Genomic DNA, 72,089 nt, shown 5'->3' with positions numbered 1-72,089 from the left:
CCCTTCCCTCCTACTTCTCTTCTCTTCTCCTCCTCTATGCTCTCTCCTCTGCTCTCCTCTCCTTTCCCCTTACCAGAACACCTTTGGATGTTCTGCTCAAAGGAAGGTAAATTTTGATGGCTGAAAGCTACCTAGTTAACTTGGAGTTTACTGGCTAGATTTCTTTCTCATAGACCAAGTCTAAAATCCAATTCACTCTGGGTCTCATTGATTGGACAACAATAGGTCCCTGCTGAAGCACCACTAAATGGTTATTTTTTGAGCCCTCCTGGTTCAGAATGAATGTAAATAATAGCTGTCACTTTTTGGCCAGCAACCCTGAGGGTTTCCTCCTCACAGTTTGATTTATTTTTATTAAAGGAATCATCCCTTGACTCACTTTTTTTTTTGCTTTTTGGTGAGGCAATTGGGGTTAAGTGACTTGCCCAGGGTCACACAGCTAGTAAGTGTTAAGTGCCTGAGGCTGGATTTGAACTCAGGTCCTTCTGACTCCAAGGCCAGAGCTCTATTCACTGTGCCACCTAGCTGTCCCCAACTTTGACTCACTTCTTAAAGAAGCCAATGGGCTTTGCCTCACTCAAAGTGAGACCCTGAAAAAAAACAACAACTTAGCTTCGAATGGCCAAGGACTCCCACTGCATTCTGTGCCATTTCCAGTCATCCTGATCAATATCTAGCTGCTGGACCCATACTGCTTTGGAGGAGATAGTGACTGGTGACTTTGCACAGCCCGACCTCACTCAACTCAAAGTCAATTTCAAGTCATGTCATCATCTTCCTGATGTCAAGATCTTCTTCGAGAATGAAGGACAAACCACACACATTCCATGTAGGTTAATATAGATTGCTATGCTCAACTCACTGTGTGTGCTATTCCTTCTTCCATTCAATTCTCATGAGATTAAGGTTCAAGCGTTGCTCAACACCCTCCCCGCCATCATCCCCTACATTTTAAAGACTCTTTTTTTGTCATTTTATGTGAGATAATTTACCCAATCCTGTCTTTCCCACCTCCCTTCTCCCAGTGTATCTCTCTTTCTCACCCCTTAATTTTACTTTTTGAGACAATCATCCCATCATATTCAGCTCATACCTGTGCCCTCTCTCTATGTGTACTCCTAACTTCCTTAATAATTATAAAATTCTTAGGAGTTAGAAATATTCTCTTCCCATGTAAGAATGTCAACAGTTTAATCTTATTGAATTCCTTGTGATTTCTCTTTATTGTTCACCTTTTTATGCTTCTCTTAAGTTTTATATTTAAAATAGTCTTATCTATGGTCCTTTCATCAGGAATATTTAAAAGTCCTCTAATTCATTGAATATCTATTTTTCCCCTGAAGAATTACACTCAATTTTGCTGCAGAGGTGAATCTTGGTGTTAATTATAGCTCCTGTGTTGTCCAAGAATATGATATTCCAAGCCTCCCAATTCTTTAATGTAGAAACTTCTAAATCTTGTGTTACATTGACTATGGCTTTATGATAATTGAATTTTTTTTTCTTTGCTTGTAGTCTTTCCTCCTTTACTTGGGAGCTCTGGGATTTGGCTGTAATATTCTTGGAGTTTTTCATTTTGCTCTCTCTTCCAGGAAGTGATTAGTGCATTAGTTCTACTGCATTTTAATTGTCTCTTTCTGGTGGAAACTCTAGAATCTGGCTATTATATTCCTGAGAGTTTTCATTTTTGGATCTCTTTTAGGAGGTGGTTGTGGATCTTTTCAGTTTCTAATTCTATTCTTTCAAGTTATATTTCTAGAAATATCTGGTTCTAGGATATTAGGCCGGTTTCCTGGATTAATTCTTGAAATGTAATATCTAGTCTATTTTTCCATTTGTGGCTTTCAGGTAGTCCAATAATTTTTAAATTATCTTTTCCCAATTTATTTTCCAGGTCAATTGTTTTTCCAAGGAGATAATTTCATGTTTTCTTCTATTTTTTTCATTATAGTGATTTTGTGGCATTATTTCTTGATGTCTCATGGAGTCATTAGCTTCCACTTGCCCAATTCTAATTTCTAAGGAATTATTTTCTTGAGTGAGCTTTTTAACCTCCTTTGCCATTTGTCTCATTCTACTTTTTAAGGTGTTATTTTCTTCAGTGAATTTTTATACTTCTTCTATTTTTTACTTTTCGGTTACCAAGCTATTAACTCTTCTTTTCATGTTTCTATTGCTTCATTCTTTTCCCCCAAATTTTTCCTAAACCTCTCTTATTTGATTTTTAAAACCTTTTTTGAGCTCTTTCAGGAACATTTATTTTTTGGCCTGAAACCAATTCCCATTTTTTTTTAAGGCTTTGAATATATCTAGTTTGATATTGTTGTCTTCTTTTGAATTTGTGTTTTGATCTTCCTTATGATCACAATGACTTTCTATGGTGAGAGTATTTTTGTTGTTATTTGCTCTTTTTTCCATATTTTTTTTTTGACTTTTAACTTTATGTTATAGTTTGGCTATGCTCCTGGGGTTTAGGGAGCATTATCTTAAGCTTCACATTTTTTTTTCATGCTATTACATTCAGAGCTAGTTCTAGAGGTCTGAAAATGTTGATTCCAAGGTAGTATTATCTAAGGAGGGATGTGGTTACTGCTCTCTTTGCCTGTGCTTTGGTCTGTGAGTGACCATAAGAACTCTTTTCTGCTCTGGAACTGTGACCAAAGTCCCCAATCCTCTGAGGCTGAAAACTCTAGAGTGCTAGTGCTCTTCATCACTCGGAGACTGCAGATTTGGCCTGCGATGCAGATCCCTTCATAAGCAATACAACAACATCCTGAACCCAGTGCCAGGAAAGTATACCCTATTATCTTCAAATCAGTTGTTCATCCCCTTTACCATGTGTGGGATGAGGGCTTTGAATGTTGTTACTGCTGATTCAGTCACCCCTGAGTCCTGCTGATGGCTTCTCAAGGATCTGTCTTGTCTACACTATGTGTATATGTATATTTATACACACACACACACACACACACACACACACATACACACATATCATATGTGTATATTTGTGTTTATGTGTATATACACACTCCTTTTAAGCATTATTTTAGATTATCTTTTTAATACATAATAACTTTGATGGCAAGACAGATTTTAATTTATTTTTATTTTTTTAAATTTTATTAATTTATTTTCATTTATCAACAATCACTTCCATATGCTTTTGAGTTGAGAATTTTTCTCCCCCTTCCTCCCCCCACCCTCCCCAAGATGCACACAATCTGATATAGGCTTTACATTTACATACCCATTAAACATATTTTCACATTAGTGAAGTTGTAAGTAAAAATTAAAACCAATAGGAGGAACCATCAGAAAGATGAAACAAAACTCAACAGAAGGTAAAAATAAATGATAGCAATTTGACTTCCATAATTCTTTCTTTGGATGTGGACAGCATTTTCCATCCTGAGGCCTCTGGAGATGTCTTAGATCCTTGTAATGCTGAGAAGGGTTCAGTTTAACAATATTAGTCATTGCATAACTGGCTTATTGTGTACAAAGTCCTCTTGGTTCTGCTCACTTCACTCAGCATCAGACCATATAAGTCTTTCCAGGTTTTTCTGAAATCAGCCTGTTCATCATTTCTTATAGCATAATAGTATTCCATTACATTCATATACCACAACTTGCTCAGCCATTCCCCAATTGATGGGCATCCTCTCAATTTCCAATTCTTTGCCACCACAAAAAGAGCTGCTATGAATATTTTTGTACATGTGGGTCCTTTTCCCATTTGTTTGATCTCTTTGGGATATAGCCCTAGAAGTGCTATTGCTGGATCAAAGGGTATGCACATTTTTGTAGCCCTTTGGGCATAGTTCCAAATTGTTCTCCAAAATGGTTGGATCATTTCACAACTCCACCAACAATGTATTAGTGTTCCAATTTTCCCACATCTTCTCCAACATTTATCATTTTCCTGTTTTGTCATGTTGGCCAATCTGATAGGTGTGATGTGGTACCTCAGAGTTGTTTTGATTTGCATTTCTCTAATCAATAATTTAGAGCATTTTTTCATATGACTATAGATGGCTTTAATTTCTTCATCTGAGAACTGTCTGTTCATATCCTTTGACCATTTATCAATTGGGGAATGGCTTGTGTTCTTATAAATTTGTCTTAATTCTCTATATATTTTAGAAATGAGGCCTTTATCAGAGAGACTGGTTGTAAAAATTCTTTCCCAATTTTCTACCTTCCTTCTAATCTTAGTTGCATTGGCTTTGTTTGTGCAAAAACTTTTCAATTTAATGTAATCAAAATTATCCATTTTGCTTTTCATAATGTTCTCTATCTCCTGTTTGGTCATGAATTCTTCTGTTCTCCATAGATCTGATAGGTAAACTATTCCTTGTTCTCCCAGTTTACTTATGGTATCAGCCTTTATATCTAAGTCATGAACCCATTTTGACTTTATTTTGGTATATGGTGTGAGATTTGGGTCTATGCCTAGTTTCTGCCATACTCTTTTCCAGTTTTCCCAGCATTTTTTTCAAAGAGTGGGTTCTTATCCCAGAAGCTGGGGTCTTTGGGTTTATCAAATAATAGATTACTATAGTCATTGACTACTGTGTCTTGCATATTTAACCTATTCCACTGATCCACCTCCCTATTTCTTAGCCAGTACCAAGCAGTTTTGATGATTGCTGCTTTATAATACAATTTAAGATCTGGAATTGCTAGGCCACCTTCCCCTGCATTTCTTTTCATTAGTTCCTTTGATATTCTGGACCTTTTGTTTTTCCAAATGAATCTTGTTATTATTTTTTCTAACTCTATAAAATAATTTTTGGTAGTTTGATTGGTATGGCACTGAATAAGTAAATTAGCTTAGGTAGGATTGTCATTTTTATTATATTAGCTGGCCTACCCATGAGCAACTGATGTTTTTCCAATTATTTAGATCTGATTTTATTTGTGTGAAAAGTGTTTTGTAATTGTGTTCATAGAGTTCCTGGGTTTGTTTCAGGAGGTAGACTCCTAAATATTTTATAATGTCTACAGTAAGTTTAAATGGGATTTCTCTTTCTATCTCTTGCTGTTGGGCTTTGTTGGTAATATATAGAAATGCTGATGATTTATGTGGGTTTATTTTATAGCCTGCAACTTTGCTAAAGTTGTTTATTATTTCAAGTAGTTTTTTACTTGATTCTCTAGGATTCTCTAAGTATATCATCATGTCATCTGCAAAGAGTGATAGCTTTGTTTCTTCTTTGCCTATTCTAATGCCTTCAATTTCTTTTTCTTCTCTTATTGCTAAAGCTAAGGTTTCCAGTACAATATTGAATAACAGTGGTGATAATGGACATCCTTGTTTCACCCCGATCTTATTGGAAATGCTTCTAGCCTGTCCCCATTACATATAATGCTTGCTGAAGGTTTTAGATAATGCTATTTATTATTTTAAGGAAGACTCCATTTATACCTATGCTTTCTAGTGTTTTTAATAGGAATGGGTGTTGTATTTTATCAAAAGCTTTTTCTGCATCTATTGAGATGATCATGTGGTTTCTGTTGGTTTTGTTGTTGATATGCTCAATGATGCTGATATTGAACCAACCCTGCATTCCTGGTATAAATCCTACCTGGTCATAGTGTATTATTCTTGTGATAAGTTGCTGCAATCTATTTGCTAGTATTTTGTTTAAAATTTTTGCATCTATATTCATTAGAGAAATTGGTCTATAATTTTCTTTCTCTATTTTGACTCTTCCTGGTTTAGGTATCAACACCATATTTGTATCATAAAAAGAATTTGGTAAGACTCCTTCTTCACCTATTTTCCCAAATAGTCTATATAGTATTGGAATTAATTGTTCTTTAAATGTTTGATAGAATTGCATGTAAATCCATCTGGCCCTGGAGATTTTTTCCTAGGGAGTTCATCAATGGCTTGTTCAATTTCTTTTTCTGAGATTTATTTAAGTATTTTACTTCCTCTTGGTTAATCTGGGCAATTTATATTTTTGTAAATATGTATCCATTTCACTAAGATTGTCAAATTTGTTGGCATATAGTTGGGCAAAATAATTCCTAATTATTGTTTTAATTTCCTCTTCCTTGGTGGTAGCTTCACCCTTTTCATTCTTGATACTAGTAATTTGGTTTTCTTCTTTCTTTTTTAATTAAATTAAGCAAAGGTTTATCTATTTTATTGGTTTTTTCATAAAACCAGCTCTTAGTTTTATTTATTAGTTCAATAGTTTTCTTAATTTCAATTTTATTAATTTTTCCTTTGGTTTTCAATATTTCTAATTTGGTGTTTAGTTGAGGATTTTTAAGTTGTTCTTTTTCTAGTTTTTTTAGTTGTATGCCCAATTCATTAATCTCCTCTTTTTCTATTTTATTTATGTAAGCATTTAGAGATATAAAACTTCCCCTAAGAACTGCTTTCACTGCATCCCATAGTTTTGGTATGTTGTCTCATTATTGTCATTCTCTTGAATGAAATTATTGATTGTTTCTATGATTTGTTGTTTGACCCAATCATTTTTTAGGATTAGATTATTTAGTTTCCAATTATTTTTTAGTCTATCTTTCCATGGCCCTTTATTACATATAATTTTTATTGTGTCATGATCTGAAAAGGATGCATTTAATATTTCTGCCTTTCTGCATTGGATTGTGAGGTTTTTATGCCCTAGTACATGGTCTTTTTGTGTATGTGCCATGTACTGCGAGAAAAAAGTATATTCCTTTCTATCCCCATTCAGTTTTCTCCAGAGGTCTATCATACCTAACTTTTCTAATGTTCTATTCACCTCCTTAACTTCTTTCTTGTTTATTTTGTGGTTAGACTTATCTAGTGCAGAGGGGAGGTTCAGGTCCCCCACTAGTATAGTTTTGCTGTCTATTTCTTCCTGTAACTCCCTGAACTTCTCCTGTAAGAATTTGGATGCTATACCATTTGGTGCATATATGTTTAGTAATGATATTACTTCATTGTCTATGGTGCCTTTTAGCAGGATGTAGTTTCCTTCCTTATCTCTTTTGATTAGATCTTTTGCTTTTCTCTGAGATCAGGATTGCTACCCCTGCTTTTTTTTTTCAGCTGAGCATAATATATTCTGCTCCAGCCTTTTACCTTTACCCTGTACCTGTCACTCTTTTTCAAATGTGTTTCCTGTAAACAACATATTGTAGGATTATGGTTTTTAATCCATTCTGCAATCCATTTCCATTTTATGGGAGAGTTCATCCCATTCACATTCACAATTATGATTACTATCTGTGTTTTCTCCATCCTTTTCCCCCATTTATGCTTTTCTTTCTCCTTTTTCCTTTCCCCCTTCACTAGTGTTTTGCTTTTGACACCACCTCCTTCAGTCCCTCCCCTTTTATTATCCCTTTCCCTTTTCTTCCCCTTTACTCTTACTGCTTCCTCCCTTCTTTCCCCTCCCTTTTCTTTCCCCCTCCCTTTTCTTTCCCCTTTTCCCTCCTACTGCCTATAGGGCAAGTTAGATTTCTATACCTAACTGATATTATGCCCTTCTTGAGCCAAATCTGATGAGAGTAAGGTTCAAACAATGCCCCCCCCAGCCTTCTTTCCCTCGGTTGTAATAGGATTTCGTGCCTTTTCTGGCAATGTACTTTACCCTTGTCTGCCTCCTCCTTTCTCAGTACATTTTGTAAGATCAGATTGATCCACTTATTTGGATCCATTTAACCCCCTTGATTAGATTTTTTTTATGATTACATCAAAGTCAATTAGTATCCACCCTCTTTATATATACTCTTTTGAAATGGCAGGATAACAATACAGTTCTCAAGGGCTGCAAGTGTCACATTCCTTTGTAGGGGTTTAAACAGCTCCCCCCCTCTTATTAACAACATGTTGTATCTTTCTGTCCCATTTACCCTTTTAACTCCTTCTTGAGTCCTGTACTTGAAAATCAGTTTTTTTTGTTGAGCTCTGGTCTTTTTGTCAGGAAAATTTGGGAAGACAGATTTTTAAGATACATGATACTAAAGACTATGATAGGAATAGAAGTTGTGGACTTTTTTAGAAGACCATGCCATAATATCTGTATGCATTTTTTAGAGAATAGAAAAAATTAAATGTGGATTTTTAAAAAATTTCACAACATAGGAAAAAAATGAAAACCAAAGAACAGAGCAAGGAAAGGGCTAAATCTGAAAGTAGAAATCTGATAGTAAATGAATCAAATAAACTGCTAAGAATTCTTGGCTGAAAAAGGTAAGTGCTTTAAAAAGTCAGATCTAACTGACAGAGCATATGCTTTGTAAGAAATGAGATACTAGAGTCCGGGATATAGTCATTGATACAGCAAAATTTGAAGCACAAAAGCATTTTCTAGAAATCATATTGGGTGTCATCTTTCCAAACAAACCTCTATCTATTTTCACCATACAAACTGACATGGACTTCCAAGTCCTGAGACTGAAGAAAAATGAAACAAAATCATGGAACTATGGCTCACAGTGTTCCTCTTATAACTCTTTAAGCAGTGGAGACTTGCCACCATAAAGTTTAATTGGTTATTTATTTAATATATAAAGTTTTTCATATGTGAATCAACTCAAGCCATAAACACAAAAGTCCAATAACCGATGAAAGTAAATAATGATCATCTTGTGTTAGTTAATCAACTCTCAATTCAGAAAGTTTGGCCAGCCTGTCTTTACTGGAAAGTTCTCAGGTGGTATCACAGAGGATACTCAATTAGCCAGCCTTGATTGGTGGCATTGTGAAAAGAATACTGACATAGTCTGGTTTCAAAATTTGGGCAAGTAGCACGGTGTCTTTATAAGTCTTACCTTAGCAGTAAAGTGTGGACAATAATCACTTTACTATTAACTCATAGGGGTATTATGAGAATCAAATGAACTAATAAATATAAAATGCTTTATAGTTAAAAGGAGCTCTTTTCTATATGTGTTGTTATTATTATTAATTCTTCTTCTTATCAACATGTATTTAAGGAGTGTGTTGCTTTTTCTCCCTTAATCTTCCTCTTTGGACTTTTTCTATTCTGGCCTCTTAATTGTTATTCTCATCTTCCCCCCAACTATTGGTCTTAACTCAATCTTTTTTTCTCTTTTCATTTTGCCAACTTTCTTATCGTTTGACATATTTATCATCATTTCTACTTTTTCTTGTGCCCAGATAGGCACACACACAATATGTGTATGCACATAATCTTTATATAGAGAGACATAAAGACTATGTGTGTATACACACACACACACACACAGACATATGTAAATGGGAAATATTTAGAACGTACACTATATATAGACTACATGTACCACATACATGTGTATGTATAAAATTAAATATATTAGCTACATATGTACACATATGCACACATTTTTCTATCTATATCTATCACCTGTCTTACCTCTCTACCTCTATCAACTATCAATATTTCTTACCTACTTGTTAATCTGACTGATTCCTGAGTTATTTACCAATTTCCTTGTGACTATCCTGACTCCTTTTGGCACTTTAACTACTGGTAATTCAGACACTGCATCTCAGCAAGGCTTATCCAGTTAATGCATTATGTCCTCTTCATCTGCCACTAGGACTTTGTTAATCTAGGGTAGCCAAGGAGTACCCAAAATGAATGCCCCATTAGGTACCCTCTACTTTTAAATTCAAGGGTTGCAAGAATGTAAATGATGGTGACTGAGTATGCGCTAGGCAGACAATGAAAAGAGAAATGCAATCACTCATCATTCTGGACATTAGCAAAATTATTTGAGTCTTTCAGACTCATTGATGTAACTATGCTCAGGGTCTGGGGAAAGTAAGTTTGGTTAATAAATATTTTTTGAACCTGGACAAAGCTCTGTGGAAAATCTTCAATGCTTTTCTAATCAAGAAGCTAGAAATTTGAATTCCTTGCAGTTGTTTGATTTAGGGAAAGGATTGTTGAGATCAGAAGTTTAACTCACTCTCTCTGGTTCACTGATGTTATTGCTTGATCTGTTTGCCTTGGCAATTTAAAGGGAAAGGGGAGGGACAGTGAAAGGCTGATACTTTGGGCTTTGAATGCTTCTCTCCTGCTGATTGAGGTAAGGGGAGCTTAATGTGAGAAAGAAGGTTTTGTTATCTGCAAAGGGATTAGAATTTTTTCCACTGGGTCCTGGTTAAAAGTGAAACACCAGGTCCTCATTTTTCAAAACCAGTTTGTGTCACAGCTAAGCAGTAGGTAAGGAATTACAAAATTGGAATTTCATGAAAGAATAGTCTCCCTGCTAGAGGGTATTACAGATCCCCATCCTAGCTAATGTTTAAGCTCATATTCAGCTCTAAATGGAGGGAAAAAGAGTATTCTTTTAAAGATTTGGGGCAAAATAAATATCTTTGAAAAATGAAAAATAATGAGGGATTACTTTGGGCTGGACATCCCCACGAGTTGTAGAACCAAATCAATGGCATCTGATGGGCACATGTTCCAGAACGCTTTTACAGTTTAATTGACAGCGAGGAGGGTTAGAAAAAATTATGAGCTTCTCCAAACACAGACATACAGATTTCTCTGCAAATCTGTCTTCTCAAGAAACAATATTTTTGACAAATAGTCTGTGCTTCATAGTTAGACATCATAATAATGGATTATTTATGAGAGTGGAGGAGAATGAAAGAAAAGAAGGAATCAAATAAAATTCTATCACCATATTGACATGTTTTTGTTTACACTGTGGTAATGAAAGTTCCTCGTATTCACACTAGCTGGGACCCTGAAATGAAATAGGATTCTTATTTTAACTTGAAAATTTTGTGTCCTGAAAATTAGTGATCCTTAAAAATACCATTTTCATGAGAAAGCTATATATGAAGAGTGAATGAGTGGCTAGTTAAATGAGTGTTAGACTGCCTATATTTTGAAATGTAACAAATAATTCTGCTCAAATTATGTACAATACCTAAATTTTTGATATGTCATAGAAGCAGTGAACATGAGGTTGGACAGATTTCAGGAGATAGTGGAGGACAACAGGTGCTCCACTGGTCCATGGGGTCATGAAAAGTCCCATGCAACTGAACAACTGAGGAAAAACCACAACCTAGTATTTTCTTACCGTTCATTCATTCTCTCAACAATCATTTATTAAGGACTTAAAAAGTGAAGACTTGGATTCAAGCACTGACTCTGTCCCATATTTGCTGTGCACCCATGGCAGGCAGGCAGCAAGGAAACACATTTATTAAGACAGGGAACAAGCATTTATTAAGCAGTTACGCTGTGTCAAGCAGTGTGATAAGCCTCAGAGGTGCAAATACAACCAAACAGAAAGACAATCTCTGCCCTCAAGGAGTTTGCACTCTAGTGAGCGAAGACGACATATGAGAGGAGAGGAAATTAAAAAGGAAAAATGGAAGAAATCACGTAGGGGAGTGGGGTGGCCACATCCACAGTTAGTAGGGTGGCCATACAGGGAATGAAGTATGGGTGGCCTGGGATTGAACCAAAACTACAGAACACTGAAAGAACTTGGCCATGGGAAAGAGGGGTCCAGCATGGCAGAAGGAATGTAATTAAATTATGTGTACAAAGTAAGGAGAATCAGAAACCTCTGATATATTTGTATGACAATGGATAAGCCACTTAATCTCTCAGTGACCCAGGCAACTCTCAAAAAAAAAAACACCAAACAACCCTGTAAGTTCTGTAAGACATGATGATTTGCATTGGTGAATAGCTTTCATGAGGAGAATCTCCTACATCAATAAAATCACAGGTTGCAACACCCCAAATAAGGTACAATACATTATAATAGATTTTGAAGATTCAACAATAAATAAGATACAGTTCCTTCTTTAAGGAGCTTATAATCTACTAATGAATTATCCAATATTTCATTAGTTTTACATGCTATTATTGTACTCATAATTAAATATTTATCTATATATCTATACATATATATGTGTATGTGTGTATATGTGTGTGTCGTGGGTATATACATACCCACGACACATGCATATTAATTTAGTGCCCATGGGAATTCATATTCATGAGAATGAGCAAGGTTTTAGCTGGGGCCTTATTCATGGATCAGTAGAAATTTTGGTAATGCAGAAAAATGGGTAGGGCATATAGAGGTTAACATTTAAAAGAAAGAAAACACATTATCCAGAAGGAAGAAAATGGTGGTCTCATTCTGCTGAAACATATTTCATTTGGCTTTAGATGTCATGTCTGGAGGAGAACAGCCAGGTTGGTGAGAAGAGTAGAAATCATATCACGCAAGGACCCATTGAAAGAAATAGAAATATTTAGCTTAAAGTAGGGAATATTTGGGGGTGAGCATTACCAGTTATGAACGCTTCACAATTAGCTGGATTGATTCTCAGATAGACATAGTCAATAGATCAATCTCCAGGCCTTTCCAACTTGGCAGAACCTTCTAGAGTTTGCAGTCTGTTATCATAACCTTTGAAAACCAAAGGTAATTTATACATTATTATAGAGTAATTGAGTAGGATTGAAGTGTAAGATATATATAAAAATGTAGATTTCTAGGTCATGTGAATAATAAGATGGAGGACTAAACATTTCCTCTGATCTTCACAACCTCTCAAATGTCTACAAAATAAAAATTATGTGCCAGAGATAAAGCAACTTCAGCTCTCTCCATGGACACCCAGAATCCAAAAGCTTAAAAAAAAGCAAAAACAAAACCATGAATTGAAACTTACTGATTTTGAACTAACTCAGCAACCCTGACCCACCTCTCATGCTACCAGCAGTGAGGCTGCACTAGCAAACCCAAAGACATGGCACAAGCTTACAAGAAAACCCAACCCTACCCCCTGCTCCCACTTCCCTCTTCCCATTGTCATGAAGATGCTGACACCACACTGTAGGAATTGTTAGGGCATTCATAGCCATCTTGGCTATAGACCATCAGGAACAACAGGCTAACCATAGTTGAAATGAAGTGGCACTGGTCCTACAAAGTTCTGAACTGCAGGTGCCATGCCAGAGAACTGAGTAATAGATGGAATGGGACAGATCTCTAGGACTGGACACTGTGCATGTGGGTAGCTATGGAGTATTCTATCAAAACTGAGAATAAGTGCACAGCACCCAGCTGGGCCCAGTTCTAACTACCCAAAATTCAGTTAGGGAAGAGACCTAAGCTGGTGAACCGTGAAGTATCTAATGGGGGAAGAAGCTGAGATGCTTTGCAATTCAGGGCCAAAGGAAAAAACAAACAGAAGGGAGTGGGTTAAAAAGTGAATATGGAGTTTACAACTCAAACTTAAAATTTCTGACTCCCTATTCTGTTTCCCTTTCCACCATACCATACTGTTCTTGCCCTGGATGCTGAATCTAGACACATTCCAGTTTTCATATTTCACTCCCCTAAAAAATGGTTTAATAGAATACGAGGTCATCCTCAATTTAGCATTATTTCATAATAACAAAATGTATCTCCCTATCTCCAAATATCATATAACTTTTAGCAGTTTTGTAGTAAAGAATTTCGAATTTTTGCATATACAATATTTCTGTATTTGAGATCAATCTGGATTTAGAAAAAACGTGGGGCAGAACAAATTGAATACTAGGATTGCAATCATGTAGACCCAAGTTCAAATCTTTTCTCTGATCTTACTAGCTATATGACCACGTATAAGTCAATGTCTTGGGGCTCCAGTTCTCTCATCCATAAAATAGGGTATTCTGCACAGGGTTGTTTTGATGTTCTAAAGAGATAACGTAAGTTAAAATACATTACACATTTTAATGTACTATGTAACTCATGCAACTGTGCCTCAATAACAGTGCTACACACTTCTATACTGGAACACAGTAAACTTTTTAGCCTGTGGCCATTGTGTGGTGTGGTGAAGGAATTAGAGAGATATTTTCTTTCCTCCTTTTTTTTTTCCCTTTGAGTACAGTGTTGGGACTCTACTGGTTTTTCAGAGGTAAATTGATCCAATCATTGGTGTTGTGATTCTCTGATTTACTGCTGCCATTTTAAACAAATGATCTCAAAGAGCTTTGAAGCATTTCTGGCAGTTATTACTCCTTTTCTCCACTGAATGCACAATTTATCTCTATTTTGGACCTGTTTCAGGAAACCATTTTCTATTTAATTTTTTTTTTTTTGCCTGACAAATGCTAATGTGATGCCCACTGTTCAACTTTTGGTAAACTATACACCATATTGAAATGCTTCTGTGACATTCTTTGAGAGACAGCTACAAAAGGGGAGGGGTAATTTTAAATCATATATCTACAGAAATACTATTTAATATTTATAATGCATAATTCACACCAAATAGCACTGGTTGTTAACACAAGATAAGGAACCTGGCTTCTTTATTGTATAAACAAGTCTAGAGTCTTTCTGTGAGCTATGTAACAGAATGTGCCAACTCTTGGACAAATTGATGTTCTACGAAGTTAGAGAAATAAATAGCACTGCATTTAAACAAAGAGAGAAACAGAGGTATTGAAAAGAATTGAATCCTGGGACTGGTCTGTAAGGTATATAAATGAAGTTCACTAAAAATGTGCTCAACATTGTAATTTCCTCCCTTTTCTTTCCCTCCCCTCCTCTCATGTTCTCTCCTCTTTTCTTCCTTGTACTTTGAACAAAGGTGGAGATGGTTGTCCTTATTCTCCCATCTTGCTGCAGTTAATTCTATAAGTATGTGGTCTAAGAATATATATACTTATATAAAAAGCTTAAGTTCCTGGTAGTTTTCTTCTGCTTTCTTTTCTGATCACAGGACAGTGACCAATCATTCTGTGAAATGGCTATTTCCAGATTTGGCTGCTGCCCAATCAGTTTGAATTCTAAAGTCAGGCACTGGTCATCTTAATAGAAGTGGCTTATAAGACATCATTGCTTCTTAGAAGAAAAAAGTAACACCATCAGTAAATTTTGTGACTTAATGTCCCCATATTTATTTATGCACAATTTTGAGGGTTTTTTATTTTTTTACATTTGAAGAATTTGCTCTGATGGAGGAAATATACAGCTTATGCTTAAGAGCTAAGTAACTTTTAGGAGACCTATTAACCCACTCTTTGGAATACCTTAAGAGTAATTCTTAAGAATTTTGCTGAATAATTCTGGGATGGCTAGTATAATGACAGAGAGAGGGAGAGAGAGAGAGAGAGAGAGAGAGAGAGAGAGAGAGAGAGAGAGTGAGAGAGAGAGAACAGTCTAGCTCATTTCTGCCTTTGTTAGTTGGGAACATGAATTACTCCCTCCCCCAATCTGCCCTCCTTCATCATCTCCCTGCTCTCTTATCCTCTTTCCCCCTATTTTCCTGTAGGGTAAGATAGATTCCCATACCCAGTTGAGTGTGTATGTTATTCCCTCCTAAAGCCAAATCCAATGAGAATAAGATTCACTCATTCCCTCTCACCTTCCCCCATTTCCCCTTCACTGTAAAACCATTTTTTGTTTTATGTGAGATAATTATCCCATTCTACCTCCCCCTTTCTTCTTCTCCCAATATAATCCTCTCTCAGCCCTTAATTTTATACTCCAGATATCACCCCTTCATCTTCAACTCACCCTGTGTCCTCTATCCATCTATCTATCTATCTATCTATCTATCTATCTATCTATCTATCTATCTATCCATACATATTATTTTTTCCCTCCAAGTATGCTAATACTGACAAAGGTCTCATGAGTTACAAATATCGTTGTTCCATGCAGGAATGTAAACAGTTCAGCCTTAATAAGCCCATTATGATTTCTCTTTCCTGTTTGCCTCTTCATGTTTCTTTTGAGTGTTGTATTTGAAAGTCAAATTTTCTATTCAGCTCTGGCCTTTCCATCAAGAATGCCTGAAAGTCCTCTATTTCACTGAATGACCATTTTTCCCCTGAAGGATTATGCTCAGTTTTGCTGGGTAGGTGACCCTTGGTTGTAATCCTATCTCTCTTGACCTCTGGAATATTATATTCCAAGCCTTCCAGTCCCTTATTGTAGAAGGTACTAACTCTTGGGTTATCCTGATTGTGTTTCCACAATATTTGAATTGGTTCTTTCTGGCTGCCTGAAATATTTTCTCCTTGACCTGGTAACTCTGGAAATTGGCTATAATATTCCTAGGAAATTTCCTTTGGGGATCTCTTTCGGGAGGTGATTGGTGGATTCTTTCCATTTCTATTTTGCCCTCTGGCTCTAAAATGTCAGGGAAGTTTTCCTTGATAATTTCTTGAAAGATGATGTCTAGGTTCTTTTTTTTTATCATGGCTTTCAGATAGCCCAATAATTTTAAAATTATCTCTACTGGATCTATTTTCCAGGTAAATTGTTTTTGAGATATTTCACATTGCTTTCTATTTTTTCATTCTTATGGTTTTGTTTTGTGGTGTCTTGATTTCTCATAAAGTCACTAGCTTCCAATTGCTCCATTCTAATTTTGAAGGACATATTTTCTTCATTGAGTTTTTGGACTTCCTTTTCCATTTGGCTAATTCTGCTTTTGAAAGCATTCTTCCCCTCATTGGTTTTTTGTACCACTTTTGCCATTTGGGTTAGGCTATTTTTGAAGGAGTTATTTTCTTCAGTATTTTTTGAGGTCTCCTTTAGCAAGCTGTTGAGTTGTTTTTTTTTTAATTTTCTTGCATCACTCTCATTTCTCTTCCCAGTTTTTAGTCTACTTCTCTTACTTGCTTCTCAAAATCCTTTTTGAGCTCTTCAGCAGCCTAGGAAAGATTCACATTTTTCTTGGAGGCTTTGGACATAGGAGCTTTGACTTTGTTGTCTTCTTCTGGTTGTATGTTTTGGTCTTCTTTGTCATCAAGAAAGATTCTATGATCTGACTTTTTGTGCTGTTTGCTCATGATTCCAGCAAATTACTTGAGTTATAAGCCCTTTGTTAAGGTAGGGGTCTGCTTCCAGTGTGGAGAATGTACTGTCCCAAGCTTCAGGGGTTTTGTGAAGCCATTTTCAGAGACACTTCTAGGGATCTGAAAATTTTCAGTTCTTCCAAGGTGGTATGGTAAAGGGTGAGGTGTTTACTCCTTTCCTGGCCTGTGCTGTTGTCTATGAATGACCACAAACTCTCTTTTCTGCCTTAGAGCTGTGAGGAGGATTCTCTCTGTATTGCCACTACAAGCTCCAATATGTGAGCGCTCCTCCTCACCCCAGGACCACCACTCAGAACTGCAACTCAGATCCAAGCATGGGCAAAACAAGAGAATCTTGCCTCAGCACCAGCAAAGAGATCCCTGAAATCCCTCTCTGATCAGTCACTCAATTCTCCCTCTGTCTGTGGGCTCAGCTCTTGAAGCATTTGCTGCCCTCGGGCTGTGCCAGGATAGAGCTACTCTCTTACTGTGGTTACAGACTTTTCTTACTGACCTTCTAAGTCTTCTTTGGCATTTGTGCATTAAGAAGCCTAGAAACTACCACAGTTGCCTGTGATTCAGTCCTCTGAGGCCTGCTCCAGGTTCACTAAGGCCTAGTCTTTGCTGTGGGCCCATGTAGAACTGTGTTCCTCTTCTAGCCTGGTGCAATAGGCCTTTCCAATCAACCATCCAGGTTGTTTTGGGTTGGAAATTTGTTTCACTCTGTCTTTTTGTGGGTTTTGCTGCTCTAGAATTTATTTAGAGACATTTTTTAGAGGTATTTGGAAGGGTTTGGGGAAGAGCCCAAGCAAGTCACTGCTTTTACTCTGCCATCTTGACTCCTCTCTCCCCCCTTAGAAATATACTTTTTAATAAATTGAGGATATCATTGAGCTACAGAATACCAGAGATAGAAGGGACCCCAGAAAGCATTAATACAAGTGAATTTATTTGCTGAGATGAGCCTTTGACAGGATTTCAAGACTCTAGCATCTTCTTCTACTTTGTGTTTCTTTGAGTACAAGTAACTAAAGAGGGATCATTAAGATGGACTTTTCTAGCCTACCAACTACTTTAGGAGTTTAGGAATTAAGATTGGTTAAATGGATTGAAGACGTATGGTTTAGAGTAGAGAAGAATGAAGGGAACATGAAGGCTGCCCTCAGGTATTTGAAGTGGCCAAGAGAACTTGAATCAACACCTCAAGCCTCTGGCTTCTGTTTCTTCCTCTGAGCATAGCTGATCAAACATTGATTATGACAGATTATTTTATTTTGAAGAGCAGCTACCTTAGGAGTTTAGTGTTCCCTGGCTTTCTCAGTCAGTGCCAGTGGTACTGTAGAAAGTTGTTTCTGAAATTCCTAGAATATTTATGGAAGGAGATGATTATGAACAGGAATCTGAGGCCAACAAAAAAGGTATGGATTTTGAGGGAGCTGCTTAGATAGTTCACAGTAGGGATGAAAATGAAATGGCAATTCACTGGTCCAAAATTTCTTATGTTTCAATATTTTAAGTATCAACACAATTGTAGAGCATATTAGGAGTTATTATTTACTGCTTCATGTTTGAAGTTTTTGTCAATGAGTACTTATAAGTCATTTGTATTTTAAATATTACTTAGATGTGTAGGAAATAAGTAGCTGTCTTATACTTGGTCAACATTATATATTGAGCAACTTTCTCTTTTGTTTTTGAGGAAGACTCAACACATGAGCTCCATCTAAACTTTAAGTGAGCTTCCCTGGGGATCTAAGTGGATCTGTAAAGATATAGAGATAATGAGAGTCTGAAGCTTCTCTTTTGAGGCCTGGGGAAGTGTGTTAGAGTGTGGATTTTTCTTCCTCTCTTTCTCTATTACACATTCTAAAGTAATGTGATCAATTCCACTCTAGCAACAATTTTATCTTGGTTAATAAGAAACAGACACAGAATAGATAATTCTCTAGTTGGTTCTTCAACCTGTGAATGGATGAAGTTATTACAAATGCAACTTAAAAGTGATAAACTGCTCTAATTAGGACATAGAGAAGTACTCAGGTAAGTATCCACATAATTCTCCATACTATGGCACTATGACATGTTTGTGATATAGCTACCAAACTTCTCATGTATTTCTTATTTCTGTACATGTGGCTTAAATTATACTCCTATGATGCATACCTGTCTGATTCAATCCATTTGAGTACTCACTCAAATGATCTCTAACATCCTCCTTTCCAGCTCCTAGATTTTCTATTTTTAAAAATATTTTATTAATTTATTTTGATTTATCAACAATCACTTAAATATGCTTTTGAGTTGAAAAGTTTTCTCCCCCTTCCTTCCCACCACCCTCCCTGATATGGCACACAATCTCATATAGGCTGTTTGTTTACATTCCTATTAAACATTTTCACATTAGTGAAGTTGTAAGTAAAAATTAAAACCAGTAGGAACAACCATTAGAAAGAGGAAACAAAACTCAACGGAAGAGAAAAAAAATGATAGCAATTCAACTTCCATAGTTCTTTCTTTGGATGTGGATAGCATTTTCCATCACGAGGCCTCTGGGGTTGTCTTAGATCCCTGTATTGCTGAGAAGGGTTAAGTTTATCAATATTAGATATCACATAACATGGCTGTTGTTGTGTAAAAGTTCTCTTGATTCTGTCATTTCACTCAGCATCAGACCATACAAGTCTTTCCAGGTTTTTTCTGAAGTCAACCTGTTCTTCATTTCTTATAGCACAATAGTATTCCATTACATTCATATACCACAACTTGCTCAGCCATTCCCCAATTGATGGACATCCTCTCAACTTCCAATTCTTTGCCACCGCAAAAAGAGCGGCTATGAATATTTTTGTTCATGTGGGTCCTTTTCCCATTTGTATGATCACTTTGGGATATAGCCCTAGAAGTGCTATTGCTAGGTCAAAGGGTATGCACATTTTTGTAGCCCTTTGGGCATAGCTCCAAATTGTTCTCTAAAATGGTTGGATCACCTCCCAAGTCCACCAACAATGCATCAGTGTTCCAATTTTCCCACATCTTTTCCAACATTTATCATTTTCCTGTTTTGTCATGTTGGCCAATCTGAGAGGCATGATGTGGTACCTCAGAGTTGTTTTGATTTGCATTTCTCTAATCAGTAATAATTTAGAGCATTTTTTCATATGACTACAGATGGCTTTAATTTCTTCATCTGAGAACTGTCTGTTCATATCCTTTGACCATTTATCAATTGAGGAATGGCTTGTAGTCTTATAAATTTGTCTTAATTCTCTATATATTTAAAAAATGAGGCCTTTATCAGAGAAACTGGTTGTAAAAATTCTTTCCCAATTTTCTACCTTCCTTCTAATCTTAGTTGCATTGGCTTTGTTTGTGCAAAACCTTTCCAATTTAATGTAATAAAAATTATGTATTTTGCTTTTTGTAATGTTCTCTATCTCCTGTTTGGTCATGAATTCTTCTGTTCTCCATAGATCTGATAGGTAAACTATTCCTTGTTCTCCTAGTTTCCTTATAGTATCAGTCTTTATACCAGCTCTTAGATTTTTCACAAACACATGCATCTTGCTACTCATTCTATCCAGTGCCCTTTTAAATGTCCTCTCATTTCAAATAAAACATATTCTTAGAGAGCAATATTTAAGTTATAGTTCTGAACTCATGAAGTCTTAATCATAATTATGAGGTCAATTTTGTATCCTTAAGGTCCCTAGCTCACATTTACTTTATTTTTTTAACTAATTCTTTGGGCTTTTGTCCTTTTTTATCAAAGCAAGTAGTCAAATATAATTGTATTTATCAAAAATAAACTATTTGCCCATGGAACTAGCAGTTTTTAAAATTTTTTTTATCTTTTGGCTCCAAACTCCTTTCTGGAGTAGAATTGGCTCTCAGAGGTTAATTAATAAGTCTATGTCTCTAGATTTTTATTGCTTTAACAATAGTAATATGTAAAGAACAATTTAAAAAGTTAACATATGTATGAGAAGCAGTATGGCTTAATGAAGGCTGATCTTGAAATTAGAAAGTCCCAAGTTCAATGAAGCTCTTCTGATCACAGTTCTTACATGACATGGGCATTTCACTTAGTCTCTTAGTGTCTTATGAAACTCTCTTTAAGATTATAAGTTTCAGATCAGATCATCATCTACATTTGCATAGTATTCTCACTTCTGCTTCCTTAAACCTATTAAATCACAAGATTTATGCCCCCCTAAAACAAGTAGAGACACATGTTATTCGATACAAACACATATATACACATATCTATATATTATATATATATTTGGGTCTTTGAATCAATCTATAGATGTGTTAAGAGAGCTCGGGGGTTAAGCAATCCATTGCCCCACCCCTTTTTTTAAGTAGTCTTGATTTTTATTTTTCTTCACTTGGAATTCAACAATTTACAAATTCATTCATGTTTGAATAAAACAGCATCAGTCTGCCCTTTGCTACAATCAAACTTTGACACTTTTCAGTACTTAGTTCACAAGTTTATTATGAAAAAAAAAACTGCAGTGCTCTTGTGCAGTAACGTCTTACAGGAAAAACAAAATCAGTTAAAAACAACTCACCAGTATCTGACAATAACAAAGAACAGTGTGGGATTAGGCTGGGAAGGGAAATAAACTGAGTGCAAACAAACCATACAATTAAATTAAACAGTTTTCCCTGAAAATAAACAAAACAATTTCAAATCTCACAAATAGAGGGTAGGCCTTGGTGCTTGTTTTTCAAAATGCTCATTAAGCTTCAATGATTATTTGCTGCTACCCTTATCTACAGTCATACTAAATAAAGAAATAGCTAAATGGAAACTTAAATTGTATTCATGAGGTGTTAATGTTAACATCTTAATATTTGCAGTCTATCAGAAAAAGCAAAAGTAACTACAAATAGCCAATGCCAGAAACTCGTTTCTTGACCAACAATGTTGCTTCAACATGCAATGAATTGGTTCATTCTAAAGTGGTCAAGACTGTTGATGACAAGAGGCTTTGTATTTTTATAAGGTATATTTTTTTGTGCATATGAGAATGAGTTTTTTGAATGTTAGCTGTTTCCCGCATTTTGGAGTTACTGCTGCTCTTCCCATTTCCTTTATGTCAATGTATAGTTTATGGCAATACTGTGAAAGTTTAAAATATCATTAAAGTAAGTAGTCTGGAGTACCATGAGTAACATGTGGTGGTCACCTCTATGAAGTGCTGGGTCAAACTGCAAGAAGGAGTACTTTAGAGTATGATCAAGTTCCATGATTTAGCTTGGTTAGAACAACTGTAACAATAGTTTGGAGCACTGAGTATTGCTACTACACTCCTGACATGGAACCAGTTATATCCCTCCATTACCAATTGGTAAGTCCTGTACGCCAGTGTGAGGACATTGGCATGATTAAATGTCTCTGAAATATATTGCCTAAATATATATCCAGTGTCTCAAGGACAAATACCCCAACCACATCAGTCATCTGAATCTGAACACAGAAAGTCACACATTAGATTCTCATGGGGAACTTAGGTTGTCAAGTGCTTTCATATGACCCAGTCTATCTATGGATGGTGAGACATCACCATGTAGATAAAAAAAATAACCATTCACCAAGGAAGTTAAAGGAAGATAATCACAAATGTCTGTAAAATATTTTCAAACATCTGTACTTCCATATTTTCTTAAACACTCATCATAGAAACCATATACATGTGTGATTTGTCTACTCTCATAATTCCCTCAAAGAATAGTGATATTTTCATGATAAGGAAATTAGTCTATATTTTGCTTTCTCTGTTTTAGCTTTTTCTGTTTTAGGCATGAGCACCATATTTGTAACATAGAAAGAATTTTTGTGGGACTCCACGTATTTTTTTTCCAAATAATTCATATAGTATTGGAATTAATTGTTCTTCAAATGTTTGGTAGAATTCACTTGTAAATTTATGTGCCCCTGCAGGTTCTTTTGTTAGGGAGTTCATTTATGGCTTGTTCAATTTCTTTTCCTGAAGTTGGGTTATTTTAAGTATTTTATTTCCTCTTCTGTTCCTCTAGGAAATTCATATAGTTTTAATATTAATTCATTTCATTTAAATTGTCAGATTTATTGGCACATTTGAACAAAACAACTCCTAATTATTACTTTACTTTTTCATTGGTGCTGAATTCACTCTTTTCATTTTTAACACTGGTAATTTTATTTTCTTTTTTTTAAAAAATCAAATTAACAAAAGGTTTATCTACTTTATTTGTTTTTTATTTAAAAATAATTGTTAGTTTTATTTATTCAGTCAATAGTATTCTTAATTTCAGTTTTATTCATCTCTATTTTGATTTTAAGAATTTCTAATTTGGTGCTAAATTGTGGATTTTTGATTTATTCTTTTACTAGCTTTTTTAGTTATATGTCCAAATCATTCATCTCCTCTTTCTCTACTTTATTCATGTAAGCTTTTAGAAATATGAAATTTCCCCTAAGAATTGCTTTGGCTAGATCCCATAAGTTTTGGTATATTGTCTCATTATTGTCATTCTCTTGTATAAAGTTATTGATTGTTTCTGTGAGTTGTCCTTTGACCCACTCATTCTTTGGGATTAGATTATTTAGTTTCCAAATAATTTTAGTCTATCTTTCCATAGTCCTTTATTATATGTAATTTTTATTGCATCATGACCTGAAAAGTATGCATTTAATATTTATGCCTTTCTACATTGGATTGGGAGGTTTTTATGCCCTAGTACATCGACAATTTTTGTGGATACCTAAGAAAAAGGTATATTCCTTTCTATCCCCATTCAGTTTTCTCCAGAACTTTATCATATCTAACTTTTCTAAAATTCTATTCACCTCTTTAACTTCTTTCCTGTTTATTTTGTGGTTAGATTTATTTAGCTCTGAGAGGGAGAAATTGAGGTGCCCCACCAGTATCAATTTGATATCTCTTTCTTCCTGTATCTCACTTAATTTCTTCTCTAAAAATATGGATATTATAGTACTTGGTGCATATATATTTAGCATTTACACTACTTCATTGTCTATGGTACCTTTCAGCAGGATGTGGTTTCCTTCCTTATCTATTTTAATTAGATCTATTTTTGCTTTTGCTTTATCAGGATTGTTACCTCTGCTTTTTTTCTTTTTACTTCAGCTGAAGCACAATATATTACACTCCATTCTTTTATCTTTACTCTTTGTGTACTTCTCTGCTTCAAGTACATTTCTTCTAAACAACATATTGTAGAATTATGGTTTTTAATAAACTCTTCTATCCACTTTCATTTTATGAGACAGTTCATCCCACTCACATTCAGTGTTATGATTACTAACTCTTTCTTTCTCTCTATCCAATTTCTGCCCTCCCTCCACATTTATACTTTTCTCTCTCTTTTCACCCTCCTCACCTTTGTTTGGCTTCTGACCACCACTTCCCTCAATCTACCTTCCTTTCTATGTCCCCTCCTTTTCTTTCCCTTTTCTCCTCTTACTTCCCTATAGGGTAAAAATTGATGTCTATACCCAACTGAATGTGTATATTATTTCCTTTTTCAGCCAAATCCAATGAGAACAAGGTTCAAAAAATGCAAAACCTATTCCTTACTTTGCTTCCATTGTAATAGTTTTTTCCACTTCTTCGTATGATGTAATTTTCCCTATTCTGCCTCCCCCTTCTCCTTTTCTCCTAGTACAATCCTTTTTTCACTTTTTAATTTTTATATCATCACATCATAATCAACTTATACCCATACCTTCTATCTAGGTATATACCTTCTAATTTCCTTAATAAGGATATGGTTCTCAAGAGTTATAAATATCATCTTCACATGTTGGGATGTGAAAAGTTTAATAGTATTGAATAACTTTATTTTTCTTTCCTGTTTTCCTTTTTATGCTTCTCTTGAGTTTTGTATTTGAAGATCAAATTTTATATTCAGCTCTCATTTTTTTCCTCAGGAATGATTGAAAGTCCCCTATTTCATTGAATTTCCATTTTTTCCCCTGAAAGATTATACTAAATTTTCTGGGTATGTGATTTGTGGTTGTAATCCAAGCACCTTCGTCTTCCAGAATATCATATTCCAAGCCCTCTGATCCTTTAATACAGAAGCTGCTAAATCCTGTGTAATACTGACTGTGGTCCCATGATATTTAAATTGTTTCTTTCTACTTGTTTGCAGTATTTTCTCCTTGACCTGATAGTTCTGGAATTTGGCTACAATGTTCTTTGGAGTTTTCATTTTGTGATGTCTTTTAGGAGATGATCAGTGGATTCTTCCAATGATTATTTTACCTTCTGGTTCTAGGATATTAGGGAAATTTTCCTTTATAATTTCTTGAAAGATGCTGTTCAGGGTCTTTATTTTTATTTATTTATTTATTTTGATCATGGCTTTCAGGTAGTCTAATAATTCTTAAATTACCTCTCCTGGATCTATTTTCCAGGTCGTGGTTTTTCTAATGAGGTATTTTCCATTTCCTCCCATTTGGCCAATTTGATTTTTTAAGGAATTGCTTTCTTCAGTCAATTTTTGTCCTTCCTTTTACAAGCCATTGACTCTCTCTTGCATACTTCTCCTTTCCTTTCCCATTTTTTCTTCTACCTTTCTTTTTTGACTTTTAAAATACTTCTTCATTTCTTCTAAAAGGGCATTTTGGGCTTGGGACCAATTCTTCTTTCCCTTTAAGGTTTCAGATATAGGTATACTGACAATGTTGTCCTTTTCTGAGTTTATATTTTGATCTTCCCTGTCACCATAATAATTCTCTATGATCAGTGTTCTTTTGTGCTTTTTGTTCATCTTATTCACCTATTTCCTGGCTTTTAAAGTTGAACTCTCCTCCTGGTACAGACTGGAACTGTCCCAGGCTTCTTCTTCTGGGGTCCAGGGTCTTTGTGAACTGGGGCTTCAGGTGCTTGCAGTTTGTTTACTTTGCTGGAGTGGCCCAGCCTATTCACTCTTGTTGTTGCCTGGTTTCAGGTGCTGGCAACTTATCTTCTGTGCTAAGCCTAGAGGCCTCACAGTTGGCCTACTATGCCACTGGCCTATTGAGCTAGGATCAAGAGGACTCAGTTGCTGATCTGTGCTTTGGCAAAGAGCTTCTTGCTGGCTCATCCAAACATCATTTTTGCTGGGTTGTGCTCCCCTTTTCCCAGGTGAGAACCAGGAAAACATTCGACACAGTAACAAAAACATTTTGTGAAGACTAACTTTCATAGATTTAGGTTTTCTCAGCAATGCAAGGATCTAGGACACCTTGAAAAAACTCATGAATGAAAATGCTATCAACATTCAAATAAAGAACTATGGAGTCTGAATGGAGATCAAAGCATACTATTTGCGCGCTCTCTCTCTCTCTCTCTCTCTCTCTCTCTCTCTCTCTCTCTTCCTTCTTTCTTATGGTGCCTTCCTTCCATTGGGTATAATCATTCTTTACAACATAACTAAGGTGAAAATATGTTAAATATAAATGTATATGCAGAGCTTATATTTGATTGCATGCTGGCTTGGGGAGGGAGTTAGGGAGTGAGAGGGAGAAAATTTAGAATTCAAAATTTTATGGAAGTGAATGTTGAAAACTAAAAATAAATAAATTAATTAAAAATTAGCAATTTAAACTCAGATAATTTACTTATTCATTATCATAACAATCACACAGTTATTGTTCAGTCATTTCAGGCGTGTACAATTTTTTGTGACCCCATTTGAGATTTTTTTGGTAAAGTTACTAGAGTGGTTCACCATTCCTTCTTCAGCTCATTTTACAGATGAGAAACTAAGGCAAAGAGGATTAAGTGACTTGCTTAGGGTCACACAACTAGTAAGTTTCTGAGACAAGATTTGAACTCAGGAAGATGTCTTCCTGACTCCAACCTAATACTCTATCCACTGTACTATTTAACTGCCTCTACCAATCAATCTACCAAAAAAATTACTTTAAAGATTTAGAAAAAATAACAACATCTGAAAGAAAAAGAGGTCAAGAATATTAAGGGAATCAATGGACAAAATTGTAAAGGAAGGTTGCCTAACAATACCAGATTTCAAACTATATGACACAGAGGTAATCATGAAAACAATCTGGTACCGGTTCAGAGAAAGAGTGGTGTATTAGTGGAATGGATTAGGTACACAATACATAATAGTAAATGACCATAGAAATTTAGTGCCTGATAAACCCAAAGATTCAAGATTTTAGGGTAATAATTCATGCTTGACAAAAATTGCAATAACTGGAAAGCAATTTGGAAGAAATTAGGCATAGCATAACATCTCATACCATATATCAGGATAAAGTCAAAATGGGTACATGATTTGGACTTTAAAAAGGATATCATAAGTAAATTAGGGAAGCATGGAAAAAGTACCTGTCAGATTTATGGAAAAGGGTTTATAACCAAACAAGACAGAGTGGATTCAAAGGTGGGGAACCTGTGGCCTTAAGGCCACATGTGTCTCTCTAGGTCCTTGAGTGCAGCCTTCTGACTGAATCCAAGTTTTACTGAAGAAACCCTTTCATTAAGGGTTTCTATGAAGTTTTGATTCAGTCAAAGGGCCACACTTAAGGACCTAGAGGGCCACATGTAGCCTCAAGGTTAATTGAAATTAAAAAAGGTTTTTTATAAACAAAACTAAAGCAGGCAAAATTAGGAAAAAAAACAGAAATTGGGGAAAATATCACAGCAAGTTTCTCTCATGAAGAACTCCTTTTTCATTTATACATACATACATAATACATATACACCTGAACCAAATTTATTTTTAAAAGCAATTCTTTAATTGATAAATGGTCAAAAGATATGAAAAAGAATTTTTCAGTAGAAATCAAACCCATCAATAATCACATGAGAAAATACTCTAAATCATTACTGATCAGAGAAATGCAAATCAAAACAATTCTAGCATACCCTTTCATCCCTATCGGATTTGATAATATGGTAGAAAAGGAAAATTACAAATGCTGGAGGGGATGTGGAAAACGGAAACGTTAATATATTGGTGGTGGAGCTGGGAATTAGTCCAACCATTTTGGAGGACAATTTAGACCTATACCCAAAAGGCTACATAACTACTAAGTATGTATCTCAAGGAGGTCCAAGAAAAGAGAATATGAACTTTTTGTACAAAAACATTTATAGCAGCTCTTTTTAGGATACCAAAGAATTGGAGATTGTGGGGGATGCTCAGTTGGAGAGTGACTGAATAAATTGTGGTATATGGTTTTTATGGAACACTATTGTGCTATAAGAAACAAAGAAGGGGAAGCCTTTGGGAAAAAAATAGGGTTAGACTTATATTAACTGATGCAAAGTGAAATGAGAAGAACTAGAGGATCATTTACATAGTAACCACAATATTGTAAGGATTCTCAACTGTGAAAAACTTATTTACTCCAATCAAGATAGTGATTCAAGATAATGCCAAGGGACTCTTGACGAAAAATGTTATTCATTTCCAGAGAGAAAAATGATGAATTTTGAGTACAGATTGAAACATACTTTTTTCTTTATTTTGGGTTTTTTTTTGAATTTACTTTTTGACATGAGTAACATGGAAATATATTTTGCATGACTTCACATGGTTAGTTGATATCCTATTTCTTGTCTTCTCAGGATGGGAATGAGGCAAGAAAGAGGGAGGGAATTTGGAAGTGAAATTTCTAAGAAATGAATGCTAACATTTTTACATGTAATTGGAAAATACATAATTAAATAAATATAAATACACATTAAAGTATTGTTCTTAAATTGCTATGCATCCATTTTATATTTTGATTGTGATGAGCTATGTTCTGCCTTTTACAGTGATCTGCTTCCAGTTTAGTATATTTGCTAAATTTGTAAGCATATTTTGTGGTTTGAATTTGTCATATAGACTTTTTTTTTGGGGGGAAGTTGTATATTTATAAAGGATAGTGGACTACAGAATATTTGCCACAAGAGATCTTGGGATAATTGAAATAATCCAAATTAGAGTTTTCCCTGTTGCATTAAGAACTCATCGAAAAATACTCTATTGATTCACATGATATTGTGTGTACCCTTTGTTTACATGATGATTAATTTTAATGTTTATTGTAAACTTTGTTGTTGGTCATCTCAGATGGCTACAGAAGTAGACCATAGCCAGAAGCTGAAATGTAGTGTGAAGGAGTATGTTAACTTAGTGTAAACACATTCATTTGGTTTTAAGCTCCATGAGGTGATTAAGTAGTTGTTATGCTAGTTTTTTTTCTATAATAAGATAAGGACTTAAGTGGTTCTGTTTGGGAATTATGTTTGCTCCCCTAAATTCAGTAAACAGCTACTAATGATGTGTGTGTCCTTCTAAAAGTATTTGACAAACAATGGATAAAAAATTTGCTAATGACATTAGGAAATTAAAACTTTGATAGTTTCCTTTTATCACAAGCTTAAGTCGTCAATCATCATTCAGAACTTAGACAAATTGCAAATTCTCTATTTTTGTTTGTTATTCAGTCATTTTCAGGTGTGTCTGAATCCTCATGATGCCATTTGGGGGTTTCCTTGGCAAAGATCTTGGAGTGGTTTGGCATTTCCTTCCCTAGCTCATTTCATAGCTGAGGAAACTAAGGGAAACAGGGTGAAGTGACTTGCCAATGGTCAACTAGCTAGTAAGTGTGAGGTCAGATTGAACTCAGGGAGGGGGGTCCTCCTGACTTCAGTCCCAACACTCTACCCATTGTGCCACCCAGCTGTCCCTTAGCCAGAATCATAAAAATTCACTAGTGGACCATTTTGCTTCTGAGTAGCTACCAGAACTTCCTCCTGAATTCTCCACAATTGGACATTCAGGAATCTCATATTGTCTCTGCTTTTTGATAGAGATTTGCCAAATTGCCTCCTTGAAGAGAGACACCTGTCTAGGTAGAGTGGGAATCTTGTTACAAGCACTTGCATAACACAAAGTAACCAGGACATTAGGTGTCAGATTGATGATTTGTTCTAGAGAATGATGCTAGTATTATTTGTACTCATTCATTAATAAAGTTTAATCGTATGCATGAAAAGTGTAGGTATAATTGATGTTTTTTCCCCACTAGTTAGCAAAGTAATGTCATCAGTTTTAAGTATTCATTGTACATTTCATCATTTGTCATCATCCTATCTTTATAAAATGCTTAGTACACTGCCTGGCATGTAGTAGGCACTATATAAATGCTTACTCTTTTCTCTATCCTCACCAGGCAACTGTTCTAGCCCTTCTTTGATCTTCTCTTTTCACCCAACACAGGAAAAAGAAAAAAGAAAAAGCAAATGAAGCAATATAAACCAAAACAAAACAAAACAAAAATATGAATTGTTTTCTTTACTTCTTTTTTGGTTTGTTTCCCTTGCCTTATCTGGAAAAATAAAGTACCATCGCTACCTATAATGTCTCTGCACAAGAAGGCTTTGTGATCTCTTTCCTAAACTCATCAATTCTTCCTCCCTTCCAGGCAGAATGAAATATGATAAAATTATAAAAATCACTGTGATTTGTGCTAAGGCTGGATTCTGAGGCTGCCTTAACCTTCTCTTGTTGGGAAATAACAGATTTTACTAGACTAGTGTCTTCTAATTAGTACCCTAATCTGTTCCAGTGACTTTTCCTTCAGATTCTCTAGCTGTGGACCAGACTGACATCTTTGCCACCAATTTTCCTGTCTCTTTTCATGGCTATGCTGAATCAGCATCTTCCATTTTTATAGATTTGGGGGGTATGCTTTTTTGGTAAAAATTTTTACAGTCTTGGGTTTTGGTAATCTAAGGTTAGGCTATTCAAAAGGCAACATGTTCCATAAATATCTTCTTCTTCAGCCTCAGCTACATGTGACTAGACAGAGTCAGTGGTGTTTGTGTGTGTGTGTGTGTGTGTGGTGTGTGTGTGTGTGTTTTGGGAAAGAAATGAGGACAGAGAAGTGAAAAGTTCTCCAGCATAATTTCTTTAGCTTTCATAGTATCCTGTATAAACTCGTCATTTAACTTATACTACTATCACCATAGCAAAGTCATAGATACAATTAAGGAATGGGACAGCTGTGTGAGTACTTTAAGGATTAGAGTCCTCTGGATTTTACCTTGTCAGGATTCTGACTTTTTTTCTCTTATGGATTTAACTGTAATTACTTTATATCTGGTGCTTAATCCACCCTCCTCCTTTTTTTAGAATGTTGGAGAGTTGAAGTGATTTGAAGAAAAACCATCTTGCTGTTCCTCTAAGCCAATCATGTTACTTTATTTCTTTATCCATTCAAAGAATTTACAATCTAAAGAGAAAATACAGTGTAAATCATAGTTTTTATATATATAAAACTTCATCAGGCCCCTTGATTAACTGATTAATTAGATTAAAATATCTGGCTCTTCTGTGATTATAGTAATTGGATGGGGAGAGAGCTCATCCTTTGCATAATTCTTCCATATTCTGGCTAAATATCCACAATTCCTTTAATTGTTCTCAAGACCCTTCACCTTCCTATTTTCCTCCTGAATACTTCCTATAGTTTATCAATGACCTTTCTAAAATTAATTGAAGATTTTAACTTTTATAAGAAGACTGGAAATTCTTCTATAATATGCATATTAAAATTCACTTTGCAGGATTTTAAAATTTTATATTATGGAAAATGTTGTTGACATAGGTATTCTGCAAATGGGAAAAAAAAACATACTTGTAATTGCCTTAATTAGTTCAATGCTTCACAAAATTTTCTCTATCATAATAATCTTTAGAGATTACAAAAATATTCATATGCCCTTATAATTTCTCCTTTAGACACACACACACATAAACATATACACACATACTTCTTTTTCTGATACCCACCATTGTAATATAACATTCAGAATATAGTACAGGGAAATGAAGCCAAGACGTTAGTTGTCCAACTCTGCTTTCCATGTATATTTTGCACCCAATCCCTCTAATCTCTTTTAGTCATCTAAACAATCTACTTTGTGTTTAAAACTGCTTCTTGGAAAACATTCAGTAAGTTTTTAAAGAATTTATACTATTTATGGCATCTCTGAAAAACAGTATTACACTCTTTCAGCTCCATTATTAGGAGATAAATCTTATATAGTAAAGTAGCCTCAGCACAAGTATAAAGTAAAGGTTTATCCTTGATAGCCAACTCTGCCTCTTACCCTCAATCCTCCTCTTTCAATATTCTTTCCTCCCTTTCATTTATCAAAACTCTTCAGCTCTATCATAATGAACTTATTTCTCATTACCAAGGAAGAAAGCTATCTGATGACTCATTTATTGTAAGTTGTTCTTGATAATATGAGGCAAGATGATACAGTAGACTGGATGCTGGGTTTGAAGTGAGAGAGTATGGGTGAAAATTCCAGCTCATAATTTACTGACTTGGTAATGTTAATCAATTCACTTCTCTGTGATGCAGTGAAATCATTAAAAAAAATAAAGTGGTTGGACTAGATGACTAAGTTCTTTTCCAGGTTTATATCTTATCTCTTTCTCTTAGTAGTGTTTGCCTTTTGAGAGAACACTGAGAAAACTTCTCAACAGCAACAAAATAAATGAATCACTAATGCAAAAATTTTTAGATCAGTTGGGACAAGCAAAATTGTCCTAGTAGCTCACAGATGCACATATCAATGTCATCACTTCTTTTCATCTGGAATTTATTGTGTATTCTCCTTTGAAGATTTGCACCTGTGCTCAGGCCATTCTCTCCATCTGCAATGCTTTCTATTCCATATATAAATATTTTCACATTTAATATCCAAATCAAATGCCATTTTTTCCTCAAAGTCTCTACTTCGCACTACCAACAGAAGAGGCATTCCCTCTTTATCTTCCATAGTAATTTATTTGTACTTCAATCATCACATGGTATCTTTCATTGTCATTATGTGTGAATGTCTGATCTCTTCATTTAATGTGTTTAGCTCCTGGTACACAGGAGTCATATTTCATTAATTTTTACATCATCATGTCATTGATTTAGAGCTGTTGGAATCTTAGAGGCCATTCAGTTAAACCCTACATTTATATGGAAACCTAAACTCAGAAATGTGAAGTCACATAGCCAAGAGGTCACAACTAGAACACATTAAAGCCAGGATTGTTGTTGTTATTCGATTGTTTCAGTTGAATCTGACTCTTTGTGACCCCATTTGGGATTTTTTTTGGTGAAGATACTGAAGTGGTTTGCCATTTTCTTCTTAGCTCATTTCATGGATGAGGAACTGGGGCAAACGGGGTTAAGTGACTTGCCCAGAGTCTCATAGCTAGTGTCTGAGGCCAAATTTGAAGTCAGGAAAATGAGTCTTCCTGATGTTAGGCCTGGTACTCTGTCTACTGTGCCACCTAGCTGCCCCATGGATTGTATTCTGGTATTCTCTGGTTCCAAATGAAATATTCTATTAAACCAAACATCTTCCTCATTCATAGAATCTAGTGCTTACCTAGTGCTTAATATGTAACTATAGACCAAATGAAGGAATCAATTCATAATATGGTTTATGGAATTGCATAATGCAAAAAGTACTGTTCTTAGAATTAGAAGGTCCAGGCTAAAGTTTTGTCTCTAACACTTTAAAGCTTTGGAAATCTTAGACAAGTACTATGTTTGATTTCCTCATCTATGAAATAAGCATAAGACTTATATAATCATTTTGCCTGTCTGGGTATTTGGAGGTAAAGGATGAAGAACCCTCACTAAGTCTAGCACCAACTTCTTCAAATAATAGAACATTGGAGATAAATATACATTCTTTTGGATGGAAAGAGAAAGGAAAGGGAGTGCCCCACCAGCATTTTGAATCCTCAGACAAGAGGAAAGTTCACCAACAATCAGAGACTTCTTGTGTCTAATCACAATTGTTCTATCTGCCATGGTAGAAGATGGCATCATCCATCTCAGTAGGACCCATGCTCACTTACCATCCATCTTTCTCATAATTGCTGTATCTCTCCCAGAATTTTAAAAATTAATTAATTTAATAGTTAATAGTTTAATAGTTATATAATTTTTTACCATTTACAAAACCCTTACATATATCAGTTCATTTAATCTTCACAAATCTGTGAAGTAAAGGATATTATTCCCATTTACAGATAAGAAAACTGAGCTCCAGTGAGGTTTACTACTTTCCAAGAGTCAGTGTAAGTATCTGAGGCAGAGTTTGCCCTTAGTTTTGCATGACTTTAAGACTGAAACTTTATTCACTATACTATTTATCTGCTTTTTCTCTCCCCTAACTTAGGTACCACTACCAGCTACCATGGCCACTACTGCTGCTATAGCCATCTGCATTTTCCTTCTCCTACCACTGTAGCACTTAGTTTAAAAAAAAAACTACACTATCTCAGAGTACCATTTTCATTAGAGTTTGGAAAATAAACAATATTTTAAACTTTATCTCCCAGGAACTCAGGCTCTACTTTTCCTTACCAACAGAAATCCATCTCAATGCCTACTACATTCACAAAACCCACTTCCCTGGTTTGTTTTCTGAAGAACATTTTATAATCTTTAAAATGTTATAAATTTGTGAATTATTGTCCCAATCTTGTGAGATGCTGGTGTCAAGGTCTTGAAGGGGCAAGCTTTTATATAACAGACACAATTGGTGATCTTCCAAATAGGGGTGAATAGTGTAGTAATAGTAACTGTGTTCCTTCTTTGCTTTATTCCTTGCTTTCTTTAGCACACTAAAGAACATTTTAGAGACTGCTTATTTCAGGGAGAGGAAAGGAAAAAAAACACACACACACAACTCTAACTCTGCTATGTTATTCTACTTTAAAAAGAAACATTATTGAACAATTAGGAGAACAAATTTAACCAGAAACAAAATTACAATTCAAGTTATCCCAGTGCTGCAAATGAGATTGACAAACACAATATTTTCAGTGTATTTGATGATTTTTTTAATCCTTAAATTATGCTTTGAATGGCACATGTCAGTCATATTCTCAAATAACAAATATAGAGTTCATTTATAAATTTACATAAACATGCCTTTTAATGTTCCTTATTAATGTAGCTGACCTGCATCTTAGGTGTTCATTGCCCTGGGGTTCCTGAAGTAATTTTATTTTCCTCTAGAGTTGACACAAAATGACAAGAATGCATTTCTAATAGGCAATAAAATTAGAAAAAATAGCATTCATAAATATTATATTGAAAATTTAAAGGATTTCTTCAGTTTATTTTTCAGGCAAAGTGATTCTGATAGATGCATTTAAAGGAAAATGCCCCAGTACAACAACAGGTATTAGAATCTATTGGGAATTAGTGCCATCTTGGGATGTGCAAATTCCTTCTGTGAATTGTACTGTCAGCTAGAAAGTGAACTGAAAAGAAAAAGGATGCATTTTAGTTTCTTCTTCTCTTAATTATCTGTAACTATTCACATTTATAGCCCTTAATAAACATTTCTCATGCTAAAAATTTCCTGGAAGGTGAATTTTTTGTAAACGAATACTCAATTAGGATTTTAATTATTTTTCTGTCATAATGAATGTTTAAAGAGTCAGCATTAGTACACACAATAAAGTACAGTACAACCAGAACTACAGCCCATTGACAGAATTAGCAATATTATGTATAGAATGGGAATGAAGTAAAGTACTGATATATTAAGAGCTAGTGATTATTGTTATTTTTCTGAAGGGTCTTTTGGCATTTTCATCTGTGTCCATTCAGATCATGCTAGATTCTAATAGTCATCAGAATAATGGCTCTAATCTTGGCAGTACAGAATAAGCATTAATGGAGAAATGCATCCTTGAAGTCTGGAATAAATGTTTGGTTCTTACATTGGTGTTAGAGTGTCAGTGTAATATCTGACCACTTAATATAACTTCTCCTACCTTTTCTTACCCCTCTACTCTTTTACTTTCTATCGCTGCTCTTTTTCCTTCAACTCAAAGGTTATCTAGAGGTGAAAGCATCCACTAAACTCTCCATATACCAAATTTTTGTATGTTCAACCTCTTCAGAGCCTTTAGAAAAATAGATTATTGCCTTCTTTTTTGAAGGTTTTCTAATATATTGATTTTTCTAGTTCTTTTATTTCCTTTCAAATTATTCATTTTGTATCTTTTTTTTAAAAAAGACTTTTAAACTCAACATATTTATAAATTAATTCATCATTTGCCTCTTGCAATATACCTGGCCCCTAAATTCTCTTTCACAGGTAATGACCCTCCTCCAATCCCCATTTACTAGGTCTTCAAGTCTTATTACAAATTAATCATCTTCTCATAAAAAAAAAAAACCCAAACACCAAATTAATCATCTTTGACTCTTGCTTTTCCCTCATTACACATATACAATCAGTTTCCACGGTATGTTATTACCTATCAAATATCCCTTGGCTCCACCCCACTTATCTATTCCAACTAAAACTATACTATGACAGTCTCCAAGATTTTGTCTTAAAATTTTTTTTAATTAAAAAAATAATTATACATTTTGTTTTGACATAACAATCACTTCCAAACAAATAACCATAGTCATAATAAACTCCCATTAAAAACATTTGCAGCAAATATAACTAACTGAAAAAGAATTTTCTATTTTTATAGTTTATACTTTCTTAGAAGAAGGACAGGAAGTGTCACTTACCCAAATAATTGGAAAATAATATTAGGCATTTGCTCTGGGTTCCATGTTAACAGAATAACAGTGTCATATTCACTCATATTGTTGCAGTTATTGCATATTTTTACTTTTGTTTATGCTTTTAAAAAGTGTCTGCATCATTTTGAATATCTTTCCAAGGTTCTGAATTTTCATATATTTATATTTCTTCACAATGATAAACTATTCTTTAATTTCATATACCACAGCTTAATTACCCAATTACTGGATACATAATCCATTGCCAGCTTGATTCTGTCCATTACAAATAGTGCTGCTATGAATTTTTTTTTATGCATGAGAAATGTATTTGGTCATTACAAGCTTTGTTATAAAAACCCAGTAGGAGATTTGGTAGATCTAAATCTAAGAAAAGTTTAGTAACTTTCTTCCATTATTGTAAACTATTTTTCAGACTCTCTGGATCATTTCAAAGCTATATTCACACTTCACTACTCTACCTGTCTTTCCACAGTCTTACCAAGATAATATTTTCCATTTAAAAAATACTGTCTTCATTAGTTTTGTTCTTGTGAAATAGTCTTCAAAAGTTTATTTTAGCTTCTTTATTATTAGTTATTTTGACCATTTGTCATATGTAAAGGACAATGTGCATGTTTTATTTTGAAAAATCTTCATATCATTTGACTATCTGTCTATTGGTGAAAGCCACTTAGGCTAATAGAACTAGGTCAGATCACTAGGGTCCTTTATAGATACTGGGTCTAATCACTTCAGATGTCAGATTTATCAGAGATATTAGATGTGATAAGAGATATTCTCCCCAATGTACATATTTTGCTTTAATTGAAAAGGCATTGATTTGGTCCATGTGAAATATTTTATATTTATGTTATTAGCATTGTCTGTTTTGTCTTTGATGATCTCTTCCAACTTTAGTTACAAATTCTTTAAGTAACCAATTATTAAAGATACTGTTTTTTAAATTTCCCTTTTTTTTGTGTACTTTTTATGGATGCATGGCTAGGAACTGGAGCTATGATTTTATTGATGATGGGAGCTTCCAGATGAAAAAATTCTATCAATTCATATTGACATCTTCTCTGTAACTTATTATTTTAGAGAATTTCCTAGAGAACTAAAATATTAAGTGACTTGCCTTGGATTGCATAGTCCATATGAGCCATGTGTAAGACTAGAACCTACATATTCCTAGTTGCAGTACAAAATGGAATTTATTAGGGTATTTGAGTAAAATTTTGCCTAAATCTATTTTCCCCAAAATTACTTACAAATTTTCCCAAGCAATTGAAGATAAAAAAAAAAAAACTTTTCTCCTATCCTTGCATTCTTGGGTTCATGCATGTAACACAAGAAAACTGTAGACATTGATTATAGCTCTTGCTTATCTATTATAACAAACTTTTAATTTTTTAACAAATAACATTTATTATAATGACTATTTTATAACATAAATTGGCATCTGATATAGCTAGATACTCTTCATTCCTACCTAGAAATAAAGGTTTCTGTGAAATTAATCACATATTATACCAGAAAATAATTTTGTTATTATTTGCCTAAATTTCAAAATATTATCTTGATAAATTGATGGGTATAGTGCTAAATCTACAATTTTATGTAAGCAGTATAATTTTTAAATTATATCGGCACAGATGTGTATGTTGATTGTCTCTCCAATTTTTCAGGTCTTTATTTCTGTAAATTTTGCTGGGTAGTTATATTTATATAAGCCATATGCATGTAAATTATGGAATTATTATTTTAAATGGAGTTTATCTTTCTTTTCCTATGGATTGTATGAGAATTATGCAGAAATGATGATCTTATGGATTTCTTTTGCATGCTGCTTCTTTTCTGAAGCTGTTAATTGTTTTAATTATTTTCTTCATTTTTTAATTTTATATTCCTGACACTTACCACAGTGTTGGGCATAAGGTAAATGCTTAATAAATATGTAATACCTTCTTTTTGTGTTTGACAACTTGTAGTCTATGCGAAAGGTTGGAATAATTAATTCAAAGTTATGAACAATTTAGTAATTATCCTTATATAGCTCCCGATCCATTTAATAAATTTTAGATGAAATCAAAACTGGATCAAAATGTTCATTTGCCTTCTGTAGCCTTTACAACACTATTTACATCTTTTGTCTCCTATACTAACTTGGTAAGTATAGGATGAAATCTTAGAATCATTAGCAATTATAGCATTTTAAAAAGTAGTTGTTAATGATTTGTGATTGTTTTCTTCTAAGAGTTGTTTTTTTTTTTTGGCTCATATCCAAGAGAGAGAGAGAGAGAGAGAGAGAGAGAGAGAGAGAGAGAGAGAGAAGAGAGAGAGAGAGAGAGAGAGAAGAGAGAGACAGAGAGACAGAGAGACAGAGAGACAGAGAGAGAGAGAGAGAGAATGAGCACCTGGAGTCAGGAAAAACTAAGTTCAAATCTAGCCGCAGCCACTTACTAGCTGTATAACACTGAGCAAGTCATTTAATCCTGTTTGGACCAGTTCTTCATCTGTAAAATGAGCTAAAGAAGGAAATGGCAAACTGTTCTAGCATCTTTGCAAAAAAAAAAAAAGGATCACAAAGAGTCAATGACCAAAAACAACTGAACAACAACAGCTCCTTTTAACTGCCCTAATAATGACAAAGACATTTGGAGTTACATGTATCATCTTCCCATGTAGGATTATAAACAGTTTAACTTTATTCATTCCCTTATGATTACTCTTTTATGTTTAGTTTTTCATACATCTCTAATGGCTTATGTTTGAATGTCAATTTTTGTATTTAGCCCTTATCTTTTTTTATCAGGAATGCTTCAACATTTTCTATTTCATTAAATACTCATTTTTCTCCCTAAATGAATATATTCAGTTTTGTTAGATAAATTATTTTTATTAAAATACTGGGTCTTTTGCCTTCTGGAACATCATATTATAAACTCTCTTCTCCTTTAAATCTTGTGTGATTATGACTGTGACTCCACAATATTTAAATTGTTTCTTTCTGGTTGCTTGAAGTATTTTCTCCTTAACCTGATAATTCTAGAATTTGGCTATAATATCCTTGGAAATTTTCATTTTGGAGTTCTCTTTAAGGTGATTATCAGTGGATATTTTCAATTTCTCTTTTACCCTCTGAATCAAAGCTAATGGGACAGTGTTCCTTGATAATTTGTTGAAAAAAAAGTGATGTCCATTCATTCTTTGATCATGACTTTCATGTAGTCCAGTAATTATTAAATTTCCTGTCCTCAATCTATTTTCCAGTTCAGTATTTTTTCCAATAAGATATTTCATATCTTCTTCTAATTTTCATTCTTCTGATTCTGATGTTGTTCTTGGTTTTTCATGGAATCATTAACTTCCACCTGACTGATTCTCAAATTAAAAAAAATATATTTTTTTCTTCAGTGAATTTTTCTGTCTTCTCCCATTTAGCCAATTCTACTTTTTAAGGAGGTCTTTTCTTCATTGAATTTTTGTGCCTCTTTTACCATTAGGCCAATTCTGTTTATAAGGTGTTATTTTCTTCAGTATTTTTTGTGGCTGCTTTTGCCAAGTTCTTAATTCTCTTTTTATTATTGCCTTTCACCCCCCTCATCTTATTTCCCAATTGTTCATATAGCACTCTAATTCCTTTCTTTAATTCTTCCAGGAATTTTTGTTGTACTTGGATTCAATTAACATTTCCTTTGAGGCTTTTTTTTGTAGCTGTTTTCATGGCGTTATCATTTTCTGAGTTTCTGTCTTGGTCTTCCCTGCCACTGTAGTAACTTTTTATGGTCATTTTTTTTTGTTATTGTTGTTGTTGTTTGTTGATTTTTCTGACCTATTTCTTGATTTTTGTCTTTATGTTCAAATTGGGTTCTGCTCATCTGGGGGTGAGAAGGCCCTGTCCCAAATTCCAGGTTTCTTTGTACTGCTGCTTTCAGAGTTAGTCCAGGGGGATCTTCAAGTTTTTAGTTCTCTCAAGGTGGTGTTATCCTTACAGAGAGGTGGCCATTGCTGTCTTCCTTTGTCCTCTGGTCTTTACCCATGAATTGTCCATGAGCCCCTAAGTACTGGTGCTACTACCTGCCCTAGAAATGAAACCAGGGTCCTTGTTATCCTTCACATGCAAGTGATAGTGCTCTTCTTGCTCCAGCAACTGCCATTCAGAACCCCTATGGACAATAGAGTTGACAATCAGCATCAGCTGTACTCAGTGACAGCAAAGGGTCCCCTGAAATCTCTCTCTACCAATTGTCTGACCCCCTTAGTGCCTCTAGTCTAAGAGATTGAGAAGCTGCTCCTGTGACTGCTATTGGGGCTACTTCCAAGCTCATAGCTTGGTACCATGTGAGTTGTGCTCTGGATAGGCTTCCATGCAGGTACTGCAGACCTCTCCTGCCAATCTCTTAAGTTTTCATAGAGTGGATAAATGTTCCCTTTTACCTTTTGTTGGCTATGCCACTTCAAAATGTGATTTTAAGTATTATTTTGAAGTTGTTTGGAGGGGAATGTTGAAAAAATTCCCCTGGGTTGCTGCCTCTAAGTCACAATCTCATTTCTGCTCCATACTAAAGGTACTTTTTACATTTCAAAATAAAGGTATATGTACTTAAAAAATGTAATGCTATTCTTAGCTTGCAAGCCCTACAAACACAGCTGGTGGGCCAGTTTTGGCCCACAGCATAATTTCTAAACCCTGCTATAGCCTATTAATATTTCTTTGGATCTTCACTTTGTCTTCCTATTGCATCAACTGTACCACTCAACTCTTTGTCATCTTCAAATTTGATAATCATTGTATATTTGCTTTTTCCGAGTCATTTATAAAAGAGTTAAACAAAACAATGCCAAGCAAAGGTCCTTGAAGGCATTGCATTTCTGTGATGAGAACACTTTTTCTCCCCATGAAAGTTATAATTTTATTTAAATTTTTTATTCAAATAATATTGAGACTAGTCTCAAAACTTAGCAGGCTCAGGACACTGAAAGTTCACACTGTTAATATCACTTCCCAGATGTTAATATTAAAAAAAATAGCCACAATGAACTCTAGATGTGTTCTCTGAAGCTTGGCTAACAGATTCCAAGGTAACTCAGACAGGGCAGCATCATTCAAATGAATAAATTCAAGGTGTCCTCAAAGCCTATCCTTATTGAATAACTCCCTTCTATAGCTAAATAAATTTCTAAAACCGTTGAATGACCTATGAGTGTCTCATTTTGTTCTAATATAAGCCGCCAGGGTATTGGCCCAAGTCATACATAACACAGAAATACTTCAAACCTTCCAACATGTCAAAATTGTGCTAATAACATTATTCATTGAGTCTGGCATCCAGCCAGTTCTGAATATATTGCATTTTTATCATTGTTATCATAGTCTACATCACTTCATCTTATCCACAAGAATTGATTTTTCAAAAGCTTTGCTAAAATGCAGGTAAACTATATTCATTATATTCTCCTTATCTTTTGTTTTAGTAACCCTGGCAAAAAAAGAAAATGATATTATTCAATCATGACCTCTTTTTGATGAAGCCACCCTGGAGGCTTGTAGCCACTGTTTGTTTTTTCAGATGTTCACCAACTCTATCTTTAGTTATGCATTCTAGAATTTTCAAAGGAACTGAACTCACTGTCCTACAGTTTTAATTTTCTATCTCTTCTTTACTTTTCTTTAAATCATGAAAATGAAAATTTCATGGTAGCATTCTAGTTTCTGTGATCTTTCTAATATTAATGGCACTGAACTGCCAATCAATCATATCTTCCTCTTCTATTTGCAGCAAGGATGTAGTTCATCTAGTTTTGATGACTTGATTTAATCATAGCTGATTATCTCCTAATCTTATTTGTATTGTTAACATTACATTGTATGATATAATCAAGATATATTATATCATGTCACATTGTTGTTTCTTAATAGTAATGGAAATCATAAAGTGTTTCAAGATTTGTAAAGTATTTTACAAAGACTACCTCATTTGATGCTCATGATACTCTTGTGAATTATGTGCTATCATCATTCTCATTTTACATATGGGGAAACTGAGGTAAACAGAGGTTAAATGACCTGCATAGGGTCACATAGATAGTAAGAGTATGAAGCCATATTTGAATTTGAGTCTTCCTTATTTCAGGTACAGTACTCTGCTCAGAGCAAGACATCCTTATTAATTCCTGGTTAGTAATTTTTCCTTTATGATGTGTTGTATATACTTGTCGATATATCACTGGATATGTGAATTGTCTTGGGAAGCAGAGCACCACTTTATGCTAACAGAGTTTTAAAAAATCAAGAAATAGGCTAGGAAAATGAGGAAACAACAGAAAAATTCTAACTACAGAAAGTTGCTATGGTGACAAGGAAGATGAAAACATACTCAGAAGAAGACAACAGACTCAAAATTCCTGCATCCAAAGCTTCAAAGAAAAATATGAATTGATTTGGGGCAATGGAAGATCTCAAAAAGGATTATGAAAAGCAAGTAAGAGAGATAGAGGAAAAATTGGGAAAAGAAATGAGAGTGATGCAGGAAAACTGCCCTCATATTCTAGAACCAGATAATAAAATAGAAGTTGAAAGAATCCATCAATCACCTCCTGAAAGAGATCCCCACAAATTGGAACACTAACACATTGTAGGTGGAGCTGTGAACTGATCTAACATTTCTGGAGTGATATTTGCAAGTATACCCAAAGGGCTATAAAATTGTGAATACCCTTTGATCCAGCAATACTACTACTAGCTCTGTATCCCAAAGAGATCATAAAAATGGAAAATTACCAACATATATAAAAATATTTATAGCAGCTCTTTTTGTGGTGGCAAAGAATTGGAAATTGAGAGGATGCCCATCAACTGGTGAATGGCTGAACGATTTGTGGTATATAAATGTAATGGAACTCTATTGTGCTATAACAAATGATGAGTAGGAAGATTTCAGAAAAATATGGAAAGATTTACATGAACTGATGTTGAATGAAGTCAGCAGAACCAGGAGAAAGTTGTATACAATAACAGCAACTTTGTGTGAAGACCAACTTTGTTAAACTTAGCTCTTCTCAGCAATGCAATGATCTAAGAGAACTCCAAAAGACTTATGATAGAAAATGCTATCCACATAGAGACAAAAAAACCCAAAAAAACAAAAGAAAGAAACTATGGACTCTGAATGAAGACCAAAGAATGCTATTTTTTTCTTTTTTTTCTTTCTTGTGTTTTTTTTCTTTTTGTTCTGATACTTTTTCACAGCATGACTAATTTGGAAATATGTTTAATATGATTGTATATACATATCCCATATCAGATTGCTTTCCATCTTGCGGAGTGTTTAGTGGAGGGAAAGAGGGAGAAAAACTTGGAACTCAAAATCTTACAAAAGTGAATGTAGAAAACTATCTTTACATAAAATTGGAAAAAAATAAAATACTATCAAATTGAAATAAAAATAACAATAATAACAGAAAGAAGAAATAAAGTTAAAAAAGAGATCTTAAAATTAAAGCTCTCAACATTATAGCCAAATTCCAGATGTCTCAGATCAAGGAGAAAATACTACAAGCAGTCAAAAGGAAACAATTCGAATGTCATGGAGTCACAGTCAGGATAACACAAGATTTAGCAGCTTCTACTTTAAAGGCTTCTTTCTAAACTCATCAGAAAACTGAAATTTCTCTGTAAAGTTATGAGTGATCTATTAATTTTGTAGTCTGAAGGCCTGAATGGGGGAAGTAGGGAGGGGAGTACATGAACTATATTTTCATCGGAATTTCTTTGAGGAAATCCAAAGCCCCAAAACAAGAATACTAGTGGAAAGTCTTCTGATGAATATCTATTGAGGTAGAAACAAAGAGAATATCATTTGGGGAGTCTGATGACCACATAGGCTAAAAGAAACTACAGATGAGATTTTTCAGCAACAGATCACAAGCTTTGTGCAGAGACATGATAAAAGTGATGGTGGACTAAAGTCATATAAATAGCTCCTGCTGCCCTCTTACCCAAAAGTAGAGTAGCCAGTACTTTCTTGTGATTTAACTTAATGACAGTGCTCCATATATGAAGGACACTCTCTTTTGGAGCCAAAAAGAAGAAACTGGTGAGTGTAATGGGAATGCTAAGGAAAAGTGAACAATAATAGAATTAGTGATAGAAAAGTTGACATAGTGTGACATGCACCCTACATTTTTGGAGGAAGGATTTCAACATGCTCAGTGAAAAGAATGACAGGATCCTATGATGAAAATTTCTATAACTCAAGTCAGTCTTGGGAAGATGAAAAGTTATTAAGAATGCAAAGAGAAAAAAATTTGCATAAAGAGATAATAAAGGAATTTCATCATGGTACAAATGTGGATCCACAGGGAACTCATCAAATAACATACATTTTTTAAAATACATATGAAAATATAAAGAAGAGGAAAGACAATGGAGAGTGAATAGAAAGTTGTTTCATAGTGCTATAAATTAGTGTCAGGTGTGCTGAAGTTTAATTAGAATGAGCTGAGCTTAATGAGTAAATCTATAGAAATAAAAAGGAGCTTATTAAAAAGAGGTAAGACTACTACCCAGTTATAATGGATGAAAGGTACCACTGATCACCTCTTATTCAATCTTCTGAGTTATCTTCAGATTGGATATGACAATGGCAAAACAAATGACAAAATGGCAAAAGAAAAATGAGTTATATAGAATTGATATCCAAGGCATGATTTAAGACAATACATAACTGACTTTGATGAGTTAAATTCACCTGGGCCAGATGAAGGAATGTAACATTCCCTGAAACAACTGAATGACTTGATCATTGAGCCATTGTCAATGATTTTTGGATGATAAAGAACAGTTGTACTATAGAATTGTAGAATAATGCCATCCTTTTTATTCAATGGTGAGGAAAATGGATTCCATGCACCAAAAGCCAGTGAGTTTAACCTCAATTTTTAGACAAATTCTAAATTGTATTATGAAACAATGGTTATTGAACACCTTTAAAAAAAAACCCAAAGAGTCAGCATGGCTTAATTAAGAACAGGTCATCTAGAACAATGCATTATTAATTTAAAATACTCTGTGAACTTTGAAGAATCAATTTTAGGGAATTATGGTTATTAATTTCCAAAATTGATTACTTTTTTTATTGCCTGAAGATCTGAAGATCCGATTTATGAATAAACAGATTATTTCCAGTATTGCCCTTGCTTTTCATACGTATATACTAGAAAAAAAAAATAATGAGCTTGTAATTGTGATTGATTTCCTCTTGGATAAATAGATGAGCATACTGGCATACCTTAAAATTATACATAGAATTGGTGATTTGAATACGTATTTGCACAAAAATACATAAATACAATTCAGAATCACTCTACTGTTGCACCATTTATTTTTAGAGAATATGATTCTGTATGACTTTCTTGTACACACACACACACACACACACACACATACACAATATCATTACAATAAGGAGACTACTTTTAATGATATTGTTGCAGAATAAATCGCATATACATGGTTTATCTAGGTGACTAAATTTTGATCCCAGATGTAACCCTACTAATTGGTTTATAGCTACCTTTCTCCTAGTCAAGAAAGCAACCTTAATTTTTATATTAGCCTAAGTAAAATGGTGTTATTCCATTAAATCTCATAAAAAGAAGAACATTGAACTCAACGCTTAACAAAATTCTTTGTAATTCTGACATTCAGAAAAAGAACCAACAACTCTTACGCTACATATTGATTTTACTTTTTATAAAAGCTTTATGGTCAGTAATATTCAACAAATTCTTTATTTACAGTTGAAGCATTGATTCTTACTTCCTTTTCTGAAGATCTTCCACTCAACACATCTTCAGTGTAAAATGGGAATGCTATTTGGGGATAGACCTCTTTTTATCCGATAAGAAGAAAAAAATGCTAATAATCTTTATACTCTATCTGAATATTTCATAAATGTTGCTTTCTGTCTAAACATTTCATATTTCAAATGTAATACTTTCTTACTGTAACACTTAATAAGTTACTGGATAAAAGTTAGAGTTTAGAAAAGACATGGATCTTGCTTTCCTAGATATGACAAGCATACAAAAAATCAAATAACAATCTGTCATCAATCTGTGAAAAAATCAAATTGTACACTTTGTTTACTAGATTCATGACTATAGACAAGCTTCATTTACCATTATGGTCCTAGATCTCCCCTCTTTTTAAATGATGTTCAATTATTTTAAATTTTACCTTTAAAAACTATTTTTTTTCTTTTCCCAAGAATGCAAATACTTCTGAAGATAAAATCTAATTAGTCTAGAGTAAAGGTTATTGATTCTTTTTTTGTTAGTTTTTTTAACTGTCAAAAATGCTTGTTTACCTTTTTTATTATTAATTTATTTTGATTTATCAACAACCATTTCCATAAGCTTTTGAGTTTTAAATTTTTCTCCCCCTCCCTCCCTACCTCCCTCCCTAAGACAGCACACAATCTGATACAGGCTATACATATACATTTCTATTAAAATATTTTCACATTAGTCATGTTGTAAGGAAGGATTAGAACCAATAAGAGGAACCACCAGAAAGAGGAAACAAAATATAACAGAAGAAAAAAAATAGCAAATAGTATGCTTCAATCTGCATTCAAACTCCATAGTTCTTTCTTTGGATGTGGATAGCATTTTACATCATGAGGCCTTTGGAGATGTCTTAGATCCTTGTATTTCTGGGAAGGTTTAGGTATATCAACATTAGTCATCACACTACATGGCTGTTATGGTGCATAATTTTCTCCTGGTTCTGCTTACTTCACTAAGCATCAGATCATAAAAGTCTTTACATGTTTTTCTGAAGTCTATCTGTTCATCATTTCTTATAGCACAATAGTATTCCATTACATTCATATATCACATTCACAGACATATTTACTATCTGTGTCTTTATCTCCATCCTTTCCCCCCACTGTTTATGCTTTTGTTTCTCCTTTCTCCTTTTCCCTCCTCACCAGTGTTTCGCTTTTGACCACCCCTCCCTCAGTCTTACCTCCCTTCTGTTAGCCCTCTCCCTTTTCTTCCCATTTGCCCTTACTACTTCTCCCCTCCTTTCTGTTAGGCCCTTACCTTTTCTTTCTCTTTTTCCCTTCTACTGCCTATAGGGCAAATTAGATTTCTATACCTAACTGATTATGTTATTCCTTTCTTGAACCAAATCTGATGAGAGTAAGGTTCAGACAATGCTCATCTCCCAACCCTTCTTTCCCTTCGCTGGAATAGGTATTTGTGCCTTTTCCTGTGATGCAATTTACCCCAGTCTGCCTCCTCCTTTCCTTTTCTCAGTACATTTTCTTTCTTAGATCAGATTAATCCATTTACTTGGATCCATTTAATGCACGTGATTAGATTTTTTGTCATCATTATATCAAAGTCATTTTGTACTCACCCTCTTTATGTATACCCCAGTAACACAGAGTAATAACAATACAGTTCTCAAGAGTTATGAGTGTCATCTTCCCTTGTAGGGATGTAAAGAATTTGCCCTTATTAATAACATGTTGTTTCTTTCTGTCCCATTTACCCTTTTATGTCTTTCTTGAGTCTTGTATTTGAAGATCAAATTTTCTGTTTTGAAGTCCTCTATTTTGTTGAATATCCATCTCCTCCCTTGAAAGACATGCTCATTTTCACTGGGTAGTTGATCCTTGATTGTAATCCAAGCTCCTTTGCCTTATGGAATATCATATTCCTTGCCCTACAGTCTTTTAATGTAGAACTGCAAGGTCCTGTGTAATCCTGACTGTGGTTCCATGATATTTAAATATTTCTTTCTAGCTGCTTGCAGTATTTTCTCTTTGACCTGGTAATTTTGGAATTTATCTACCATACTTCTTGGTGCTTTCAATTTGACATGTTTTTCAGGAGGTGATCGGTGGATTCTTTCTATGGCTATTTTACCCTCTGATTCTAGGACCTAAGGGCAGTTTTTCTTAATGATTTCCTGAAATATACTGTCCAGTCTATTTTTTTCATCATGATTTTGAGGTAAACAAATAATTTTAAAATTGTCTCTCCTGGATTGATTTTCCAGTTCGGTTGTTTCACTAATGAGATCTTTTATGTTTTTATCTATTTTTTCATTCTTCTGTTTTTGTTTGACTGATTCTTGCTCTCTCATTGAGTCATTAGCTTCCATTTGCCCAATTCTAATTTTTAGCAAATTGTTTTCCTTCTATTAGATTTTCTATCTCCTTCACCATTTGGCCAATTGTATTTTTTATGGATTTGTTTTTTTCAGTGTGCTTTTTTTTTCCAGTCAGCCAATCGGATTTTTAGGACTTGTTTACTACAGTTAATTTTGTCCTTCTTTGTCTAAACTATTGACTCTCTCTTGCATACCTCTCATTTCTTTTCCTATTTTTTCTTCTGCCTCTCTCATTTGACTTTTAAAATCCTTCTTGAGTTCTTCTAGGAAGACATTTTGGGCTTCAGACCAGCTCACATTCCCTTTTGAGGTTCCAGACGTGGGTTTATTGACAATGTTGTCCTAGTCAGAATTTCTGTGTTGATCTTCACTCTTCCCATAATAAGAATCTATTGTATGTTTCTTTTGGCTCATGGTGTTTGCTTATTTCCTGACATTTAAAGAGATAGAGCTCTCCTGCTGGGGAGCAGAAGGCACTGGCACAAGTTTCTTGTGTTGGGACCCTAGGGCCTGGTCACTGGCTTTGTGTGCTGGGGCCTCCAATGCTGTCAGTTGGAGGCTGTAGGTTTCTGGAAGCTTACCTGACATTGGGCTGGAATCAGCAACACTGGAGCTCTAGGGGTAGGAGTGGGTATTCTGGCCCCTGGAAATTGCCTGTTTTTACTTTCCTTTCACTTTCTTCAGCTCCTTTCAGATGGATGTTGCAGAATGTTTATCCACCTGGGACCCCTTGGAGCACTCCTTCCCTTAGTTTTGCTAAGGCACTGGGAGACCTGGTTGCTGTAGAATGTGAAAGAATCTGGTGGTTTTCCAAGCTGGTTTCCACCAGTTCCTCCACCCTCACTGAGACTCGGGGGTCAAGGTGTTGGTGTTTGCCTGCTCCACCACCTGGGTTTCAGGATCTCCTCCTGGTATGCTGAGGTTGACTTTCCAGTAGCTTGCTGGGTCACCTCCTGTTCTGTACTTCTTCTCTTCCCCCAGGGGAAGAGGGGCCTTTCTCATTAATCCCTCAAGCTACCTAGATAACTGGACTTCTGTAACCCATCTTTCTTCTGGTTCAGCTGTTCTGAGGTTTTTCCTGGGGTGATATTTTCTGGGCTTTCAGAGGTTAACAACAAGGTTATATCATTTTCAGAAATGCTTTCCAGTTAACAAGAAGGATTCAAGGCAAAAAGGGAGAAGGTCAGGTGTAGAGCAAAAATGAAGGAATAGAGAAACAAGCTCTTTCAAATTCACCTCTAAGCAGCTCTAAAATAACTCCTCAAATTGAATTACAAAGTGGGAGAACCAACAAAAATTTAAGTGAAACAATTTTCTAGCCCAAGACAATTTAAAATGTCAGCAGCAAAGGTCAGTCTCACAGGGTGGTGGTGGACCCAGGGTTCACAGAACAGGCAGTTCAGGCCACACATTGAGGGATGGGGTGTGTTTGTTTGACTGCATTGCAGCAGCAGTAGCTTCAGAGGCTCTCAGTTGATTTGATAGAGCCTAGATGGCTGAAAGAATCCAGGAAGTTGCCTGAATTTTCTACAGTTTCCCTCAAAAACAATGTTAAATCAAGCCTCTAAAAAGATTCTGGAGAATCCACAAAAAGATAAAGTGAAACAGTTTTCCAGTTTAAGGTAACTTAGGATTTCAGGAAAGGTCTGTCTCAGGTCAAAGGGGAGCATAACCCAGCAAAAATGATATCCAGACAAGCCAGTGGGAAGCTCCTAGCCACAGCAAATATCAGCAATTGAGGTTCCTCAGTCTTGCCTCAGCAGGCTAGTGGCACAGCCAGAGAGTTGTGAGCCCTATAGCCCAGTTACAGAAGGCAAACTGTCAGCCCTAAAATCTCCAGTACAACAGGTACAAGTAAGCCAACCTCCCTTCCCTAGTGCAGTAGTCAAGCTGTGAGCCCTGAAGATACCAGCACAGAAAGCCAGTGACCAGGCCCTTATCCCCCAGTGCAAGAAGGGGACAGTGCCCCCTGTGTTCCAGAGCTCAACTTTAAAAGTCATGAAATAGGCTAAAATGATAAGTAGAATCTATCTAAAACCATTAGCAAGCATTATTTATAATGCAGACAAGTTATAATTCTCTTCATTAAGATCAGGGGTGAAGCAAGCATCCTCATTATTACCACTATTTTTCAATATTGTCATAGAAATGCAAGCTATACCAATAAGAGAAGAAAAAGAGATTGAAGGAATTAGAATAGACAATGAGGAAACTAAACTATCACTTCTTGCAGATAGTATGATGGTATACTTAGAGAATCCTAGAGAATCAACTAAAAAACTAATTGAAACAATTAACAGTTTTCAGTGAAGTTGCAGGATATAAAATAAACCCATGCAAATCACCAACATTTTCATATGTTAAAAAAAAGTTTTAACAAGAGAGATAGAGAAATTCCATTTAAAATAACTATAGACAATATAAAACACTTGAGAGTCTACCTGCCAAGACAGAGCCAGGAGCTACGTGAACACAATTACAAAACACTTTTCATACAAAGTCAGATCTAGACAATTGAAGAAATATCAGTTGCTCATGGGTAGGCAAAGCCAATATAATAAAAATGACAATTGTCATACAATCAAATTGTCAAAAAATATTTTATGAAACTAGAAAAGTAAGTCATAACAAAATTCATCTCAAAAAACAAAAAGTCAAGAATATCAAGGGAATCTGTAAAAAATGTATTTCAAACTGTTTTACAAAGCAGTTATTAAAAATATCTGGTAAAGGCTAAGAAACAGTGTTGACTCAGTGGGATAGATTAGGTGCACAGTACACAGTAGTAAATAACTATGGTTATTTGTGTTTGTGTCTGCAGTGTTTCAGAAATCCAAAGATTCAAAATTTTTTGACAAGAAATCACTCTTTGACAAAAATTGCTGGGATAACTGCAAAGCTGTAGGGGGGGTGGAGTGAGAAGGAAGAAAGAGCAAGAGAGAGACAGAGAGGCAGAGAGACACAGAGACACAAGAAGAGATAGAGACAGAAAGAACTGAGTCAAAAATTTAAGAATAAGAATCATTTCTTATTTGATAAATGGTCAAAGGATATGAACAGGCACTTTTCAGAAGAAGAAAACAAAGTTCTTTACAGTCATATGAAAAAAAACCCTCTGAATCACTATTGGTTAGTAAAATGCAACTTAAAATAACTCTGAGGCATCCCCCTCACACTTAACAGATTGGCTAATATTACACAAAAGGAAAATGACAAATGTTGGAACGAATGTGGATAAATAGGGGCACTGATGCATTGTTGGTGGAGTTGTGGACTGATCCAACCATTCTGGAAAGCAATTTGGAACTATGCCCAAAGGGCTATAAAATTGTCCTTACTTTTTGACTCAGGAATACCACAACTGGGTCTACATCCCAAAGAAAATAAAGAAAAAGGAAATTATATCTATCTATCTATCTATCTATCTATCTATCTATCTATCTATCTATAAACAAATAGTTTTTTTGTGGTGTCAAAGAATTGTTAATTCAGGGGACGCCCATCAGTTGGGGGAGAGGCTAAACAAGTTGTACCATATGATTGTGATGAGTTATTAGTATGTTATAAAAAGCAGGATAATTTAGGAAAACTCTGGAAATACTTACATGACATGATACAAAGAGAAATAAGCAGAATCAGGATACCATTGTACACAGCAACAGTGATATTGTACAATAATCATCTGTTAATGACTTAGCTATTTTATGCAGGGCAATGATTGTAAACAGTTCTAAAAGACTTATGAAAAATGCTTTCCATCAACCGGTAAAGATATGATGGCATCTGAATACAGATTGAAAGATACTTAAAAAAAGCTTTGTTATTCTTTTTTCTTTTTATCTATGTTTTCTTTTGTAACATGGCTAATATGCAAATTTTTTGCATGATTGCACACGTATAATCTATTTACAATTACTTGCCTTCTCCAAGAGTCAGGAGGGTAGCAAGAGAATATGGAACTCAAAAATTAAAAAAAAAAGTTAAAAATCTTTTTTTTAAGTGAAGGAAAAATATTTTTAAAAGAAGGAAGAAGTATAGAGGACCAGACTTTGCAAAGGCAAAGAAATAGGCAATGGAAAGTTATATGTGAAGAAAAGCAGGCCAATTTGGCTGACCCATAGAAGTCATGGAGGGAGAAAAGTGCAATAAATTTAGAAAAGTTACCTAGGCTTAGATTATGAATCCAGAGGACGTAGCTTATATTTCCAGCTCCACAAATTTCTGACTGTAACCTCTTCTGCACATCAGAATTTTTCTTCTGTAAAATGTTTGTATATGTGGGAGGAGAGGGAGGAGAGAGTAATGGGAAAAGAAGAGAGTTTGACTAATTGCTGTCTAAGATCTCTTCCAGATCTAAATGATGTGAGGGGGTGTGTGTGTGTGTGGTGTGTGTGTGTGTGTGTGTGTGAGAGAGAGAGAGAGAGAGAGAGAGAGAGAGAGGAGATAGAGACAGAGAGACACAGAGACACAGAGAGAGACAGCAATAGAGACAGAGGAAGAGACAAAGACATAGAGCGAAAGTGAAATAGAGTCAGAGACAGAGAGATGTAGACAGAGACTTAGCTTTTTCCCTATTCCTTTCCCTGAGAGAGTTACACTGGTAACAAGACCCTTTAGTAAACAGAAATAAAGAAATTTTCCTGCCAAATCCTTTTTGAGTTTATGCAGTACGTAAATATGTATTCTAAAGGCATGGTCACATTTTTGCAAGATTGCTGTAAATGCTATGAAAAAAAAATTATTTTGCCTCCTGGAAGACAGAACTGAAAAAGGAAGTTAGAAACTAGGAACACTTCAGTGTGTATCAAACTTTTCTCAATTCATTCTTTCTGGGGATTTTAACCAAATATTCCCTGAAATGATTCTCTTAGCAATGATTTCACCTGATTACTACAGATGAACAGTGGCCCTGGTGCACAGTAGGTGTTAAATAGATCAATAAATGTTAGTGTTTATAGAATGTTCAAGGAACTAGAGCTGGAAAGGAGATCAGAGGCCATTTAACTCAATCCTCTTATTTTACAGATGAGGAAAATGAAACCCCCTGAAATAAAATGACATCCACAATAATATAAATGATAAGTGTCAGAGGCAGGAATTTAACCTGGGTCCTCAAATTGCAAAGAAAGTGCTTTTTCTATTATGTTACACTGCCTTCTAAGTGGAATAAAATCGAATCAAACTTTTTTAGTTTGCAGATTGTATCCTCAATAGAATTTATGCTACTTGGGGAAAAGTACTATCTACTTTTTGTCTTGGTATCCTTAGTAACTAGCATTGTGCCTTGTGTATACTAAGCAGTTAATAAATAGTTACTGTATTAAAGTGAACTGATCACTTTTATGGCTTGACAGCTCTTTTGTCAACTATTTATATTAATTATCATATCTAATCACTAATTTTGAACCCAGGAAGACTTAATTTCCAGTCCCAGGTCTGACTCATACCAGCTATGTGACCTCAAGGAAGTAATAATCTCTTACTGTCCTATGCAAATATCTGCAAGTTGGATAGAAAGTATATGCCTGCATTGGTAAAGGGTATTTCCTCACTGGGAGTTACCCATGCAAATTAAATCCAGCCCATATGTCCCTATCATTGTTCAACAAAAAATATTTAGAATATCATTGCTTAAAGCTTTCTCCTGGGTATAGAAAAAGATTCAGGCCAACAGAATACACACTTTTCATTTTTTTTTACTTAGTATGCTTTCAATTTGAAATGTCTTTTTATTTCAGTTCATTAAAATGCATGAGATAGAAGAGTTCACTTTATTTGGAATATTATAATTTCTTTGAGGCAACTTCATATATCTTGACTCATTCAAATGTTCCTTGATCTACTGCTTACAAAATACAGAAATCCATGTTGAAGGAATCCCATCAAGGAATAATATGTGCAACTGTTTTTCACAGTGACTAAATGCTGTGTTGTAAGCGCAACCCCTTTCTTTTCTTTCCTCATTAGGTTACTCATATAGAATTTTTCTTTTCATTTATACATTGTTAAAACATTAAGTCAATTGAGTTTATCATGTAATTATGAAAGGGTAAGTTGTAGGGTACAAATTCAAGAGGCATCTGTTATATTTTACCATAACAGAAAAAGTTGATAAATTCATTATAGCCTCAAGACTGGCTGATAAAACAGCTGTTTTATATGCTGCAATGAGAACTTTATTTTGAAAACAGCAAAGGAGCAGCTGTTGGAAATAATCAAAGGTCTGGACATAAATATTATTGTGGTTCTGGCAGGTAGGTTGGTTTTAGTTGTAATGGTATATCCATGGAAATGTCCCATTTACTGATAGTTCAGAACCCTGCTTTTGTCAGTTCTGCAAAGTATGCCTTAATTTGATCTTACTATTTATAGAATAACTCTGCTGGGATTCAGTGCAGCAAGGTTTAAGGGTCAGTTAGATTGTGGAGTGGGATTATCAATCTTCCAAACAACTTTTATTGATATCAAAATTTTAAATTCATCTTGATACTCAAAATATTATTTTTTCCTCCAAAAATTTTGACTTAAAGTCATCTAGCTATTTGGTAAGAAAGCAATTAGAAATAACACACACAAAGGAGACAAGAAGCTTGTTGGAAGATGGTGCCAGCTTCTATTCTTTCTGTGATTCTCCTGCTTCCTTGTAGCCTATCAGCTTTAGAACCATTTCTAGGTATTGGTTACAAGTCAGGAGCAAAAAAGGGCAACTGGAAAAAAGAGCATGCCTGTTTGGAAACATCTCAACTGAACTGAAGAATTGAACAGAATTAATGTTCCCTTTATCATCAAGATTAAAGGGTTGGTGACCTACAATTGGGCAGGATGAGGAAAGCATTGACCTGACTGAACCACTTATCCACCATTGGACAGAAAATGTGAGCATGAAGATATGTTGTCCAGCCTGTGTCTTGTAGCCTAAGAGGTCTCACTCTGATAAAATGTCAGCGATACTTCTCCAAGGCAGTCACCAGAAGAACAGCCACAAGAGCAGAACAAAGCTTCTGAAGATGTCAGCTAAGAATCTGGAAGTCCATTGCTGAGAACAGAAGAGATCAATATATTACATGCCAGTGGAGCATGAAAGCACATTGGAGAACTTTTTAACCTCTATGGGAGCCAATGAATGATGGAACCAAAAGGCACCAGAGGCCCTACAGGGAATATGAATAAAATGAGATAGTTGCATTAGATCATCTTTAAGATTCCTTCTAATGTGAAAATACTACTATAGAATTTCACTGGTCAAGATCAGGAGTGACTGAATGACTTTTCTTCTTCCACAATGCACCTAACTGTAGGTCATGACATGTAAGTGAATTGGATTTAGGTGAGGGAGGGCTGTGCAATATAACTAGCTCCACTTTCTCCAGGGGAGCCATCTGGGTTCAGTGGCCAGATATAGATGGGACAAAAGAAAGTTTTCTCTTAAATACCAGTCTTAACAGCAAATCACTGCTGATCTCATTGATTGGCCAACAATATGTCCCAGGCCAAACTTTAATTAGTCATTGTTTGGGCCACAATTGGCTCAGAATGAATGTTAATAGAAATTGGTTCTGTTCTGGCCAGGATCTCTAAGGATTTTCCTCTTTCAGATCTTATTTTTTTCCCTTTACTTTTTAAAAAAGGCCATTCTTTGCCTCATTTCTTATTAAGCCATAATCACTGAATGTGCCTTGCCTGTGTCAAATTGAGACCTGTTAAAGCCTTTACCTTGTAAAGGCCAAGTTCCCCCACTTCAACCTGGGCCATCTCCAGTTGTCCTGATTTATATCTGGCCACTGGACCCAGACGGCTCCTGAGGAGAAAGTGAGACTGGTGACTTCGCACAGCCTTCCCTCACCTAAATCCAATCCACTTGCATGTCATGGCATCATCTCCCTGATGTCATGGTCCTCTTCTAGAACAAAGGACAAAGTGCAGTAGAAAGAAGCAACTTGTAGGTCAGCAATGATTTATCTGAACATGATTTGAAGTGAGAATGTGGGAGGATTCTTGGGGCTATTTTTTACTCTTTTCCCCCTAAAAATCATAAAGATTAAAGAAAAAAGAAATCCATTATTCTATAACATGCATTAGATTATGTATTAAGGATGAGACTAATGTACTGTCCTTATGAGTTTCAAGTATACTACTAATGCTATGGTTCTTCATTTTAATTTTTGCTATAATTCTTTTTTTTATGAGAAATGTATTTTGAGCATTAATTTGATTTTATATATGTGCTTAATTTGTGAACAAATGTTAATTTCCATAGATTAGATAGCCAAGACTTTGTTTCATTGGTGGCTATTTGATTAATATATTATAAATGCTAAGCCTAACATCCCTATATCTCTTGTAGTGTGTTTGCCAGGTAATCCTCTTCTTTCTCTTGTTCCTCTTTGAAAAAGTATGAACTCTTTGATACTATATGGTCTTACCTCATTTGCATCCTTTACTCATTGATGAGGGATTTATTCTGGATCTGAATTGAGTTTATGGATTTAGAGTTACAGCAGAAATGAGGATGAATGAGTTGATACGACATTGACAAAGAAATTTACATACCAGTACTGACACTTAGTCTGGGACTTTAAAAAGAGATGAGACTAAGAAAGAGAGGTTGGACAAAGAAACAGGGAGAGTTTGGATTGTTATTGTTCAGTTGTGTCCAACTGTTTCCTTCCCCCATGTATCAAAGCAAACAGCGGTTAAGTGACTTTCTCAGGGTCACTCAGCTAGTAAGTATCTAAAGCTGGATTTGAACTCCAGTCTTTCTGACTCCAGGCCCAATGCTCTATCCACTGAGCAACCTAGTTGCCTCTTGTGTTTGGGATAGAGAAACGTAAAAAGGGTCGTATGGTCTCAAACCCTAAGCAATGAACAGACAATCCTTATTCCCTCTCCAATGAATTAAAAAAAGTATTTGTTAAATATATAGTATGTGCCAAGCACTGTGCTAAGTACTAAAGATACAGATAAAAAAGAAGTGTCACTCTACACAGGGAGGGAATCTAATTGGGGAAGACATCACACAGAAAAGTTCATCCTCAGTGGAAAAAGAAAGCTGTGGAGGTTCTAAAAGTGCATTGGGGCATCTACCCTGGAGGGAATAAGCAGAACCTGAGGGTGATCAGCCTGTCACCACTGAAAAGGAGTGTGTCAGTAGGAGTGTGGAGTAAGCATTCTGAATTCCTTTAAAAGGGATTGAGGTTAAGTATGACACTACCTGGCCAAGATGGAAAAAGGATGAAGGGAGCAGTAGTAGGTGGAGGCTAGGAGACCAGGGGTCACAGGTAGGGAAAGAAAAGAAGAAAACAAGGGTTAACTTGATTGAGGCTTTGATGGAGTCTGAGGAGGCTTGAGTCAGAGGAGGTAGCTACACCTATATAATTTTTTACCCCAGGGACCTATATGGTTCTCCATATATATATTTTTACACAATGTATGTCTACTCTGCCAGGGAAAATTACCTTATAATTTTGAGAGTCAAGAAACTGCAGTCTGGTTGGCTTCATCGTGATATGAGAAAAGAGATATATCAGGATGGCTCTTGCAGTCTATGGCTGCCTGCTGTGCCAATACTTCTTGTGCCATTCAGGCCTTTCTCAAGGAAACCAAATCTGTGTCTGTTGATCCTCTCCCTCTGCCTGATTCTGGAGTTCCTGCAGCTACTGGCATCCTTAGGGTATATATAATTGTGCAGACTCCTCTAGGGAATAGAATCAGACTTCCAAAAATCATGGAAGTGGTGACAGATGGAAGCAGAGAAGGAGCAGAAAGAAGAAGGAAGAAGAAACTACAGAGCATTCACACAGACACTGAAACAGATTTGGTTCCCTGGAGAGAGGCTTTCACATCCTTGTGCTTTCTTCAGGCTACCGAGTAGCCTCCATGGAAAAAAAAAAATAATTACAACAGATGGATCCACAGACTGATAAGGAATTGGAAAATACAGAAGGAGAGAAGTAGTTGCTGCCAGATAAAAATGTGAAGGTAGAGAATCAGAAGTACATGAAGTACCTGAAGTAGCAATTGGGATCTGTACTTATACCAGTATAATGAGTCCTGTAGAACTGAGCTGTCCGGAGAGTGTATTGATTCTATAGAAACTCTGAGTAATTTTCTTTCCTGAGGGTATGCAGATCAAGGCAAATGGGAAGATCAGTCAATGAGGAACTCATCCTTAGAACTGTTGCTATTACTGGTAGGTTTCACAGAACATGTGGAGATATTCTCTTCCTACTCCCCATTTAACATACGGACGTTTGGTGAATTGACTTCTGGCAATGAATGACTATCAACTGGAGAGTTGTTTTTGCTAACAGAATAAGTACCTGCAGATGGAGGTGGAAAGACAGTTCATTGAGGATGACTGTAGGATTAGAGATTATGATTCCTCAAAACAGACAGAAATATTGACTGTGAACTCTAGAATGGCACTGAACCACTGAGTTCAGTAAAGAACTACACCAAAGAGAAATTCATGAGGTCTCTTCAGAAGGAGAAGAGTATTTCTTGAACCAGGAAACAGGAGGTATCCCTTGGCTACACATATACCTCACTGTCATACTTTATATCTCAGTCCCCTATTTCTAGAGATCTTTTTTTTTCATAAAAAAGGGAGTGTATCAATGGTATAAAGGATCGAAGTGATAGACTTCATTCATTCATCTTACTAAGTGACCATGATGTGCCAAGCACAATGTTATGGGTGGGGGAAACAAAGATAAAAATGAAATAAAATCCATTATCATAAGGAGTATATAATATCTTGGGGAAAACAAGATCTAAATGTTCACAGAAAATTTATTGCAAAGTAGATAACTAATAATTTCTAGAGGAAGGGCACTAACAATGAGGGGATCAGGATAATCTTCCTTTATGAGGTGACATATGAATTGAGAAGATAGGTAGAAATGAGGAGCGGGTGAATTTCATGAATGACAGAAATCCTGTGAATAGGCACAGAAAAAAATAAAATGTAGTGTGTGAGAAATTCCAAGCAGGCCAATTTGTTAAGGTTGCATAGTGGATAAAGGGGAATAATATGTAATAGCCAGGAAAGGAAGGTAGAGTCAGATTATAAAGGCTTTAGAAGCCAAATGGACCTCATTGGCTATGATACTGCCACTGTGCAAAGGACTTATGAAGGAAAATGCTATCCGCATCCAGAAAAAGAACTGAGAAATAGAAGTGTGTATAGAATTATTTTACACACACACACACACACACACACACACACACACGCACACATTTGTGTCTAGTGGAATCCATCTGTAGGACAGCAGGGGAAGGAATGAATTTTTTTTTCAATTACATAATAACCTTTATATATTTAAATGGAATAGCAAGTTGTATGTAATAGATTTGGATTTTCAAGTATAATTATTTTTGTTATATTATGTTATAGAAATACTTGTTTTATTCCATAAATTAATAACACAACAAATAGAAAATAAAAAAGCCAAATAGAGTAATTTTAATTTTCATCCTAGAAGTAAGATGAATACACTAAGAATTATTTTTAATTAATTTATTTTGATTTATCAACAATCACTTCAATAAGCTTTTGAGTTTTAAATTTTCTACCCCTCCCTCCACACCTCCTTCCCTAAGACAGCATGCAATCTGATATAGGTTATGCATATACATTCCTATTAAACAAATTTTCACATTAGTAATGTTGTAAGGAAGAACTAGAACCAATAGGAGGAAATACAAGAAATAAGAAAGAAAACAAAATAGAAAAAAAGATCAAATAGTATGTTTCAATCTGCATTCAAACTCCATAGTTTTTCTTTGGATGTGGATAACATTTTCCATTATGAGACCTTTGCAGATGTCTTAGATCCTTGTATTGCTGAGAAGGGCTAAGTCTCTCAATGTTAGTTATCATACAATGGGGCTGTTACTGTGTACAATGTCTTCCTGGTACTGTTCATTTCACTCAGCATCAGTCCATGCAGATCTTTCCAGGTTTTTCTGAATTCTGCCTGCTGATCATTTCTTATAGCACAATAGTATTCCATTACATTCATATACCACGACTTATCCAGTTATTCCCCAATTAATGGGCATCCCCTCAATTTCCAATTCTTTGCCACTACATAAAGAGTTGACTTTATTTGTGTGAAAAGTATTTTGTAATTGTGTTCATATAACTCCTGAAGCCTTTTTTTGACAATTAGACTCCCAAATATTTTATAATGTATGCTGCAAATTTAAATGGAATTTCTTTTTCTATCTCTTGCTTTTGGGCTTTGTTGGTAATATACAGAAATGTTGTGATTTATGTGGGTTTATTTTATAGCCTGCAATTTTGTTAAAGTTGTTTATTATTTCAATTATTTACTTGTTTCTCTAGGATTCTCTAACTATACCATCATATAATCTGCAATTCTAATTCCTTCAATATCTTTTTTTCTTTTCTCATTGCTAAAGCTAACATTTCTAGTACAATACTGAAAAACAGTGGTGATAATGGACATCCTTGTTTCACCCTCATTCTCATTGGAAATGTTTCTAACTTATCGCCATTATAGCAAGCATAGGTTTTACATGGATACTACCTATCATTTTAAGGAAGACTCCATTTTTTCCTATGATCTCTAGGGTTTTTAATAGGAATGGATGTTGTACTTTGTCAAAAGCTTTTTCTGCATCCATTGAGATAATCATGTGGTTTCTGTTAGTTTTGTTGTTGATATGAACAATTATGCTGATTGTTTTCCTAATATTAAATCAGCCACGTATTCTTGGCATAAAGCCTACCTGGTCATAGTGTATTATTCTTGTGATAAGTTACTGTAATCTATTTTTGAGTTAGAATTTTTGTGTTAATATTCATTACAGAAATAGGTCTATAGTTCTCTTTCTCTGTTTTGGCTGTTTCTAGTTTAGGTATCAGCAACATATTTGTATCATAAAAAGAATTTGTAGGACTCCTTCATGTATTTTTCCAAATGGTTTATATAGTGTTGGAATTAGTTGTTCTTTAAATGTTTTATAGAATTCACTTGTAAATCCATCTGGCCTTGAGGTTTTTGCTTAGGGAGTTTGTTAAATGCTTGTTCAACTTCTTTTTTCAGAAATGGGGCCAAGTATTTTATTTCCTCTTCTATTAATCTGCTCAATTCATATTTTTGCAAATATTAATCCATTTCACTAAGGTTTTCAAATTTATTGTCATAGAGTTGGGCAAAATAGCTCCTAATTATTGTTTTAATTTCTTCTTCATTGATGTTGAATTCACCCTTTTCATTTTTTATGCTGGTAATTTGATTTTCTTCTTTCTTTTGTAAAATCAAAATGACCAAAGGTTTATCTATCTTTTTTTTTTAATAAAACCAGATCTTGGTTTTATTTATTGGTTCAATAATTCTCTTAACTTCATTTTATTAATATCTCCTTTGGGTTTTGGAATTTCTAATTTGGTATTTAATTGTGGATTTTTATTTTTTTTCTTTTTGCAGCTTTTTTAGTTGTATCCCCAAATCATTAATCTCTTCTTTTTCTATTTTATTCATGTAAAAATTTAAAGACATAAAACCTCCCCTAAGAGCCACTTTTGCTGCATCCCATAAGTTTTGATATGTTGTCTCATTATTGTCATTCTCTTGGATGAAGTTACTGATTATTTCTATGATTTGTTGTTTGACCCCCTCATTTTTTAGGATTAGATTATTTACTTTCCAATTTCCATGGCCCTTTATTATATATAATTTTATTGCATCATGATCGGAAAAGGATACATTTACTATTTCTGTATTTCTGCATAGGATTGTGAGGTTTTATGCTGTAGTACATGGTCAATTTTTGTATAGATGCCATGTATCACTGAGAAAAAAAATATATTCCTTTCTATCTCCATTCAGTTTTCTCCAGAGATCAGCCATATCTAACTTTTCTAAAATTTTATTTATCTCTGTAACTTCTTTCTTATCATTTTGTGGTTAGATTTATCTAGTACTGAAAGGGGGAGATTGAGGTCCCTCACTAATATAGCTTTGTTATCTATTTCTTCCTTTAACTCCCTTAACATTTTTAGGAATCTATCTGCCATACCACTTGGTGCATGTATGTTTAGTAATGATACTATTTCATTGTCTATGGCGCCTTCTAGAAGGATGTAGTTTCTTTCCTTATGTTTTTTAATTAGATACATTTTTGCTTTTGTTTTGTCTGAGGTCAGGATTGCTACCTCTGCTTTTTTTTTAACTTCAACTGAAGTGTGATATATTTTGCTCCAGCCTTTTATCTTTACTTTGTATGTGTCCCTCTGCTTCAAATGTGTTTCTTGTAAACAACATATTGTAGAATTATGTTTTTTAATCCATTCAGCTATCCACTTTTCTTTTGTTGGAGAGTTCATCCTGTTCACATTCACAGTTATGGTTACTATCTGTGTTTTTTTTCTCTATTCTATTTTCCCCCTATTTATTCTTTTCCTTCTCATTTCACCCTTTTCCTCCTCACCAGTGTTTTGCTTATGACAAAGGCCTCCCTCAATCTGTCCTCCCTTCTATTAGCCCCTCCCTTTTCTTTTCTCTTTCCCTTCCTACTTCCTATAGAGTAATTTAGATTTTTATATATAACTGATTATGTCATTCCCTCTTTGAAACAAATCTGATGAAAGTAAGATTCAAACAGTGCTCATCTCCCTCCCTTCTTTCTCTCTACTGTAATAGGTTTTTGTGCCTTCTCATGTGTCTGCCTCCTCCTTTCTTTTCCTCCAGGTACAATCCCTTAATTAGATTCAGTTAATTAGATTTTTTATCATTACATCAGAGTGAACCTATACCCCAACATCTATGGGTACACCTTTTTAAATGCCGTAATAATGATACAGTTTTCAAGAGTTACAAGTGTCATCTTCCCTTGTAGGGATGTAAACAGTTGGCCCTTATTAATAACATGTTGTGTTTTTTTTATTTCCTGTTTACCTTTTTGATGTATCTCTTGAGTCTTGTATTTGAAAATCACATTTTCTGTTGAGCTCTGATCTTTTATTCAGGAAGGTTTTGAAATCACCTATTTAATTGAATGTCCATATCTTCCCCTGAAAAGCTATGCTCAGTTTCCCTCAGTAGTTTATCATTGGTTGTAATCCAAACTCCTTTGCCTTGCACAATACCCTATTCCACACCTTATGATCTTTTAGTGTAGAAGCTGAAAGATCCTGTGTAATCCTGACTGTAGTTCCATGATATTTAAATTGTTTCTTTCTGTCTGCTTGCAGTATTTTCTCTTTGACCTGGTAATTTAGGATCTTGGCTTCAATATTCCTTGGTGTTTTCAATTTGGGATCTCTTTCAGGAGGTGATTGGTAGATTCTCTCCATGGCTATTTTGGTCCTCTGGTTCTAGAATCTCAGGAGAGTTTTCCTTGAAAATTTCCTGAAAGATGACATGCAGGCTCTTTTTTATTTTTCTCATCATGGTTTTCAGGTTGACCAATAATTTTTCAGTGTACTCTTCTGTTAGTTTTTGTCCTTCCTTCTTCAGTTGGCCAGTTGTGTTTTTTAGGGACTTGTTTTCTTCACTGTATTTTTTTTTCCCAATTTTCCAATTGTATTTTTGAAGGACTCTTCTACTTCTCTCATTTGACTATTAAAATCCTTGTTGAACTCTTCTAAGAAGGCTTTTTGGGCTTCAGACCAGTTCATATTCCCTTTTGTTGTTGCAGATGTGGATTTCTTAACAATGTTGCCCTCTTCAGAATTTCTGTCTTGATCTTCACTCTTCTCATAATATGAATCTATGGTATGTTTCTTTTTACTCATGGTGTTTCTTTATTCCCTGGCCTTTAAAGAGATCTCCTGCTGGGGAACAGAGGGTACTTACCCAAGCTTCTCATGTTGGGAGCCTAGGTCTTGGTCACTGGCTTTGTGTGCTGGGGCCTTTTATGTTGGCAATTGGAGGCTGTAGGTTTCTGGCAGCTTACCTCTTGTTGGGCTGAAATCAGCAAGGCTGGGACTTTCAGGCAATTCTAGATTGCCTGCTTTTCCTTTCCTTTAGCTTTCTTCAGCTCCTTTTAGATGGGTGCTGCAGGGCGTTTATCTGCCTGGGGCCCCCTGCAGTGTTGTCTCCCTGGATTCTGCTAATGAACGGGGAGATTCCTCTACAGTAGAGTGCCGAGACTCCTGGTGGTTTTCTGAGCCGGTTTCCACCGCTTCCCCCCACCCTCACCCCTTGTAGTTCTGCCTCCCTTATTTTTGCTGAGGCACTGGGAGACCCATTTGCTGGGCTGCTGCACTGCTGCTTCCCGTCTTTCTTCTAGTTCAGCTGTTCCAGGGGTTTTTTTTTTTTCTGGGGTGATGTTTTCTGGGTTTTCAGAGATTGAGAGGGGAGAGTGAGAGAGATTACCTTTTAACTCAGCCATCTTGGGCTTCAGGAAGCATAGACCAATAATTTTTAAATTGTTTCCCTTGGGTATTTTTTTCCAGGTCTGTTGTTTTACCATAGAGGTACCTTACCATTCAGGACCTTGAACTTGAATGTTTGGCTTCTGTTCACACTGGCCTTGCACAGGGATGTTTTGCTGCTGGAAGATGTCTGTCAATCTGGAGCTTTACCTCTTGAAGTTATGCTTCTCAGAGTTTTCCTGATGAACTGGGAGATTTGGCCCCTGGAAAATGCCATTGCATGTCTTGGTTTTCTGAGCTGGTGTCTACAGGTTCCCCCGCCCATGCTGAGGCACCCAGAGGTCCTGGTGTTAGTGCTTGCCTGCTTCACTACCCTGGGGTTCAGCATTTCCCCCTGGTATGCTGAGCTGGGACTTTCCAGTGGCTTGCTGGGACACCTCCCATTCTGTGCTGTTCCCCCTCCCCGTGAGTGAGAAAGGCTTTTCCCATTGATTTCCCAAGCTTCCTTGGCTACAAGATTGCTGCACCCTGTCTTTCCACTGGTTTAGCTCCAGGGTTTTTCCTGGAATAATATTTTCTGTGCTTTCACAGGTCAATAAGAGAGGATGTGAGTGGCTTACTTCTTACTGCCATCTTAGCTCTCAGAAGAAGAAGTGAGGAGTTCCGCTTTCGGGAGCCAAGATGGCTGAGTGAAAAGGTAGTTGCTTTCACTCTCCCCTATCAACCTCTGAAAACCCAGAAAATATCACCCCAGAAAAAAAAAAAAAAAACACTGGAACACCTGAACTTGAAAAAAGACAAGGAGCAGCAGTGCAGCAACCTAGCAAATGGGTCTCCCAGTGCCTTAGCAAAAACGAGGGGCCCCAGGCAGATAAGTACCCTGCAGCATTCATCTGAAAGGAGGTGAAGAAAACAACCTAAAGGCTTCCTAAAGCCCCAGCCTTGGTGATTCCAAGCCAACACCAGGTGAGCTTTAGGAGCCCTGAAGCCTCCAATTGTGAAGAGATCCTGAAGCCCAGGTGGTAGAGCAGGCAAACACCAACACCTGGACCTCCAAGTGCCTCAGTGAGGGTGGGGGAACCGTGGTGGAAACCAGCTCAGAAAACCACCAGGAGCTCGCACTCCACTGCAAAGGAATCTCCCTGTGCATTAGCAGAAACGGGAGACAACACTGCAGGGGCCCCAGGCAGATAAACCCTGCAGCACCATCTAAAAGGAGCTGAAGAAAGCTAAAGGAAAGGAAAAGCAGGCAACCTAGAATTGCCTGAAAGTTCCAGCCTTGCTGATTCCAGCCCAACACAGAGGTAAGCTGCCAGAAACCTACAGCCTCCAATTCCAGCATAAGAGGCCCCAGCACAAAGCCAGTGACCAAGACCTAGGCTCCCAACACAAGAAGCTTGGGTCAGTACCCTCTGTTCCCCAGCAGGAGAGCTCAATCTCTTAAAGGCCAGGGAATAAAGAAACACCATGAGTAAAAAGAAACATACCATAGATTCATATTATGAGAAGAGTGAAGATCAAGACAGAAATTCTGAAGAGGACAACATTGTCAACAAACCCACATCTGCAACAACAAAAGGGAATATGAACTGGTCTGAAGCCCAAAAAGCCTTCTTAGAAGAGCTCAAGAAGGATTTTAATAGTCAAATGAGAGAGGTAAAAGAGTCCTTCAAAAATACAATTGGCCAATTGGAAAAAAAATACACTGAAGAAAACAAGTCCCTAAAAAACACAATTGGCCAATTGAAGAAGGAAGTACAAAAACTAACAGAAGAGTACTGAAGAAACAAGTCCCTAAAAAACACAATTGGCCAGTTGAAGAAGGAAGTACAAAAACTAACAGAAGAAAACAATCTGTTAAAAACTAGAATTGGACAAATGGAAACTAATGTCTCTATGAGAGAGCAAGTCAGTCAGAAACAAAAAAATGAAAAAATAGATGAAAATGTAAAATACCTCATCAGTAAAACAACCGACCTGGAAAATCGACTCAGGAGAGACAATTTAAAAATTATTGGACTACCTGAAAATCATGATGAAAAAAAGAGCCTGGACAGTATCTTTCAGGAAATCATAAAGGAAAACTGCCCAGAAGTCCTAGAACCAGAAGGGAAAATAACCATAGAAAGAATCCACCGATCACCACCTGAAAGAGATCCCAAATTGACAATGCCAAGAAATATAATAGCAAAATTCCAAAATTACCAGATGAAAGAGAAGGTGCTGCAAGCAGCCAGAAAGAAAGAATTTAAATATCATGGAACCACAGTCAGGATTACACAGGACCTTGCAGCTTCTACATTAAAAGACCGCAGGGCATGGAACATGATATTCCATAAGGCAAAGGAGCTTGGAATGCAGCCAAGGATCAATTACCCAGCAAAAATGAGCATCATTTTTCAAGGGAGGAGGTGGATATTCAACAAATAGGAGACTTCCAAACTTTCCTGATAAAAAGACCAGAGCTCAACAAAAAATTTGATCTTCAAGTACAGGACTCAAGAAGGACTTAAAAAGGTAAATGGGACAGAAGGATACAATATGTTGTTAATGGGGGGGGCTGTTTAAGGGAATATGAGACTTGCAACCCTTGAGAATTGTATTGTTATTACACCTTGTTAAAGGAGTATACATAAAGAGGGTAGATATTAGTTGACTTTGACGTAATGATAAAAAAAATCTAATCAAGTGGGTTAAATGGATCCAAATAAGTGGATCAATCTGATCTTAGAAAAGTACTGAGAAAGGAGGAGGCAGACAAGGGTAAATTACATTACAGGAAAAGGCACAAAATCCTATTAAAGCAGAGGGAAAGAAGGGGGGCATTGTTTGAACCTTACTGTCATCAGATTAGGCTCAAGAAGGGCATAATATAATCAGGTAGGTATAGAAATCTAACTTGCCCTATAGGCAGTAGGAGGGAAAAGGGGAAAGAAAAGGGAGGGGGGAAAGAAGGGGGGAAGCAGCAGTAAGACTAAAGGGAAGAAAAGGGAAAGGGATAATAAAAGGGGAAGGGACTGAAGGAGGCGGTGGTCAAAAGCAAAACACTAGTGAAGGGGAGAAAGGAAAAAGGAGAAAGAAAAGCATAAATGGGGGGAAAGGATGGAGAAAAAGACACAGATAGTAATCATAACTGTGAATGTGAATGGGATGAACTCTCCCATAAAAGGAAATGGATTGCAGAATGGATTAAAAACCATAATCCTACAATATGTTGTTTACAGGAAACACATTTGAAAAAGAGTGACACATACAGGGTAAAGGTAAAAGGCTGGAGCAGAATATATTATGTCAGCTGAAAAAAAAAGCAGGGGTAGCAATCCTGATCTCAGACAAAGCAAAAGCAAAAAGATCTAATCAAAAGAGATAAGGAAGGAAACTACATCCTGCTAAAAGGCACCATAGACAATGAAGTAATATCATTACTAAATATATGCACCAAATGGTATAGCATCCAAATTCTTACAGGAGAAGTTCAGGGAGTTACAGGAAGAAATAGACAGCAAAACTATACTAGTGGGGGACCTGAACCTCCCCTCTCACTAGATAAGTCTAACCACAAAATAAACAAGAAAGAAGTTAAGGAGGTGAATAGAACATTAGAAAAGTTAGGTATGATAGACCTCTGGAGAAAACTGAATGGGGATAGAAAGGAATATACTTTTTTCTCGCAGTACATGGCACATACACAAAAATTGACCATGTACTAGGGCATAAAAACCTCACAATCCAATGCAGAAAGGCAGAAATATTAAATGCATCCTTTTCAGATCATGATGCAATAAAAATTATATGTAATAAAGGGCCATGGAAAGATAGACTAAAAAATAATTGGAAACTAAATAATCTAATCCTAAAAAATGATTGGGTCAAACAACAAATCATAGAAACAATCAATAATTTCATTCAAGAGAATGACAATAATGAGACAACATACCAAAACCTATGGGATGCAGCGAAAGCAGTTCTTAGGGGAAGTTTTATATCTCTAAATGCTTACATAAATAAAATAGAAAAAGAGGAGATTAATGAATTGGGCATACAACTAAAAAAACTAGAAAAAGAACAAATTAAAAATCCTCAACTAAACACCAAATTAGAAATATTGAAAACCAAAGGAAAAATTAATAAAATTGAAATTAAGAAAACTATTGAACTAATAAATAAAACTAAGAGCTGGTTTTATGAAAAAAACAATAAAATAGATAAGCCTTTGGTTAATTTAATTAAGAAAAAGAAAGAAAAAAGCCAAATTACTAGTATCAAGAATGAAAAAGATGAAGCTACCACCAAGGAAGAGGAAATTAAAACAATAATTAGGAATTATTTTGCCCAACTATATGCCAACAAATTTGACAATCTTAGTGAAATGGATACATATTTACAAAAATATAAATTGCCCAGATTAACTGAAGAGGAAGTAAAATACTTAAATAACCCCATCTCAGAAAAAGAAATTGAACAAGCCATTGATGAACTCCCTAGCAAAAAATCTCCAGGGCCAGATGGATTTACATGAATTCTATCAAACATTTAAAGAACAATTAATTCCAATACTATATAGACTATTTGGGAAAATAGGTGAAGAAGGAGTCTTACCAAATTCTTTTTATGATACAAATATGGTGTTGATACCTAAACCAGGAAGAGTCAAAATAGAGAAAGAAAATTATAGACCAATTTCTCTAATGAATATAGATGCAAAAATTTTAAACAAAATACTAGCAAGTAGATTACAGCAACTTATCACAAGAATAATACACTATGACCAGGTAGGATTTATACCAGGAATGCAGGGTTGGTTCAATATTAGGAAAACTATCAGCATCATTGAGCATATCAACAACAAAACCAACAGAAACCACATGATCATCTCAATAGATGCAGAAAAAGCTTTTGATAAAATACAACACCCATTCCTACCAAAAACACTAGAAAGCATAGGTATAAATGGAGTCTTCCTTAAACTAATAAATAGCATCTATCTAAAACCTTCAGCCAGCATCATATGTAATGGGCACAGGCTAAAAGCATTTCCAATAAGATCGGGGTGAAACAAGGATGTCCATTATCACCACTGTTATTCAATATTGTACTGGAAAAGTTAGCTTCAGCAATAAGAGAAGAAAAAGAAATTGAAGGCATTAGAATAGGCAAAGAAGAAACAAAGCTATTCTTTGCAGATGACATGAGGCTATACTTAGAGAATCCTAGAGAATCAAGTAAAAAACTACTCGAAATAATAAACAACTTCAGCAAAGTTGCAGGCTATAAAATAAACCCACATAATTCATCAGCATTTCTATATATTACCAACAAAGCCCAACAGCAAGAAATAGAAAGAGAAATCCCATTTAAACTTACTGTAGACATTATAAAATATTTAGGAGTCTACCTCCTGAAACAAACCCAGGAACTCCATGAACACAATTACAAAACACTTTTCACACAAATAAAATCTGATCAAAATAATTGGAAAAACATCAATTGCTCATTGGTAGGCTGAGGTAATATAATGAAAATGACAATCCTACCTAAGCTAATTTACTTATTCAGTGCCATACCAATCAAACTACCAAAAAATTATTTTATAGAGTTAGAAAAAATAATAACAAGATTCATTTGGAAAAGCAAAAGGTCCACAAAACCAAAGGAACTAATGAAAAGAAATACAGGGGAAGGTGGCCTAGCAATTCCAGGTCTTAAATTGTATTATAAAGCAGCAATCATCAAAGCTGCTTGGTACTGGCTAAGAAATAGGGAGGTGGATCAGTGGAATAGGTTAAATATTCAAGACACAGTAATCAATGACTATAGTAATCTACTCTTTGATAAACCCAAAGACCCCAGCCTCTGGGATATAAGAACTCACTCTTTGAAAAAAGCTGTTTGGAAAACTGGAAAAGAGTATGGCAGAAACTAGGCATAGACCCAAATCTCACACCATATACCAAAATAAAGTCAAAATGGGTTCATGATTTAGATATAAAGGCTGATATAAGTAAACTGGGAGAACAAGGAATAGTTTACCTATCAGATCTATGCAGAACAGAAGAATTCATGACCAAACAGGAGATAGAGAACATTACAAAAACTGAAACAGATAATTTTGATTACACTAAATTGAAAGGTTTTTGCACAAACAAAGCCAATGCAACTAAGATTAGAAGGAAGGTAGAAAATTGGGAAAGAATTTTTACAACCAGTCTCCCTGATAAAGGCCTCATTTCTAAAATATATAGAGAATTAAGACAAAGTTATAAGAACACAAGCCATTCCCCAATTGATAAATGGTCAAAGGATATGAACAGACAGTTCTCAGATGAAGAAATTAAAGCCTTCTATAGTCATATGAAAAAATGCTCTAAATCGTTATTGATTAGAAAAATGCAAATCAAAACAACTCTGAGGTACCATATCACACCTATCAGATTGGCCAATATGACAAAACAGGAAAATGATAAATGTTGGAGAGGATGTGGGAAAACTGGAACGGTAATACATTGTTGGTGGAGTTGTGAAATGATCCAACCATTTTGAAGAACGATTTGGAACTATGCCTAAGGGGCTATAAAAATGTGTACACCCTTTGATCCAGCAATAGCACTTCTAGGGCTGTATCCCCAAAAAGATCAAACAAATGAGAAAAGGACCCACAGGTACAAAAACATACATAGCAGCTCTTTTTGTGGTGTCAAAGAATTGGAAATTGAGAGGATGCCCACCAATTGGGGAATGGCTGAGCCAGTTGTGGTATATGCATGTAATGGAATACTATTGTGCTATAAGAAATGATGAACAGGTTGACCTCAGAAAAACCTGGAACGACTTATATGGTCTTATGCTGAGTGAAGTGAGCAGAACGAAGAGGACTTGGTACACAATAGCAGCCATGTTATGCAATGATTAAGAATGTTAAACTGAACCCTTGTCAGCATTTCGAGGATCTAAGACATCTCCAGAGGCCTCAGGTTGGAAAAGGCTGTCTACATTCAAAGAAAGAACTATAGAAGTCGAATCGCTCTCACTTATTTTTACCTTCTGTTGAGTTTTGTTTCTTCTTTCTGATGTTTCCTCTTATTGATTTTAATTTTGACTTACAACTTCACTAATGTGAAAATATGTTTAATGGGAATGTAAATGTAAAGC

General features: G+C 35.3%; 1 pseudogene; it reads right to left on the bottom strand.

Moving 5' to 3' along the window:
• Positions 1 to 21,957: 21,957 nt before the first annotated feature.
• Positions 21,958 to 26,378, bottom strand: LOC110220561 (serine/threonine-protein phosphatase 2A catalytic subunit beta isoform pseudogene; annotated as a pseudogene).
• Positions 26,379 to 72,089: the final 45,711 nt, after the last annotated feature.

The sequence above is a fragment of the Phascolarctos cinereus genome, unplaced genomic scaffold (genome assembly GCF_003287225.1).
Source record: "Phascolarctos cinereus isolate Bilbo 61053 unplaced genomic scaffold, phaCin_HiC Scaffold_4;HRSCAF=312, whole genome shotgun sequence".
NCBI lineage: Eukaryota > Metazoa > Chordata > Mammalia > Diprotodontia > Phascolarctidae > Phascolarctos > Phascolarctos cinereus.
The sequence above is the reverse complement of the archived record's forward strand: the minus strand, read 5'-3'. Positions and strand labels throughout refer to the sequence as shown.